This window comes from Girardinichthys multiradiatus, chromosome 1, assembly GCF_021462225.1.
Source record: "Girardinichthys multiradiatus isolate DD_20200921_A chromosome 1, DD_fGirMul_XY1, whole genome shotgun sequence".
Classification (NCBI taxonomy): Eukaryota; Metazoa; Chordata; class Actinopteri; order Cyprinodontiformes; family Goodeidae; genus Girardinichthys; species Girardinichthys multiradiatus.
The window spans coordinates 1,088,813-1,160,901 of record NC_061794.1 but is presented as its reverse complement, the minus strand read 5'-3'; the positions used below and the strand labels follow the sequence as shown (position 1 = coordinate 1,160,901).

At 40.6% G+C, this 72,089-nt stretch overlaps 1 protein-coding gene and 1 long non-coding RNA gene across 2 annotated transcripts; one reads left to right on the top strand and one right to left on the bottom strand.

Moving 5' to 3' along the window:
- Positions 1–14,023: 14,023 nt before the first annotated feature.
- On the bottom strand, positions 14,024–35,442 carry stk35 (serine/threonine kinase 35). The gene is made up of 3 exons (XM_047372436.1): positions 34,666–35,442; positions 30,527–31,334; positions 14,024–16,776 (listed from the first exon to the last, which is right to left on the bottom strand). The coding sequence occupies exons 1-2, from the start codon at positions 35,186–35,188 to the stop codon at positions 30,592–30,594; spliced, it is 1,266 nt and encodes a 421-aa protein (XP_047228392.1). The 5' UTR covers positions 35,189–35,442; the 3' UTR covers positions 14,024–16,776; positions 30,527–30,591.
- Positions 35,443–42,124: 6,682 nt separating this feature from the next.
- On the top strand, positions 42,125–43,427 carry LOC124879077. The gene is made up of 2 exons (XR_007040992.1): positions 42,125–43,270; positions 43,363–43,427. It is a non-coding gene; the product is annotated as an uncharacterized LOC124879077 (long non-coding RNA).
- Positions 43,428–72,089: the final 28,662 nt, after the last annotated feature.

The following is a 72,089-nucleotide window of genomic DNA, read 5'->3' as shown; positions in this document are numbered from 1 at the left end:
TTGATGCCTTCAGTGTGAAGCTACAATATTCATAGTCATGAAAATAAAGACAACTCTTTGAATGAGAAGTGTGTTCAAACTTTTGGTCTGTACTGTAGCTAACTGTGAGCACAACGGGTCTAGAAGGGTTTAAACGGGTCTATTTAATTCATTCATTCATCTTCTATACCGCTTATTCGTGGCAGACCCTCTTTCCCACCCATTTTTTTTTAAATGCACTCCGCAACAACATGTATCAACTCCACATTTGAGCGGGTTCTTTCCACATCCCCACTCGCTGTTTGCCATCAGAGGCTGAGAGAAGGAGTAGGCCTTGTGGTCAGGGTCTGGGCTGAGGTTGGAGCCACCGGCCCCAGGTGCATGCCGCTGGCTGGGGACCTCTTGCTGGGTGAGTTTGTAAGGTCTTGGTGTGGGTTTGGGGGTTCGTTGTGAGTACTGTGCTCGGTGGTGTCTGCTCTGTTGTGCCTGTGGGCGGAGGCTGGGGCGGCGTTGTGCGTGGCCCTTGCCTTGCTGGTGGCTGGTGTCTCTGCCTGCTGGTGTACTTGTGGTTTTCGGTGTCCGGGGCTGGGTGCTTTGGTGTGTGCCGGCTCACTCCCGGGGACTGGGCCCCTGGTCTCTGTCGGCCCTTCACTTGGGGAGTGATATTTCCCAGGGTCTCGGGTCTCTGGGTCCATGGCTGGATCTGCTCTGGCATAGATGTCTGCCGGCAGGGCCTCTGCACTGTGGCTCCTGGGTGGTTCCCCTGGGACTCTCCCCTGCTCTTCTCTGGGGGGATTGCAGTAGTCCCGGTGGCAGTTCTCCTGGGTTCCTGTGCTCTCGGGGGCTTTGGATATCTGTGGTTTGGATCTTCTCCATGTGTGTCTCAGGTCCAGGGGGGCAGGTCTGTGGCTCCTCACACTCGCTATTGTATATCTTTTTTGTATACAAAAGTGTCCTTACACTAAAACCCACAGGTGTTTAATTAAGTAATCAGTGTACATTATTGATCAATGTCACTGAAAAACGTGGGGGAAATGAGAAAATAGTTGTTTTTTGCATTCTGTCTCGCCAGAAACCGCTCAGACTGACTGACGGCACTGAGATATTTGGAATTATTAAGGGCTACATGAACCTCATCACCGTGTGTCAGCTAGTTCAGGGTGTCGTAACTCCCTGTACAGCACTGGGTAACACCACAGGAAGTCTGCCCTTTTGGATCAAAGCCACCATCGTCTCCTATCTGAGCAAACTCCCCCTACTGCTTTTGACTTACAGACTTTAAAATTACTTGGTATCAAAGCATTGGGTATCAAAGGCTTTTAGCTGCATCAAAGCGTGTGGACATAGCAGAGTGGCGAAGTTTGACAGCTCGCCGTTTGCAAAAGGTTCACTGTAAATCGAATGAGTTTTGTCCATGTAGAAACAGCTCAGTGTGATTAGGCTTTTGCTGCCTCAAAGCATGATGCCGTGGCTAAGCCTTAACACCTGACTTCTTGCCATAAAAGACAAATGTGGAGTATTTTAATGGGGTATTTCAATGGAATCGAGCAGTGGGCCTACCAGGGGCGTGGAGGTGGCAAGGCATCAACCCTGTGGTGGCGACTCAAGCCAGAGCAGCAATGAGCTGCAAGTGCCCCAAACGCTGCTTGCAGCTTTAATTTCCATTAGGAATTAAAGTATTTTTGAAATAAATTGAAATAATGTGTGTGATGGTTATCTGGAGTGATGAACTAGCTGGTGTTAACCAAAACACTAACTGGCTTCATTAATAATTCCTTAAGAGCAGGTTTCAACAGTCAGCTTTGAAGTTTGTCTAAAGGTATAAAAAGCGTTAACACTGATAGTGAGAGTGTCTCCCTAAGGCGCCTTAGGTAATCTTTCTTCTTTGTATTATTTTTTAGTATTCAATTATGCATTGGAAATCATTGGATTTATGTATCAAATTAAACTTGTGTTAATCTTAATTTCCTGCTCTTCTCTGTTCTTTCTCACAACATCCGGACTGGGTGAGGTTGAGGCCGTCTGTTATTAGTGGTAGAATTATTATACCTCAACAAACACTACTTGGCAATGAAGTTGTGATTCTGATCTGGTTTTCAGAGGTGAAAAAAGTGGAACAATATGTTCTAAAGTAAAAATGCAGTTACTTTGATAAAATTTTACTTCACTACTAGCAAAGTTGCCAGTGTAAAATGTTACTCAAATAAAAGTACCTCATAAAAAATGTACTTTAAGTGAAAGTTTGTTTTGTTTTTTGCAGCAGTAGAGGCCTTTATTTTTCTTTTTTTCGACAGTAAGTAGACAGGAAATAGGGCAAAAAGAGGGAGAGACATTTGTCAAAGGTCCGGGACAGCTGCATCGAGGACTCTAGCCTGTGCACATGGTAGTGCGCTTAACCCCTACACCACCAGGGCCACACCCTATGTTAAGTAAAAGTTACTTAAGTTTTTATGAGCAGAACAAACTCCCTCTCGTGGATTTCATATAGGAAAAGGGGAGATATTGGTCTCAAACTGTTTTCATTAAAGGAGCAGTTTTAGAAATGTAAATGCAACACAAAAATAAAACATCAATATATGACATTATGAATACTTGTGAGGCATTATGTGTAAACATAAATGCCCAAATTTGCAATAAACAGGAGTACGTAAGCTAAATTGACCTGTATTCCACTGCATTTAAATCAGACTATTAAACAGGATTGTAAATACATTTTATTTGATTTAACTAAATTAGTAGAATGAATTGGACAAAAAATAACTGGATTTTGATTTCAATCATAATTAATCAGGATTATACAGGAGCAGCTGATTAATATCTCAAAAGCTCAAATAATACTTCAACTACAACCCCAGATCCCTGATGAGTAGAAAAGGAGACGCCGTGGATGCAGAGCAGGAGCAAAGAGAAGAGAGAGGAGGAAGTTCAAGCCATCTCTTCTATCGATCATGATGGGCAATGTGAGATCGTTGGGAAACAAGTTGGATGAACTCCAAGCCCTACAAAGGACCCAGCCAGAAAACCGGCAATGCGTTTCACTGAGACATCGTTTCAGAATCATATCCCCGACTCCAGCATCTCTCTGCCAGGCTTTCTGACCATACCAGCACACAAGAGATTTAAAGAGGAGCGGCAAATGTAAAGGAGGTGGGCTGGCAGTACTTGTGAACAACAGATGATGTAATCCAGGACATGTAACTGTGAAGTGTCATCTCTGCAGTCCAGATATTGAACTGTTAGCAGTAAGTTTTCGTCCATATTATTTACCCAGGTAGTTCACCAGCGTTATTTTGGCAACAGTATACGTTCCATCTTCCGCTGTTGCTGACACTGCATGTGATGCCATCAGCTCAGTTGTTACTAAGCTATAGACATAACACTCCAATGCATTTGTGGCAATATCTGGTGATTTTAACCATGCTTCACTCTCTGCTATACTTCAAACATTTCAGCAGTTTGTCAGCTGCTCTACCAGAGAAAACAAAACATTGGATTTGTTTTATGCAAATGTTAAGGACTCATACATCTCTACAGCAAGACCCCCTCTAGGCAAATCAGATCACAATCATGTTTGAGACAACCTGTAATAAAGAGGACTGTGAGAAAATGGTCACAGGAAGCTGAAGAAGCCCCGCAAGGTTGCTTTGAGGCTACAGACTGGGACGCACTGTGCCAGCCACATGTAGAGGACATCAATGCCACGACTGAGTGTGTAACCGACTATATAAAATCCTGTGTGGATAACAGCATCCCCACCAGAACCGTGAGATATTTCCCCAATAACAAACCTTGGATCACCACTGACCTGAAGAACCTGCTTAACAAGAAAAAAAGAGCCTTCAGAGAAGGAGACAGAGAATTATTGAGGAGTATACAGAAACAACTTAAGGTCAAGATAAGAGACAGCAAGGAGGTGTACAAGAAGTTGGAGAGTAAGCTCCAGCAAAACAATATCAGAGATGTGTGGTCAGGGATGAAGAACATCACAGGCTTCAAGCAGAAAGAAGATCGGACCGATGGATGTCTGGACAGAGCCAATGAACTAAACACATTCTTCAATAGGTTCAGTTCAGAAACAAGCTCAGCATCCTTCTCTCCTGCTCACAGCCAAACAGACATCCCACCCTCCTTTGACGAACAGCTTTCCTGTCACACCTCAAATGTTTTATCTTCCACCTCAGCCCTAGACCCTTCTGCTTCCACATTTGCCTTCAACCAAATCAGAAGATGCTGATGCTCACTTTGCCTCCCCGTTCCACCTGTGGGTCTCAAGAAGTTGGTGAAGATGCAACTGGAGAGACTGAATCGGAATAAGGCTGCAGGTCCAGATCATGTCAGCCCTAGAGTCCTGAAGGCCTGTGCAGAGCAGCTCTGTGGGATTCTGCAGCACCTCTTCAACCTTAGCCTGGCCCAGAAGAAGGTTCCGGTGTTGTGGAAGACCTCCTGTCTTGTTCCGGTACCAAAGAAAACTCACCGATCAGTCCTCAATGACTATAGACCTGTTGTCCTGACATCCCACATCATGAAGGTCCTAGAGAGACTCCTGTTGGTCCACCTGAGTAAGCAAACAGTAAAGCATCAGGACCTCCTTCAGTTTGCTTATCGCTGTGGAGTTGGAGTTGAAGATGCCATCATATACCTGCTTCAACAAACCCACTGTCATCTGGACAAAGCCAGCAGCACTGTGAGGATCATGTTCTTTGATTTCTCCAGAACATTTAATACAATCCAACTTGATTTACTTTGTCAGAAACTCTAGAAGACTCAGGTGGAGGCCTCAACAATCTCCTGGATCAAAGACTACCTGACAAACAGACCACAGTTTGTGAGACTGAAGGGTTGTGAGTCTAACCAGGTAGTCAGCAGCACAGGAGCACCACAGGGGACTGTACTCTCACCATTCCTTTTTACTCTGTACACCTCAGACCTCCAGGACCAGACAGACTCCTATCATCTGCAGAAATACTCAGATGATTCTGCAGTCGTGGGGTGGATCAGAGATGGACAAGAAGCTGAGTACAGGAAGGTGGTGGACCGCTTTGTGGCATGGTGTGGAAACAATCATCTCATCTTGAACGTGAATAAAACAAAGGAGATGATTGTAGATTTTAAGAGAAACAGGAATAAGTCAAAAACTATTTCCATCATGGGAGAAGAAGTGGAGGTGGTGGAGGAGTATAAATACCTCGGTGTTCACCTGGTCAACAGACTAGAGTGGAGATGCAACTGTGAAGCCATCTACAAGAAGGGACAGAGCAGACTGTACTTCTTGAGGAAGCTTAGGTCCTTTGGTGTTTGCAGCAAGATGCTGCATGTTGGATGGGTGTGAGGACTTGTTATCACTCATGTAAAAACCTTGGGTTGCAAGGCACCTGCACTATGCCTTCCTCCCTGTGTGTGTGAGATCATTGTTATCTCTGTGTGAACCAGCCTCCTTTCCGTCTCACACACATACACCCTGTCTGAACTGTCTGTTGAACTGTGTATATAAATAAAGAGATAGGGTGTCAAAACTTTGTAGTTTCACTGCAAAGTGGGCTACCCTTGTCACAAGTAACTATGACTGTATCGTTCTTACCTCTGAGTTGACTAAATAATACCTAACATTTATTGGTCCTTCGAAGCCGGATTAATTCAATAACCTTATTTCTCTTTGCTTTAACAGTGACTCTGGGATCCGTGGGGGAAGCCTGACGTCGAGCGAAGCACCGCTGCACAGCCTCCTTTAGCCGGAGTGGCTGAAAGTCCCGGTGTGTGTGAATTCACACCTGGCCAGTGGTTTATTGCCTTCCTCTGCGCGGGGTGACTCTCACAGGGTCCAGAGAGTCACCAAGAAGTCAACTCCGAGGTGAGACAGTTTTAAAATACAGTTCATAGGAAAAGTACTTAACAGTCGTTGGTAGTGCGTCGCCGGTAAGGACGCTGCATTAGGATGGTTTTATTCCACCGTGAAAGGGATAGTGACAAATTTGGTACAATTCCGCCGTGAAGGGGATTAAAGAAAACGACTGAGGATTATTCTCCTGAGAGGGAATAGAGTAAGCGCTATATAAATAAAAGAAGAAAAGTACTTAAAAGTCGTTGGTAGTGCGTCGCCGGTAAGGACGCTGCATTGGGATGGTTTTATTCCACCGTGAAAGGAATAGTGACAAATTAAGGTAGGGCCCCGCCAAGAAGGGGGCCAAATAAAACGACTAAGGGTTATTCCCCTGCGTGGGAATAGAATAAGCGCTATAAAAGTAAAAAGAACGGAGTAAATTGAGCTCATAAAATAACACCAAGTTAACTTAGAAAAAATTACAAGGTACCTGAAACTAACTGTGTGACTGTGTTGTGTGTGTATGGAGGACTAAGCATTTTAATAGAATCAGCAGGATTCTGCTAGTCCTGTGTTTTCTTTTGCCCAGATTAAAACTACGTACTGGTGACTTTGGAGATTCAGGTCGGATTTCATTCCAGAAAATTAACACCGCTGCGAATTAGTCGCAGTAGAAGGCCGTGTTGATGTCCTCTCCTTAAAGTCTCATGCCAGTGACCTTTTATCTGGGACATTTATACTATAATTAAACTAACATAAAACATAATGGAGAAGAAACAAAGTAAACTAATTGACTTAGAAGGGGAGGTAAAGTTTATGGAGAACTATGTAAAAGGAGCAGGTATGATCTGTCATAGATGGAATAAAAATAAAAAACATGGGTTTTTGGGCAAATTAGATACAAAGGATGTCTTAAAATTACAAGGGGATCTAAAATTAGCAATAATGAAAACTAAAAAGAGAAAAATAACAAAGAACAATGGGGGAAGAACAGAGAAAAAGCTCTGATTTAACAGAAATATGTACACGATGGCATAAAAATACGGATTTTCAGGTAACTTAATTATCACTGAAATCCTAAAACTACACGGGGATCTTAAACTGGAGATTATGCATTCAAAAGATTCAAGAGACAATAAAAAACCTTGCCAGATTATAATTTCAAAGGGGACTTTTCAGTCCCTGAGTGCTCACAGTTGATAAACAGATTAAAACAAAAAGATGAATTAAAAAAACAACAATAAGAGCAGCTTTTAACTGACATAGCCATAATACTGAGGCCTTAAGAAAAGCACAGAAAAAAACTTTCAGCTTAACTGAAAACAAATAAAGGGGGGGGGCGGACCGCCACCCATCCCAGGTTAGAATACCAAGGTAGCCCCAAATTATAAAGACTAAGAGATGGTTTTAGAGGACGTGGTAAAAGAAGTTAAAAGAGGAGGTGACAATGTGGACAACATGGAAACTGTCCAACTGGACAACCCAGTGAACAATGACTAGAGAAGAAAGAACAGAATGTTGTTAAAGAAGTAATCTGAGAGTAAAAGATTTTGTAGGCAAGCATTAGTGAGAAACAGATGCTTTAAAAATCATTCTATGGTGTTATACTACCAACAATATCATGATAAAATGCAAAAGATTCATTTTACAGGGAAATAATTCCATATTTGGCTCAGATTGTGTGCATTCTTGATTTTTCCTCTTTGAGAGAAGTTAAATTTCAGCTCTGTGAAACGACCTTGACAAAGAGATGCAGCTGCCTGAAAACAAAGATAAAACTTCTGCAAACAGCAGAAGCCTGTCTCTGCTGAAAGGTCTGAAATAAATTGTAACTCTACCCTGCATGTGTCAAACTCAAGGTCCGCGGGCCAAAACCGGACCCAAGAAGTTTAGTGATTCTCTAGAAGTAGAGCCTTTTAATATGGTGATTGTGTGCTTGAATGTTATTTTGTCAATCAATAAGCAGTTTTGTCTACATTCTGCCACAATCTGCCTTTTGAAAATGTTTTGAATCTTGCTCTTTATGTATAAAAAAAAAAAAAGAAAGAAAAGAAAAATTGGCTAAAGTCTGCAGACACAAAATGAACCTGGATTGAAGCTCTAACTATGTTTATTTAATCTGAGATCTTCTCCAAATGCAACAGTATATGTCAGTCTACATGAGATACTAACAACTTCACCTACTGGTATAATATAAAGATCTGATTGAATATGTGAAACAAACAATGATGAAAGTTTTTCAACAGGTGATGCTCATCCAGGAGGAAGACAGTGTTCCTAGGAAATGCAGCTCATTCATTAACAATCAATTTTTCTCCTATAGGTGGAAGTTTTGCTGACTAATCATAGGCTGGATCTATGAAACATTATGAGCACAGACCAAATGACCAAGGTTCTGACTGACTTATGAACCTCACTGACCAGACAATGATAACATGACACCCAACAGACAACACCTTTAAGGTGGACCCACTAAGACCACCTTATTGATTCTTGGTGAATAAAAAAAAAAAAAGAATTGAAGTGTTCAAAACAGACCTAGTGGAAACAAAAGGGGTTATGAGGAAACAATGTGCATTTTAAGAATAATAGAAGTCAAATTATGTTCAAATTTTTGCAAATAAAAATTACTCTGACAGAAAAATAAGTAAGTAGTGTGTGAATGTGTGTGAATGGGAATGACTGATTTCATTGTAATGCATCTTTGAGGGACCTTAAAAGCACTAATAAAGATCTGATGTTCTGATGATCTTTGCCAAATTTATATCTTAATAAGGTTTCCAGAATCTTTTCCGAAAAATCATATAAAGATAGCAAAGGTTCTACCTGTATTAAAAATACTGATAACCATAGGAAAGTTCATAGATCTGTCTTCAATTTTTCCTAATTCTTTTACAAACAGGTTATTTAAACTTTCATGTGGCCAAATGTCTGTGTTTGACTTTCTGTTTTTGTGAAATAAATGTCTGTTTCATGTTATGTAAAAATTAGAGTCCTCAACATACCATAATAATATTAGGTCAGTTCTCTATGGTAAAACAAAAAGATTTTAACAGATGTTTAGACTTTTTCCAGTCAGGTTCAAAATGATTGAATTAGACTCAAACTTAACATAAGATGAAATGAACCTTAACAGAATTACTGGACTGGACTGAAATAGAGAAAACGTGAGTTAATTGAAACAAACTTGAGTTATTTGAACTAAATACAAAGCTGACTGAAACTGTATGTTGTATCTATAAAACTGGGTAAGATAAACTAAGATTATAAGATATAATATGCCCTTCATTTTTTTGTGTTCATCAGTGAGTGAGTTTTTATTTTTTATTTTTAATAAGAACTAAACCAAGCATTATTTATAATAATAGCAACTACCAAAAATATTGATCTCATTTTTAAATGTAATAAGGACTTACTTTATAAAATATAATAAAAAAGAATAATAAGAATTTGGAAAAACAGAGGCTTTAAACCTCTGCAGGAACAGCATTGACACTGTCAAAGGTAGATCCTAATACAGGAATCTGGAAGCTCACTCTGGCGTGGATAGTCAAAGTCCATCCAAGGATACATTTAGATGAGGCAGAGGGACAAATACAGGGCTTAGCTGAGAGCAAAGAGAGCAACATGCATCCTGCCCTAGCTGCTGTCCCACCTGAACTGTGGTCCCAATCATCAACTGATGTAGGGCTTATAAAGGGGTTCCCACCATACAAGGTTAAACTAATATCTGAAAAAAGGCCATTAGTCCGTCAATACCCCTTAAAGCCAGAAGCTGAAGAAGGTACTAAGCCAGTAATACAAGATATGTTGAAGTCAGGAATATTAAGAGAAGCACCTGACGCTACATGCAAGACATATCACACTGACATCGCTATTATTATCACAGCCAAACATAACTCTAAAAAGATGTGCCCTTTAAATCCAAGTACTCTAATACCTACTGCAGAAGATGGAAAACCACATTCTTATAAAGCAAAAGTTGAAGAAGACACCAAACCCAGACAAGACATTTCTCAAACCCTTATACCAGATTCATGTGTTGTGTTTGTAGATGGCTCAGCATCTAAAGATGAATATGGAAAGAATAGAGTTGGTTATGCAATAACAACCATCGACAGAATAATATAAGCTAAATCTCTACCCAATACATGCTCAGCCCAAACAGCAGAATTATATGCTGTAGTAAGAGCATGTGAATTACATGAGGGACAAATACTTACTATATACACAGACAGCCAATACGTTTTCAGATCAGTACATCACCATGCTAAGATTTGGCAAAATAGAGGTTTTAAAACATCATCAGGGACAGAACTAACTCATTTCAACCTATTAAAGAGAAAATGTCAGATTTGCTATTTATAGACACAGACGTGCTGCAAAGACGCCCAACAGTCAGCACCCAAGACAGAAATAAAGGCCTGGCTAAAGAGAGGAGCACAGAAAAAAGATGACATCTATCAGATAGAAGATAAACCAATCCTCCCAAAAAAAATGTATACAACACAGCGGCTACAGTGACACATTGGGAAGACCCACGTGTCAAGGGGGGAATATGTCACATCTGGTAAAGCATTAATGCTACACTATAAATATTTCTGACTATGCAAATCATTTTTGCAGATCATGCATAATTTGTTGCAAACACGGGGGAAGAAATATTGCCTAGTTGTAATAGATGAACCTAGTGACACATTTCTTCCCCACATATGGTATCCCACAGATTATAAGGTCAGATAATGGAACTCATTTTGTAAATAAATTAATAGAACTAAGTTCTAATGCATTAGGGTTTCAGTTAAAGATTAAGGAAAACAATGGAAGAAACAGGGAGGCCATGGCCCGGATGCCTATCCCTGGTTAAATTATGGATGAGAATAACTCCAAATCAAACTGGTCTTACTCCATTTGCCACCTACTGTACATCATTGTATAACTCCACCCACTATATTCTGAGCCTGAGATCACGTGACACCAAGTTGCTGATGTGAATTTGTATTCTCAAAGAAATAGTACATGGCAGACCGTTTTCTCTGCCCTCTGACATGAATGAAATAGAGAAAGCACAACAGGAACCTTCATTAGCTGAGTGGATGAATAAAATGTTGCAGACAAAAGAAGAACAAATGTCCAGTGGTCTGCCGATAATCTCTGCTCCTATCCCACAGAATGAGGCCTGGAGACCTGGTCCTGATTAAGACACTCCACCGGAAGGATTGGAGCACTCCTTGGTGGAAAGGGCCGTTTCAAATACTCCTGACAACGCCCACAGCTCTGAAAATAGCAGAGAGGCCTTCCTGGATCCATAAAAGCCACTGTAAGCCAGTTTTGCCATTACAGGAGCCAGATCAACCGACGGGGTAGCAGAGGAAGTCCGGGTTCAAAGATGGCCCAGCGTCTCAAACCGGTGAAGAAAACAGCTGATCTGCGCCCAATTATAAAATGGCTCTCTGTAACTTGTGGACAGGACTGATAAGCCTGAGCTTAATTCTGGTAGCAGGACTCTTTCTCTATCTAAAGCAGGATCCACAGGAGGTGATACCGAACCAGAAGAGATGGACATCAGATGGGACCCATCTCAGAACACTGACGGAAGAACATGACGCACATCCATTCCTACAGAATTTCTGGTATTGTTCATGGTGGCATATGCAACACTGAACTAGGTAGAAATGCACAAAAATGAAGGGGACGATTATGATGACATGTTGTAAATAAATCACATCAAAAGCCTGAGTGAACTCATACATTGTATTTCATAAAATAACCTTACAGCAGAAAATCGGAAGAAGTTGTTGCTTAAGTGAAATGAGAAAAAGTACAATGATGACATAAACAGGGCAGATTTTTAAATTCCTTTATTATGTTTCACTGTTTTCATCAAGTATTATTCTTTTATTTTTATGATTTCAAGTATTATTCTTTTATTTTTATGATTTCAAGTATTATTCTTTTATTTTTATGATTTCAAGTATTATTCTTTTATTTTTATGATTTCAAGTATCATTCTTTTATTTTTATGATTTCAAGTATCATTATTTTATTTTTATGATTTCAAGTATCATTATTTTATTTTTATGATTTCAAGTATTAATCAACATTTAACTTTTAATGGTCGCCGAGGGCGGTGGGGCCGTATGAGTATTTCCCACAAAATATAATCTGTTTACCGTCCGTGGGTTTTCGCTCATACAAAGTATTTTTCTTACTCGTTTTTATATTAAATGTTTTTACTTGTGATAAAAGGAGGGACTGTTGGATGGGTGTGAGGACTTGTTATCACTCATGTAAAAACCTTGGGTTGCAAGGCACCTGCACTATGCCTTCCTCCCTGTGTGTGTGAGATCATTGTTATCTCTGTGTGAACCAGCCTCCTTTCCGTCTCACACACATACACCCTGTCTGAACTGTCTGTTGAACTGTGTATATAAATAAAGAGATAGGGTGTCAAAACTTTGTAGTTTCACTGCAAAGTGGGCTACCCTTGTCACAAGTAACTATGACTGTATCGTTCTTACCTCTGAGTTGACTAAATAATACCTAACACTGCATATCTTCTATAAGTCTGTTGTGGAGAGTGTGATCTCTTCTACCATCATCTGCTGGGGAAGCAACATCAGAGCCAGGGACTTAAAAAAGCTCAACAAGCTGATAAAGAAAGCTGGCTCTGTTCTGGGGACTCCTCTGGAACCTCTGGAGATCATTGTGGAAAGACAGATTCTTCATAAAATGAAGAACATTATGGAGAACCCTGAGCATCCTCTTCATGAGACTGTCCTACAACAACAGAGTGTCTTCAGTCAGAGGCTTCTTCAGATGTGTTGTAAGACAGAGCGCTACAGGAGATCCTCCGTGCCCACAGCCACAGCCTGTGCTGCTGACTACCTGGTTAGACTCACAACCCACAGCCATTGAAGAAACCTGCATAATGAACTACAACAACATTTAATTTCCCTTTGGGATTAATAAAGTATTTTTTAATTGAATTGATATAATTATACAAGAAATTGATTTAGATTCAAACTAATTTGTATAATTACTACAAAATGAACTGAATAAAACTGTATTGTATAAATTTAAAATAGATTTGGATCTAAACAATGAATTAAATGACCTGGGTAATTTCTTGAATTCAATTATGAATGCAACCTAATTTTAACTCCAAAATTACTATTCAATAACATTTTTAAAATGACTTGGGCTGGATTCCATTGTGTTCATTGAAATGAATTAAAATGTTAGTAACTAGGTTCAAATTATACCTGATTACAGTGTTTTTCCTAGATAATGCACTGACCTGGGTTTTATGGGAGTAAATACTGTTTGTTCTTCTCATATTTAGATGCAGCCAAGTTGATTGAAGATATTTTCAGGATTCAACCAATCATAAAAGAATCTCTAGCGTACAGTAAAGATTTTGTTTGTAAAGATCAAAGGCTGTCTGGTGTTTCTAGGCTGATAAAACAAACTCTGTGGATTAATCCTACTGGAATTCCAGAGATTAGATATCCTGCTGTAGTTGCCTGGAAATGCACTCAGTCGCTGTAAAACAAACCACTATTCTTGTTGCCTGGCTTGAATATTATCACTAGATCTGGGCAAGGACTACAAATGACAACCAAAAGATAAGTCCAGCTTTATGTGAACTTGGTGAGTTGTTTTATCTGCATGAACGAAGCTTGTTAAGACACTAGGTTACTAGGTTAAAGTTTCAGTGAAATGGAGTTTAAACAAAAATTCAACATGGAAGACTCACCACATCCGCCGCGTCCAATCACTCCTCACTGGCTGCTCCAATCAACAGCAGGTCCGCACTTCTCCTCGGCCAATCATCTCCCAGGGCATCGCTTTTAAAGACCTTCTGCATGGAAGACACTCCTCTTTTGCTGAGCTTCGACCCTCCTCCACCCCTTCTCCACCATAGGCTCCCAACTCCTTCCAAATATACCAAGGCCTACGCCACCACCAGGATTGGGTCCCAGGGGGGGAAGACGTACCTAATCGTAATCCTAAGATGTTTATTCAAATCCACTTCATCCTTAGCGTTTACGTCTTCTTTCGCGGTCCGAGCGCCAAAGAAATAATCTTTCATTAATAAACTCTCAAACCGTCATCTTGTTGTTTCTCCATTTTGTGAGTCAGGAAAGTATTGGAACTGTGCTTTTTAAGCCGTTTCACAAATACTTTAATTTCTGTAGCATCAGATAAAATGAGTTACATTTATTAAAGTTTTAAAGCTTTTATTTGCAGAAAAGTTGTCAAAAATATTTACAGCAAAAAACAGATGCTTTCTCAAACAACCACTGGCTCCCCTCAGCTTCACTAACAAAAAAGGAACTATTTTACACCTGAAACACAATTCTGTGCACAACAAAACACAAAGAGTTCAAGATATTATCCACAACAGTTTGAGAAGGGTGTGGGTCTGTGCAGCATTTACAGTGAGGCAATTAACCCTTTCGTTGCATAGTGTTTGAGGGAAATTAATATTCTGTAGAAAGGTACATGAAATCAAAAAGCAGCATTAAAGTGAGAACAAACTATTTCTATTGTTTGGAATATGAACTATGACCTTTCAGAGGGTTTGGTGGCTAAAACAATTAAACACATCAGAGAAGAGTGTTGAAAAGAACAGTTAATATCTCCAGGTTTAAAAACAAAAGCACAATTACATCCTAGAACTGGAAACCTTCACAGTTTGATGTTTGGTACCCTTTAATATCTACAACTCCCTTAAGTGTCCACTGTTGACATGGAAAATGGCAGTGCAAAAGGGACAACACACACATCAGTTGCCAGATATGCTAGTAAAATATACCATTCAGTTCTTTAGTTTATGCTACTAGATGTCACTTCATTTGACACTGAACATTTAACGGAATTGCTTGACTAAAACCTGCTGAGGCCCTTTGGGCCAGAAGCAAGTAACCAATATCCCATGGGATGAAACTGAATGTTGTCGTGGGATTGAACAATATACTTAATTCAGTGAAGCCTGCCGCTGACCAATAAAATGTCACCCACCATATTGATATTTGTCTTCACTTAATGTAAATCATTATCTTTCACAAAAACAAATGTGAAGAAATTTGCAAATTCTTGTATTTAAACTTTAGGAAATATGGCCAGATGTGCCATTTATTTAAAAAAACATGATCAGGCTTTAGAGAAAGTCCTCATAAAACCCTTATGGGGCTGCAGTTTCTGAATGAACACAACATACGGCAGATTTAAAAGGTTTTAACTTTCAGCCAGAACATCACAAGATGAGCCCTCAGACATTGAGTCTAAGGTAAGAATCTTTGTCACTCAACCAAAGCGACGCTTTTTTCAAAAATGAAAAGAAGGTTACTCAAATAAGAGTTAAGGGTAATGAGTGTTAAGCATGAGGTAGGATCAAGCTACAAAGAAATAAACATGTCTCAGAGTGTCCAACTACTGTCAAGTCACTGAAGTACTCTGAAAGAGTGGATGCTTATAATTTTTCAGACTTACTATCTTAAATGCTCCCCTTTCTGTCAGCATTTTGTTCCTTTGTTTCCCTGAAAATTCTTTAAGCCATGTATTTTTCATTTACCTTTCGGGCTCTGTTGCAGTGGAGCCCATACCCCCCTACGGTTTCCTGTCTAAACAGTCAGCAGGCTACAACCAAAGCAGCAGTTTGTCCCACTGAGTTCAGATCACCTTAATAAAAAGAGGGAAGGAAACAGAAAGGTATGAGGATCCTTGGTGCCTTTGGAAATTATTCTTAGGTGGCATCTTCAAAATTCCTTAAGAAACCCCCGAATCATATCATTTAGTGAAATATTTTAACACTCAATACTGCTCACGTGTAAACCTACAAAGTAATCCACTTCAAATCATCCATATGAAACCCATCAAAGAAAATATAATGGTGCTTTGCTGTAAATATTTATAAATTTATTTAGAGATTTTCCTTTTAGTTTGGTAAGAGTCCAAAATGTCACACTCAACAGAAAAACATTTGATTGCCAAAACAGCTGCTAGAGCTGTAAAACCATCAGAAAGAGGTGCCTTGGTCATGGATTACCCATAAGAAATATCTTACTGCAAAGAAAACTGCATGTGCATTTGGTCCAACAGGGGCTCTTTGGATTAAATAGGAACTTATGCCCAATAAGACGGGTTTTAAATGCTGCTTGTTTGGTTACAATTGCACAGGTTGAATGGCCGTCTAGTTCAACTCAACACCACCACCATTAAAATTTCATTACCCTCTGCCTTTGGGAATGTGGCACAGATTTGGAAATTATTTATGCACATCTTTATTTAGACTTTTGGGATATTTTTCTGATTCCTAATTGCGCCTCAATGTTTAGATACAAGAGGGGCCTCAGTTTATGACATTCACATCTGACATTATCCCTGCTTATTAAATCATTCAAAAAGTGTCACAACATTAAAAACAAGAATTAGTTCACCAGTTGCACATTCCATCAGCCTGAAACTTCACAAGTTAACAGACTTCTAAGATTTCTATCTTGGTTAAGAACCTGCTAAGGGAATTCTTGCAAAGATTCCATCGCACATGGTGTGAATCCTCTCAAAGGCACATGACTGTTTGGGAGTAGCAGTCACCTGTTCTTCAGAGTTATTACTCCTATAAATGTTTTGTCCAATAAGAACACTGAAGCACTACAGTCAGATATCTGCATCACAGTTCAGTACAGTACAAATGTTAAGGAAGAACAGCCTCGTACAACAAAAAAGAACTACATTACGAAATGAAAGCTGCTTTCTTACCTAGCCAGCACTCTGACATGTCCATCTCTCCATTGTACATATAGAGACTAAAAGAGACTGTAAATGGTTTATTTGCCTATTTTTAACTCCCAGAGTTTTGGAAAAAATGTCTAGTTTGTCACTTGCAGCTCAGCTCAGGATTGTAAATCTTCACATTTCAGGTTGACAGAGTCTTCGTCCCCTACTAGTCCATGGCCATGTAGTCAACAAAGCTGCAGAGAAACAGAGTCAACAGGTCAGAGTGAGTCAACAGACAAAATCACTGGTAATCCTGTCAGGTTTTTTCCATCAAAAAGAGATTCTTTGTAACAGTAGAACTAATTCAACTTTAATTCAATTCAATTCTATATTGTCACCATTAACACAACATTTAGTTCAGAGCATTTATACACTGCATAGTCAATGATGTAATAAAGTGCAAAAATGGTGCAACATCTTTCCCAAGTCCTATAAACACCCATCAAGAACTTAGCACAATATACCCTGTGATGGAAATTCTTTCAGTAGGCATTCCACAATGTATGACCTTTGGTTTACCTCACTCCAGTGAACATCTGTGTTAGAGGAGGAAGCTGTAAAAGCCATTATCAGAAGTGTAATGGTTAAGGGCATTTGTTAGGGTGATGCATCAGGGAGAGTAGATGGTTGTTCCTAGGTAACCTTCTCACCTATGAACCCGAGAAGGTCTGGGGTCGTAAAACACAGACTCTTTGAAGTTGAGATAACACTGTCATGTTCTGGTATAAATACTGTGTGTAAATGTTGATCAGGGCTCTGTTTCACTGACTAACCTCAGTGACAGAGTCATTCAAGCGCTGAATGCCTTTGAATAAAACTTATAAAGACAAAGTCCGGATTTTCTCTTGTTATGAGTCAACTTCTACCCACTTTGATAAGAAAATTCCACAACAACACAATATGCAAAACATAATTCAGTGCCCGCACAAACATACAGTAGCACTGATACTGCAGCATATAAAAGAGCATATAAATACATTGAAAGAACATATGGACAGTTATTTGACTGATGTTTTGCTTAATGCAACAACACAAAGTCCAGTTCACAGCTATTGTAATAGTGAGGTATGACAAGTGTCTTTGGATGGGGTAGAGAGAGAAGGGTGGGCAACGGTTTAGCAGCCTCACTGCCTTAAGGATACAGGCTGTGGGCCAGCCTGGTGGTTTGGGATCGTATAGACCTGTGTCTTCTATGTGATGGCAGCAGGTGGAACAGGTGATATGCCGGGTTGTGTTGATCATTCATGTTGTTGTGCACTCTGCTCGGACAGCGGGTGGTGTAGATGGTACTGATCTCTGGAAGAATAGTCCCAATGATCTTCCCAGCAGTTTTTAACACCTGTTGGAATGCCTGCTGATCAGCCTTAAAGTGCACTTTTATTTTTTTTATAAGGAGTACTTGACTCCGCACATACTCGAAGCGGACTCGATGTGGACATCCACCGTATATGTCTGCGCAGAGCTCAGTTTTTACGATCGTGTACTTGTACGCATTGTCACACTATAAACTGCTTGCCGGGAAGAGCTGTTTTATATGTGACAGCGAGCTGCTCTGAGCAGGCAGTCCCGAGAAGCTGCAGCATCACAGCCACTCTCTGCATCACAGACAGGTGCTGTGAATGCCTGGTGGAGAAGAAACGGTGCCAGGCATTCAACTAGCTCATTAAACTTGCTACTGGCAGAAAGTGTGGGAACTTGTTACAAAAAATGTAGGAAACTGGTACGCTCGAGTATGAAACCTCAAATCTCAGAATATAGAGCAGTGGGTTTAGCAAACATCCTAGGGGACCCCAGTGTTAGTGGGGAGTAAATAGGAGGTGTGCCCGTCAACTATGACACTGTACAGTTTGTTAAAAGGTTCATGATCAAATTGCACAGGGAGTCATTTAATCCCAGGTTAATGTGTTTGGCTCAGATTTGTAGGCCCAGATTGTATTAAAGGTTGAGCTGAAGTCGATGAAAAGTAGCCTTGCATAAATGTTTTTGTACGGTACTCTAGATTTTCCAATACTGTATGGAGCACAATGGTATCCTAAATCGACCTGTTCTCACTGTATGCAAATTGGTATGGATCCAGTGTTGATGGTATTGCTCCTTTAATGTGTTTGATGACCAGTGTTGGAAAAATGTCAGTCAGTCAGTCATTTTCTACCGCTTATTCCATAGTGGGTCGGGGGGGGGTGCCTATCTCCAGCAGTCTATGGGCGAGAGGCAGGGTGGAAAAATGTATATAAGTTATCATTGCTTAGTTTAAACCATGTTTATGTTTGAAGTTCTACTGATTCCTGTGATTGGTTGTGTGTGAAAAAAGGATTTGTGGAAAGTTAAGGAATGTGGTCTGGAGTGGATCACTCCCTGGACATGACATGCTTATACCATATACAGGAATGACTATTCTTCTAAGTTGAAATCTCTGTAAGAATTGGCTGAACCAATTCCCGCTTTTTGCTTGTTGGAATGTGAGTTGTAAATAAAAGGCTGGTACAAGGATTTCTCCCTTTGTGAGAAGGAAGTCGTTGTTTGGCAGAGGACTGTCTCTTCCTTGCAAGTCAAACTTACTTGGTTCACTTGTGTCTTATTTTTACATTTGTCTGTAATTATCAGCTTTTTAACTCTAACATTTCTTTTGTCCTTCGAACCGGAGCGCTGGAAATCTGCCACCTGGGGCCCAACGGTGTGTGTGGGGTTCCAGTCTGCGCAGCCTCCAGAATGTCTGGAGAACAAAAATCCTGCACAGTGAATTCTGTGTTGGTAGCCGCTGAATCGACCAAGGGGCATCGGGAGGATCAACGTGTTCCAACAGACAGTGTGAACGAACGCACAGGTAAGATAGAACCAACTAAGTATATATATATTGAAAAAAAAGTAAATAGGAGTTTTGAGTTTAGAGGTACTCATAATTTCCCCTAAGGAGATTCAAAAGCAACCAACTCCATGGAAAAATACTGAGTAAAAAAAAAAAAGTGCATAAAAACCAGAAAACCTAGTCTAGGTGATTTAGGCCTATAAGTGATTGTGTGTTCGTGCATGTGTGTGTGTGTGTATGTGTGCAGAATCATACAGCACTCTCAGTGAGACAAACCGAAACCTTGCTGTTGTTAACATAAAGTTGTTGACAGCTGAGAGGTGTCGTAAGGAATTCTGATTTGGATATTAGGTGCCATCAAATCTCAGTCTAAAACTCCTGCACTTTCCGAGATTAGCACTCAAAGCAGAAAACCGGATCAAAACTAGGTTTTGATCTAGAAGCTTGTTTTCCGGAGGATGTTGGGGGCCCGTTGAGGAATTCTGTTTTGATTTGATGGTACAAGATATGTATAATAAATGCACATCTGTTATATATATATATTAAAAAAAATAAAAAGAGCGGAGTCTGAATAATAATAAACTTGAGTAAATAGGATAAAGGCATACATAATAAAGCAAAGACAATCAAATAAATAGCACTAATATAAATTAATAGAAGTAGAACTCAGTTCTAAACATAACATTTTAATAGATACAAAAATAAAAAAGTAAATAAAAACTCTTAAAATGTGGAACTGCGTCCGGAAGCACACCTCGTTAGAAGGAGATGCAAAGTTTATGCACTCAGAAGATCCAGATACAGTAAAAAAAAATCTTGCTAAATGGTAGAAAGATTATAAGTTTAAAGGACATCTTTCGGTTCCTGCTTGTACCCATTTGGTGCAGAGATTACAACAGAAAGACAAACTTAGAAAAAAGAAAAAACCCAGCCAAGAATTAATAAGGGCAAAAAATTGGCTTGCTGAAGCTTATAAAAGAAAGGCAGGAAACGATAAAAAGACCAAGGAGGTTTATATAGCAGTTGCCAGAGAAGAAGATAATGACACTGGTGTAGTAAGGTGGAGGGGCAGGCAGCCACAGCCCACTGCAGTACCTGCGATAGTGCCTGAACCCTCAGCGCCAGTGGGACGAATAACTGAAGAGGCATCACCATATTCACCACCAGTTTTTTCGAGTTCACAAACTATGAGAGAGGGATCCCCTAATTTACTAGGCGGAGAAAACAGGCAATTAAACTGGATGGCCTCAATGACACTGCTGATTTGCTTCCTATGATAGAAGTTCCAAATCCCAATGTTGCTGCCGGTGTTCCTAGAACTACAGGGGTTGGAAAATGAAACACCTGTCATTTTAGTGTGGGAGGTTTCAAGGCTAAATTGGACCAGCCTGGTAGCCAGTCTTCATCGATTGCACATTGCACCAGTAAGAGCAGAGTGTGAAGGTTCAATTAGCAGGGTAAGAGCACAGTTTTGCTCAAAATATTGAAATGCACACAACATTATGGGTGACATACCAGAGTTCAAAAGAGGACAAATTGTTGGTGCACGTCTTGCTGGCGCATCTGTGACCAAGACAGCAAGTCTTTGTGATGTATCAAGAGCCACGGTATCCATGGTAATGTCAGCATACCACCAAGAAGGACGAACCACGTCCAACAGGATTAACTGTGGACGCAAGAGGAAGCTGTCTGAAAGGGATGTTCGGGTGCTAACCCGGATTGTATCCAAAAAACATAAAACCACAACTGCCCAAATCATGGCAGAATTAAAAGTGCACCTCAACTCTGCTGTTTCCACCAGAACTGTCCGTCGGGAGCTCCACAGGGTCAATATACACAGCCGGGCTGCTATAACCAAACCTTTGGTCACTCATGCCAATGCCAAACGTCGGTTTCAATGGTGCAAGGAGGGCAAATCTTGGGCTGTGGACAATGTGAAACATGTATTGTTCTCTGATGAGTCCACCTTTACTGTTTTCTCCACATCCGGGAGAAGCCCCAAAGAAGCGTACCACCCAGACTGTTGCATGCCCAGAGTGAAGCATGGGGGTGGAAAAGTTATGGTTTGGGCTGCCATATCATAGCATTCCCTTGGCCCAATACTTGTGCTAGATAGGCGCGTCACTGCCAAGGACTACCGAACCATTCTTGAGGACCATGTGCATCCAATGGTTCAAACATTGTATCCTGAAGGCGGTGCCGTGTATCAGGATGACAATGCACCAATACATACAGCAAGACTGGTGAAAGATTGGTCTGATGAACATGAAAGTGAAGTTGAACATCTCCCATGGCCTGCACAGTCACCAGATCTAAATATTATTGAGCCACTTTGGGGTGTTTTGGAGGAGCGAGTCAGGAAACGTTTTCCTCCACCAGTATCACGTAGTGACCTGGCCACTATCCTGCAAGAAGAATAGCTTAAAATCCCTCTGACCACTGTGCAGAACTTGTATATGTCATCTCCAAGACGAATTGACGTTGTATTGGCCGCAAAAGGAGGCCTTACACCATACTAATAAATTATTGTGGTCTAAAATCAGGTGTTTCAGTTTCATTGTCCAACCCCTGTGTGTGTGTGTGTGTGTGTGTGTGTGTGTGTGTATATACACACATACATACACGCACATATGTGGTGACTTGACTTTAGCTGCGTGTGTACTTGTACTTTCGTCATATGTACCAGGAGTAGGAGAGCTACCTTTGCTGCTACTTGCATGAGAGGAAATGCTGCCTTAAAAACTAAATTTGGTGCTTTTAAAAACCGCAGGTATCCTTGCTTGCTTTCCAGGTTTTAGTGGCATGTTTATCTATTTGCTCTCTCTCCGCTTTCGGGAGCGTGTGTTCACCTGCGTGAGGGTACGTAACTCAGCGCGTCAGCGTTGGTGACACAGTACAAGGAGTTGGTTGTCACCCAGCTTTTGTCAAGTTTGGCCATAGAAAGTACATTGGTGATGACGCAGGGAGAGAAATCGCTCATGAGATGATCTTATAAAATGAATGACACTAACTGTGAAAACACACTAATACTACTTGCCGTGATCCTCTTGCGGCCTGTCTTGTTGGCGGGGCGGGGAGCACCCCTTGGATTATGGTAGGGGAAACGCTGGCATGCTTGTTGAACTGGTGTCCAGGTTCAGTTCTGCACTGAGCTCTAATAATAGCACAGTGGCTGACGTGCAACAGCTCGGGCAGGCAGTAGTTGATTCCCCTTTAATAGGTTACATAACAGCAGGGCACATGTTATGAACACAGCTCAGTAGGAGGCACCCAAGCTGGAGACAAAGAAATGTTGACTGAGAACACAAACACCCTTTCTTTTACTGATGAGTATGAGAGCATCAACTACCAAACCTTCACTTTGAAAGCAAACAGACACAGTATCAGTTCTATTGTTTTATTACTCTATCAACATGTATGACTGATTTAAGCGCTCTTAAAATAATCTTTAAATCTTTAAAATTGATTTAAATCCGTCAATGGACAAAAAACATAACACACCAATCTTTCCCAATAAGCAAGATACTAATAATCTATTCATAGTATATTTTAATGCATCATGGACAACACTAGGTTCATCTGGCCTTATGAAGTTTCAGCAGCTGTTAAAAGAACTGCAGAAATATTCCAGTGATTTTTTGGTGAACGTCAAGGTCACAATCTGATGCCCTGTGAAGAGTTCTCTAACATGTATCCAACATTTAGACGTATGCAGTACTGTGTCCTTCCTCACCATCTTCCCAGGAAGTCAGAAAAACTGGTCTTGATCATTAGTTTGTCAAGGTATCTACAGATTTTCTTTAAACTATGAATACTTTTTCCGCCTAAATTTTTACTCAGTCCTTTTGTCCAACCAAATCCAGGTAGACCTCACTTTTCCACCTAGATCAAGTTTTCTCTTTGAGACTTAGAATACAACAAATATTGATACATTTTCAATTGTATCAAAATCAAAATTAAATTGCTTACTAATAAAGTTTTCTTTCTTTCCCTTGACAAGCCCAGTAAGTAAAGACTGAAATACAATAAACTTCACTGGACTATCACAATAAAACCAACTAGTATTTTAACTGGTGCTTGTTTAACAGACCTTCAGTGTTACTTTTTTTTTTCCAGTGTTACTCAGGGAAAATCCTATTTACAAAGCCAGCATTAGGTTTTTAGGCATCATTTGAGATATTTTTCTCCCAGAACTTTGGTTATAAACAGGCTTTTTGAAAAGCAAATTTTAGATCTGAATGAACTAAAAAAGGTTTTTTTTCTTTCTGCTTTAAACCGAAGTTTAAGAGGATTTTGCTATTGTTTACTTACTTTAATGTTATTAAAAATAGTATTCCTTCATGTTGATCTTTACTTTTGCTTAAAACACTGTTATGCATGAGAAGACTCTTCATGGTATGAAGCCATGTTTACATAACTAGCAATTTCAATGAACTCCAGGGGCGTGAAATGTGTTGATTTGCAAGTTTCACAACCTTAAACCAACCCCGAGCCAGCAGGAAAGGCAACATTCCACCTAAAATGGAAATTAGGTGAAGTTAGCATCATTACCATACAAATATCAGGGTTTTTGAATGAGAAACCAAAAGTTCCAGTTTCACTTCACCCCTCTCTAATTTCAAACTTGTTAAGTGTACATAACAGCTTAAAGTCCAACATACAAACTGTGCTTTAGAACTTCCTTAACAGATAACTAAAACATGGGACTCCAGGCTCTCTGAAGGTTTTTAATTTTTTTCTTTGGATTTTGGCAGCCTTTTCATTCATTTTTAATCCATAGCAGGTAATTTTAAAAGGACAGGGTTTCCTTGTTAATCTCTTTTAGGCTAATGCAAATGATCTTGTGATGTCACATCTCAGCATATTTTTCTGTTGGTAGAATAGCTAGCCACAGAGCCATGGCAGATCCAGGCTTCGACATGAGAAAAAGTGCACAATTAAGACATGAAAAGGCTAGTGGCAACAAAGTGGACTACTGTTATGTTAACACGAAAATACTTATTACCCGCAGCCAACTACAAAGAGAATTATTTTCCATTTTTATAGTAGCATATAAAAAGCATCGAAGATAAAAACTGTTTTTGCTGTTTAAAAGACCCAACAGTGACACAGCACTCCCCCTTCCTTTTTCCGCACATTGCCTGTGCCTCGTTCCTTCAATTATTTACAAATAAAGAGACATATTTTCTGCTTTATTATTCAGAAAATGGTCACATTACCAACACAAATGTACAACAATATGAACACATAAAGCATGTGACAGATTAATTGGACTTTAAGGGGATTAACATGTTTAAACCAATTAGATCCAACACAGTCACCATGAATGAGGACAACAGACTGGAAAAGATGTGGACAAATGTTATTCTAAGGAAGCCTTCAGTACCCATGAACTGTACATTTTTATGGAAAAACAGAAAACAGATCAGACTCCTGGTGTTTCTCAGGCTTGTACAATTTAATTATGATTCATTTTCCTACGAGTTATAACTCGAGAGATTTTCAAATTGATTTTTGTGATTATTCTGTTAAACCTCTCAATAAACAAAAACACACAAAGGTGTTTTACTCAACCCCTTATGTAACAGCTTGCTTTTGTAACTTGCTCTGAACCCCTGGGGCCCATACCAAACATTTATGATCTTCTCAGCCACTGAACGCTGACTTTTACAAGTATGTTATGGGCAAAATGATCCACATTTCCAATCTCCAAAAGGTGCCCCTCTCTCGGTCTTCCCAGCTGCTCTGTAAAACACTGCTGAAGTACAGAACATGCTGTACCATAAAGTTTCCTTCAGATGGGTACAACCAGAAAATCTTAATATCTGAATATGACTTTTAAATGCTGTCGAGCATTAAATATGACAGCGAAGCAGAACGCAGCAAAGCCTTGGAGACATTGGAAAAGTTCCTTAGAACCTTTTTCTAAAGTGAAAATGCCTTAACTTGTAGAAAGATTATCCATGCGGTCAATAAAAATTGAAAAATGGATTCCTGAAGTAATAGGTACGCACATGAGGAAGAAAGGAGCTCACAGAGCTTTGGTCTGGTTAAGAGAGAGGCCCACAGCTCGCATGCAGCAAGAGGACAAAATGTTCCCAATGAAAGCCTCCCTAAGCCTTGAACCAGGAACCTTTATTGTCCAGCAGTGGAAGTGGCTGGGAGGGTGGGGATAGAGGATGGGTCAGATTGACGGACAGGGGGACCTTTGAAATAAAAACATGCTCCAGATTTTAAATATTCTGATTTCACCTGAAGGCAGCTCTAAGTACAAGATTGTCATTGTGCACACTTTAAAGCCACAAACATAGAAAATACACAAATGTTATTTAGAAATATAGGTTGTTCGGTAAAAATCACAACAGTAGATTTATTAGTAACTGTGATAACAACATAACAATATACAAATATTTATAAGTGATAGTGGAGTCACATAAGTGCTAAATTCTCTCAGAGATGAGACCACTAGAACCAACAAAGGCAGATGACCTGAAGGCTGCTATGAAAGCAACATGGGCTTTCGTTATGTCTCAGCAAAACCACATGCTGATCGCCTCCATGAAGAGCCGCATTAATGCAGTAATTCATGCAAAAGGAGCCCCAACCAAGTACTGAGTGGCACAGAGAAATGAACAGACTTTTCAGAAGTCTGACATTTCTTTAAAAAAAAATAAAAAATCATTTTTTATTGATCTTATGTATTAATTATCAAAATACGAAATAAAGGCTTGAAATATTTCACTCTATGTGTAATGACTCTATAGAATATAATTCATGTTCTGAAATGGGTGACAAAAACACTTTCTCACAATATTCTAATTTTTTGAACTGTACATACACACACAACACACACACTTGCACGCACAAGTATCTATTATCTTGTGTTGTTGATTATAAGAAAAAAAAAAACACTGACTTATTAAACAATATTACAGAAGTTGTTAAATATTTGTTTTTATAACCAAGCAGATTCTACATAATCCTAGAGAAATAAAATCAAGGATCCACTTTGTTCCATCAGAAGACTCATCCATTGCAGGTTTTAAATCTTTTCACCCTGCTGTATTCAGCTCCCTTCAATTTACCAGCTCCTGACATAAATATACCCCCAGCAGCAGGTCCAACAGCCTCCCTACTCCTCTTAGAGTGATGAAGTCACTAATCCTTCTTTCCAACAGATGACAGCTTTTCCACTTGAAGTAGTGTTAGCCTGTTGCATAACCATCTATGCTATCATGCCACAAGAGAACAAGGCCAATCTGAGGCAGTAAGCAAACATTCAAGGGCATCCTCAGTGCAGTTTTCCCCCTGCCCTGAGCAGCTGGGTGGTGTTATGTCACATCGTGAGCATTCTATTATAATGAAGAGTAAACAGAGAATGGCTGAAAGGACCGGTGAGCTAACTGTCAAAAAACAAGAACTTAGTCCCGGTCAGTGGAGAGTTCAAGTTCAAACAGACAGCTGATTTGGGTCACTGAGCATCCACTTAGTGGCTGTTTGATGTCATACAAGAAGCTTCCGCTCTAAATAACAAACTGAGACAATTAAAATCTTACAGGGACACTTTCCTGCACTGCCAACACGAGAAACAAGTTTTATTGTAAAAAGTTTAGAGAATTCCAGGGAATTCGAATGCAAGATTAAAATAATCTATGTAGGTTACATGAGTAACCTACCTACTGCAGCTAAACTGATAACCAAAATCAATGAGCAGAAAATTATCAAAATACAAATATTAAAACTGTTACACTCCTGTTATGTTGTAAGAATGCTTATACCCTGTGTGGTGTAGTTGTACACCATGTATATTAACACAAATAGTTTAAGGCAGAGTGAAGCTCAAATCTTAAATAGGTCAAATATGCTTGAAAGAAGTTGTCAAAACTGTGCAACTAAAATCTGTTCAGAAATGTTCTTTGACCTAATTGCTTTGTTTTGCTTTATGATCTATATTATGAAGTTTACAATGAGGTCCAATTTTTTTTTTCTGCTTTTACCATCTATTGGACTACACCACACCAGACATCATAATGCTGGTAGTGACATAAAACAAATATGTCGTGGAATATTTCAGTGCAATTTTTGATATTTTTCTCTACTTGTCAATAAAGTTTAAGTTAACCCCTTTTCAAACCTGGAACTGTGGTCTTCTCCTTCTGCAGAGCTGTCTGCATAAAACCATGAAAATTGAAAAATAAAGAGTTCACACTCCACTAAGTTACATGAAAAGCAAATGCTTTATATTCATTTTCAGACATAACAGGTAGCAGGAACTCCCAGGGTGCCGGGCCGAGATCAGGCAGTGGTTACTGAGAAGTCCCGGTCCAACAGCCGGACAAGCTTAGCTTTAGCAGCCAGACGGGCCTATAAGCTGAGCTCCACTGCTCCGAAAACTCTGAAAGAACATTTCAAAATAGTCTCATTCTTGATGGACTGACTGCACAGATGAATCTTTGAGGTCTTCTTTCTAGGTTTTGAAAATCACTATGTTCCCACCAAGGATGACAACACTCCCAGGCAAAGGGGTGGTTCCAGACACACAGCAGACAAAGAAATTGACAGGTCAGATTGCAAGAGCAAGAAGAAAAGCAAAGCTTGTCTTAAAAAAATATTCTGTGGAGAGACGTGCCCATAAATAATCTCTCAACAACCACAATGACAAAGCTGCATTACTTTAAAACGGAGAAACTGCTTTGGAAATGAAAAACAAAGCCAGAGCTTTACTAATAGGCTTGTCAAAACTGTCAGAAAACAAAACAGAAATATGATTATAAGGAGTGACTCCTAAAACAAGAAATCAAAATTCAAAATAAATGATTTCAGACATTTCAGTTCACTGCCAATTTTGACATCACACCACATTAAGAGCATCCAATGCTAAAGATATTTAGTAATCTCTGACCAAACATGTTCTTTTGTGATTCACTCACACATCCCAACTGTTAGCATATAATTAAACAGACTGTTTGCCTTAAGGCACAGGCTGTACCTTTCCTGGTTCTCAGTGACAGTTAAAATGTTGTGTTCTGTTTCTGATCAAACCTTGTTACCTACAATCAGGCTTAGACACATGTCAGTCGTGTTAAGATGCATCCCTTTTTGTCCTAAAGTACACAGGAATGGTAATTAACTGAAGTAAAATGCCACCATCTAATTTCAACAGCTCAACTTTCGTGTCTACACATTCACTCCAGTAAAACCTGTTTCACCCACAAAGAGGGCAACACTCAGGAGCTGAAGTTAAGTTGAGGATTAATTAAAAGAAAAAGAACTGAGCCAACATATATGGACTGGTGCCTATATATGGGGTAAGATCGCTGTCCAAAACAATATGTATGTAAAGACGGAAATGTGTGCTTATTAGTCAATAGTTGTGCATAAGTAAAATCCAAAAGAGGTATTGTATATTTTCTCTATAAGCATACAAAATAAAATGTTGCAGTTTCAAGAAATACCGAAGACAAAGTTTAAGTTTACATTTCTGGTTTATTCATTATATGATGTACAGTAGGTGGCGGTATGCACCTTTGAATTTGTTGTGTACCACCAGCAGAAGAAGCAGCAGCAGCAGCAGCACTAGCTCCAAGATGACGGACCAAGAGCATATATTAACGACATTAAGACATATAAAAACTTTTTAACATTACCTGGCTTTGTATCATAGCTTCTATGTACGTCATATTGACGCTAGTGGTGCTGCTTCTTCTTCAACTGGCGGTACACAACAAATTCAGAGGTGCATACCGCCATCTACTGTACATAATTGTATAACTCCACCCACCATATTCTATGTTTTAGTTTTGTATTTCATAAAAATAAGAACAATGCTTTATTTATAATACTCTTGATTTCCCCCTATCTCCCCTCTGTTCCTAATATTCCTTTTAGACTGAATTATCTCCCATTACCTTTTTCCGTCATCCAATCCCGGCACTACGTTTACTGGCGGTGAGGAGTGTGACAGCGCATGCATTTTGTATTCATAAAGAATAAACTACAACTGTAAACTTAAACTTTGTCTTTGGTATTTCTTGAAACTGTAACATTTTATTTGGTATTCTTATAGAGAAAATATACAATACCTCTTTTGGATTTTAGTTATGCACAACTATTGACTAATATGCACACATTTCCGTCTTTACATACACATTGTTTTTGACAGCGTTCTTACCCCATACCTATTCAACAAAATGTAGTTCCAACCCATCAAAGAAGCACAAACAGTCAATACCCTACTATTATTAAAACCTTTGCCATGTAAGAAACATTCAGGAATGATTTTCAATATGGAATATTATTAACACGTTATTGAAAAAAAAAAACTTTAAAAATCAAATATCAACACTGGACAAAAAAACACAGGGAAAAGTTTTGATATTTTGACCAAACTTCTGACTTTAAGCTAGCAGATGATTATCCAAGGTTTTTTAAAGTAGAATGAAGTCCACAGCCTTAAGTAAAGATGTTGACAAAGTGAAATTCTCATGCCATTTAAATATTTAAAAGATTACATTTTGTTACATTATTTTAGGGTACTTACTTAACTAGAGCTTAGACATTACAATCAGAATTGTAAAATATTTTTCTATTTCTATTTCAGGGCAACAAAGTCTTGATCATTATTTGTCCATTTCACCATCGGCTATTTGACAACATTTGTTTTCACCATATTTTTACTCTTCATCTTTTTAGCATATAGAACATCAGTAAAATCACAGTATAATCATGAAAACCTCACACAATGGAATAATAATCAATAATAAAACAATAATATTTATTAATCCAGTTTATGTAGGCATTACGGGGCAAATATTTTCCCTCTCTCAGCAGTCTAATCCCCTTTTTGCACTGGTTGTATTTAGACTGGCTCCACTCCACTCAGCCCACTTTGTGAGCGTTTCCATTACTGTTTTTTCAGTACTGGTGCATACTTTTTTGGTCCCTGCTGCTGAGCAGGTACAAGGTGAGGCTTCAGCCGTGTCATCAAGAGTAATGGTGTCAGCTCAAAGGACTGATGTTTTCAATCGTGGGTTAACAACAGCTGAGCTACTGCCAGAAATTCCTGAGTCACAGAGAACTGCATTCTTACAGGCATGTTTACTGTAATTACTACTAAAATGTAAGAATGAGAGGCTTACCTGGAAAGGAAATGGGCCCTTCTTTGATAGTTATGGGTAGACAAGGAAAGGTCTGGAGATGTTCGTCACGCAGCACAAATGACTTGATCCATCCGCATTTCCAGTTGGAAAGCATCCGGTCGGTCCTGAGGGTTTACAGCAAGCATGTCCAGAAGGAGTTTCTTTACCCCCTCAGACATAGAGCTTCTGGCCTTCTGAGGGATGTGGAGAACCATCTTGGGGTTCTCCAGCAGAGCTTCCCCAACAGGTATGATCTCAGAGCCCTGCCGAACGTAAGTGCCCAACAGTTCACGCTTCGACTCTGCATCAATGAATGTTATACGTTCAACCATTGCCCAAATGATGATGCCAAGGGCAAAGATATCAGCTTTAGCTGTGTAGTGGCCCTCCCAAACCTCCGGGGCCATGTAGAAGTCTGAACCACAAGCTGACGACAACCAGAACTTGTTTATGTTGACAATGACATTCTGGTTGCTCTCTTTTCCACCAGCTTTTGTTGTACGATCTTCTTCACTGTTCTTAACGTTTAGTCCAGCACAAACTTTACTGAGGCCAAAGTCTGCCACCTTAAGTACAGGAGAACCAGATTTCTGTGAGATGAGAATGTTGTCTGGCTTCAGATCCCGGTGGACAATGTTGTTCTTGTGCAGGAAAGCGATGGCACTTGTTAGCTGGAGCATGAAGCTCTTATTGGTCTGGGGGTCGGGTCGCCGAGACAAGATGTATTGGTTGAGGTCTCCACCTTCGCAAAACTCCATGACAAACCAAAGATAGCATGGCTCCTCTGGGTAACCAATGATGCGCTCCCCTAAACAGTAAAAAGAGAACATTTGGTTAAAATGCCAAATTGCCTAAATTCTGAAAGCAAAAAAAAAGAAAAAAAGGTTGAGAGCGATTCATAAATCTAAAAGCAATGTAACCTTTTGGGAAAGTTACAAATGATAATGTTCAATGTGATGGCATTAAAATGCCCCCCATTCTCTCCAAACATTAAGATGTCTCACTTCAACCTCAAAGACTAAGGTAAAGAACAAAGTAATGAGCAAAACTCAAATCTCATTTGTTTACCTACATCCAGATTTCAATTCCATGTCTTCTCAATACTTCTTTAGGCTTTCTGAAGGTCTTTCCAAGGTTTTTCTTAGACTGCTTTTTTTTTTTTTTTACTTATTTTCAGACCAGTACCCAACTATATCATGCAGTTAGTGATTAAAAGAAAATGACTAAACACATGGAGGGCAAAATAACTGTCATGTCTAGAAACTATTTCAAGCAGATAATTCATGATAAAATGGTAAATGGCCTACACTTGTATAGCGCACTGTCAAGTCCCCAGAGACCCCAAAGCGCTTTACACTACAATCAGTCATTCACCTATTCATACACACACTGACAGTGGTGAGCTACAACGTAGCCCACAGAAGTGAGGCTGCTATAGACAGGCGCATCCAGGACCTCTGACGACCATTAGTGGGGGATCGAACCGGCAATCCACTGGTTACAGGATGAACTCCATCCATCATCCTTCAGTTGATCCTCTGCTGTACAGTGGTCTTCTTAAAAGCCAATAAAAGAAAGAACAAACTGTCTCTATGACAGACTGCTAGAAATAGGGCCTTTCCACCAGTGGTTCTAGTGCTCAACTAGAGCTGATGTCAGAAGAACTGGCGTGCTTTCCCGCCATTTAAGACCCAAGCCAGAGACACATTTAAACTTTGTTTCACATGCCTTCTCTAGTAGAACAGTTGATCATCCCCCTGCTTTATTCTGTTATTTTGTAAAGGACTGTAGAGCATGGAAACAGTTTACCAGTTGCCCATAACTCACCACTTTGATCTATTAAAGCCTTTTTTTTTTTTTTTATTAGCAGTGATTGCAACACCTTGCAGTCTTAATCGGCTGATCTCATATCTGCACCAGCAGCACTGGACGAGAGTTAAACACAACTTTTAGAGCAAGATTCATAAACACCGGCTGGTGATTTTTAAAGATTAACAATATTAAATAACTAAGTTGGAAATTATGTCTATGGATTTAACTGAAAAGGTCAGCTGTAAGGAGTATACTGACCTTTTAAAAGTCTGCATTTTATTTATTTCAAAATAGAATGCAGGAAGATAAGAGATAGCCAAATTGTGCTGTATTTTTACTATTTTATGTTTTAAATGGTAAATGGACTGAACTTATATAGCGCCTTTCCAGTCATACAGACCACTCAAAGCGCTTTACACTAGAGCCACATTCACCCAATCGCACTCACTAACGTTCACACATTCATACACCGATACGCAGATCGGTAGGCAACTTGAGGTTAAGTGCCTTGCCCAGGGGCACATCAACATACAGCAGGAGAAAGCTGGAATCGAACCCACAACCTTCCGATTGCAAGACGACTACTCTTCCTACTGAGCCTCAGTCGCCTTAAATATGACAAATCAAACAAGAAATTATCAGCCAATTATCAGCACTCTCAGCTGTATTCTCAAATACAATATATAAATCAGAGACAATATTAAGAATAATCGGTACATAATTTTATCACCAGCAATGTCATAATTGTTGCTTTTTTATCTTCAAGCAAACACAATTAGACCATGTTACATATGCAAAACATAAACGCAAAATTCTAACGACCCTTTCAGATCATGGTTCCAGGATAACCAGGCCACCACTTGACGGCCTTAACAGAGCAATTTCATATTCATGTTATACAAGTTTTACCAACTTGGAACAAATGCAATTTGTTCTTTTAAAACATGCAGCCAAATTACAAAACCAACAATATGCATGAACTCTGTGTTGGGGATTTTCCCATATACCTATACCTATACCTGGCTGTGCTCTGCTTAGCCTTCTGCAAAAACCTCCTTGTATACACTAAAACACATTTTGGATCACACTAAATTACATTTTTTATTTCATGAACCAGTTCAGACTAAAACACAAAATAGATTTAACACTATAGATTCTGTTTTATCAATAGCTGATCTCTTCATATTGCCAAGTCTCTGCTGAGTTTTCAGTGCTTTAAAGTAAAACATCACTTTGCAACCAGACAAGTATTTTTATGACTGAGGAGTGACTTTAAGGTATCAGTGAAACTGGTTTAATAATACAAGGAGGAAACTGCATCTCATGCGCATTGACCTGCCATGATAATTACTGTTGGGTTGTCATACCAAGTCTGCTTCTTCACACTTCTGAAACTGGGTTAAAACAATCAGCGAAAAAGCTAAGAAGCTATTCTGAATAACCTGAAATCATTAACACTGTTGTTGTGATCAATCATTCTCTATTAGTTTTCAAACTCTTTAATAAACATGATTGAAAGATTTTAGCTAGACAGCCAAAATGGTGACCCTTACATAACTGCACAGCTATTAAAAGAAGGGATGCAAACAGAGCAGTTTGGTCCAGTTTGAAACATGAATTCAACAGCTGGAACAGAGACAGCGACTGTGTGTGTGTGGATAGACAAAAATTGCTAATTATACATTGTCATCTGAGAAAGAAAGGCAAAAATAGGTCAAACAGAAACCCAGACTGGAGTTGAATAAATGTCTAAATCATAATTCTGTGGCAAACCTTTGATGTATTTGACTTTAATGTTGCATGTGTAAATGTTTAGTCAGGAAGAAAGTCACCAACATGTTGCCAAGTAGTACACTGTGTTCTATTTTGCGCTGGAGGAAGCAGTGGCTCTTCTAGGTGATGTACATCGACATCGCTGTCAGGCAGGAGGTTGCAGAAGGAAATCAGTATCACTGGAGTATAACATTTCCTTCAGTGGCAGCCTGCAAGTTCTAATTTTATGTAGTTACATTTTATTTTAAAATGAAATGTCATATGCAGTTATTTCTTTTAGCTGATTTTGATAACACAAACTTGAATTATTTGTGCCTGCCTACACCCCATCAAAAAGAACAAAGAAAGATGGACTGAATTTAGTGAATCAGGACTTTCATATGGCCAAAAAACCTAAAGGTTTGGCTTTGAGTTTTTGCCATCAGTTGCAGCCATTAAGTTCCTAATTGAACAAAATTTACTTGGGTTTGGACACTTGTTTCATGTTTTGAGACCTCTGTTTATGCACCGTATCTTTTAAAGATTAGTTTCTCTACAAACACTAGAACAGATACCTTTGAGAGAGGTCTCCACCAGGCGCAGGTACTGCTTGGACTTCTTGTTACCATGGCTCATCTTCTGCGCCAGGCCGTTCCTCTGTAGCACACACTCCTCTAGTTGAACCACATTCTGGTGTCGGTTCTCCAGGCTTGTCAGGGCCCAGAACTCGGCCAAGGCCAGTTCGATGTTTTCTGGGGCGTCGCACTGGAGCCTCTTCACCGCAACCCTGGCCCCTGTTTTCCTGGCCACGGCCTCGTACACCACTCCGTAGCTTCCCCGACCCACCTCCTGGAGCAGGCTGTACCGTGGAGTCACGGCCGCAGCCGTTCTGGAGGGGTCATTCCTCAGGAAGGAGACAGAGAAACAGTCTTCGTCCTCTTCCTCGTCCATGGCGTCAGGGCGCTTGTTGTTGTTCTCCACTGTGAGAGAGCGGAGGACCTTCACCGCCTCCCGCTTCATCTTGGCGGCCACGCAGCGCCTGCCGCTCCACATTCTACCGCTTACCTTTCTTCTTCTCTTCCTGTCGCATGTATCCATAACTTCTTTTTTGTAAAAAGCATGAAGCGATAACGTGTTTATCTGTCATTACTTTAGGTCTTACCAAAAATAAAGTTGGCCGTTCTTACGTCTTACTGGACGAGGTGCGGAGAAGTTAAACCTCTGCCTGTTTAAAATGGCAGAAGTGTTGTTATTAAAATGCTAAAGTTGCTGATAAACCTGCTGATGCACCATAGGCTGTCCGTCCAGCCGTTCTAAATATTTTGGCTTCCTAAACAAAATGTTCCAGCTATCACAGAGAACAGAAGGCGTGGCTAACTGCAGCTCCGTCAAACACTGATTGGCTCAGAGAGAAAATAGCTCCCGGAGGGGCAGATAAACATTTGTTTTTGCTTTAGATCTAACAGTTACCGTTAATAATAAGTTAGTGACTACGGTTAAAAGACTAATGTTTACAACGTGTCACATATTTTTATTCAGCATAATATTCATTGACATGGTAGGTTTCTTCAATTGTCAACGTGGAAGTGGGCGCACGTGTACTCACACATGTTGCATACATCTTTAAATCTGGCAGATCATCGTTCTACATGTGGTTGTAAATGTTCTGAGTCATACCACCAGTAGTTTATGATAGATAGATAGATAGATAGATAGATAGATAGATAGATAGATAGATAGATAGATAGATAGATAGATAGATAGATAGATAGATAGATAGATAGATAGATAGATAGATAGATAGATAGATAGATAATCTAACCCTGCTTTAAACCTTCCCACAACATTCTCCCTGACCTGTCTACTGTGTTCATTGGTCTTCATGATGCTGTTTGTTCACTAATGTTCTCTGTATACAAAACAGCTGGATTTGTACTAATCCTTAACCACACATAGGGAAACTCTCATTAGGCATCTTCTAAAAGCAATTGGTTGCACGGATTACATTTTTTTTTACAGGTATCAGAGTAAGGGACTGAGTGGCATACTTTTTAGATTTTTATTATGAAGACTACGTATCATTTTCCTTCCGCTTCACAATTATGCACTACTTTGTATTGCTTTTTCGCATAGAATCCCACTGAAATACAGCATTTGTATGAATACCTTTTAATTGTGTAACCGGAAGTGTTTTTCAGCAGCAGAGAATAAAGTAAGTGCATAAGAAAAAATGCAACAAGAATAAATACAGAATGGAAACTATAAAGTTTGATCATTAGGAAAGTAAATCAACCTTGTCATACTGTATCTAAATACAGATTAACAAGGCAGTATTTACAATTAAATTTGAGCTGTGTCAGTCTGCACATCCTCTTCTTTTTAAAATCATCCTGTCCATTTCTGTATTTTACAGTAGCTTCCTAAGCTGATGCTGAACAACAGAGATATTTCCAACTGAAGTCAACCATCAACTCGGTAATGGTGATATTTGTGAGCAGATGGTTCCTATAGGAGCATTCCATAAAGCTGTCCACCCTCCAACTCCAATTTTATTCAGGTTGATTATAATAAAAACATTTGTCTTAACTATTGTTTGTAATTTTTAACATTCAACAGATATCCTTGTCACTGTGATTACTATTTGTCGCTTACATCTTACTGGACGAGGTGCGGAGAAGTTAAACCTCTGCCCGTTTAAAATGGCAGAAGTGTTGTTATTAAAATGCTAAAGTTGCCAATAAACCTGCTGATGCACCATAGGCTGTCCGTCCAGCCGTTCTAAATATTTTGGCTTCCTAAACAAAATGTTCCAGCTATCACAGAGAACAGAAGGCGTGGCTAACTGCAGCTCGGCCAAACACTGATTGGCGCAGAGAGAAAATAGCTCCCGGAGGGGCAGATAAACATTTGTTTTTGCTTTAGATCTAACAGTTACCGTTAATAATAAGTTACAGAAGGCGTGGCTAACTTTTGTTTGTATTTTTTAACATTCAATAGATATCCTTGTCATAGTGATTAAAATTTGTCCCTTTGTTTTATTTCTTTTTTTATGTTTTTATATGTATATTAGTTGAGATTTTAAAGAAATGATTATACCACTGAAAATATATCTTTTGTTGGATATACTTAAATTTATTGTCAGCTTGTTGCTTTTGCAGTTTTTCCTATTTTTTCCAACTAATCTCATGTTAAAAGTATTTAATATTATTTTCTAAAATTAAGTTATCAATTTTTGTACACACCAGAGTGGAAAAGGGTCCAACCCCTCTCAAGGAGACTGGTTCCAGAGCCAGAGCCATGTGTCAAGGTGAGCCCGACTATTTCTAGCCAGAACCTCTTGGAGAGTTGGAGAGTGCCCCTAAAGGGGACTCCCTTGTTCTGCTGGGGGACTTCAACGCTCACATTGGCAATGACAGTGAGACCTGGAGGGGTGTGGTTGGCAGGAATGGCCCTCCCGTTCTGAACCCGAGTGGTGTTTTGTTATTGGACTTCTGTGCTTGTCATGGATTGTCCATAACTAACATGTTCAAGCATAAGGGTGTCCATATGTGCTCTTGACACCAGGATACCCTAGGCCGCAGTTCGATGATCGACTTTGTTGTCGTATCATCTGATGTGAGGCCGCATGTCTTGGACACTCGGGTGAAGAGGGGAGCGGAGCTTTCCACTGACCACTACCTGGTGGTGAGCTGGCTCCGATGGTGAGGGAGGATGCCGGTCACAGCTGTATACTGTGTCCACCTACTGCACAACACAACTGATGGTCCCAACCCCATTTATAAGGCTTGAAATCCCACTTATTAAACCTGACAGGGCACGCCTGTGACGTGAAAACCATTTCAGGTGACTCCCTCTTGAAGCTCATCAACAGAATGCCAAGAGTGTGTGGAGCAGTAATCAAAGCAAAAGGTGGCTACTTTGAAGAACCTAGAATATAAGACATATTTTCAGTTGTTTCACACTTTTCTGTTCAGTATATAATTCCACATGTGTTAATTCATAGTTTTGATGCCTTCAGTGTGAAGCTACAATATTCATAGTCATGAAAATAAAGACAACTCTTTGAATGAGAAGGTGTGTCCAAACCTTTGGTCTGTACTGTATATAATAGACCATCAAAATATATGACAATAGAGTGTGATGGTCTGTGATGGATAATTGTTCTAGAAAAACAATAAAGTTCTCTTGCCAGCAGAACTTTATTGTTCTCTTGTCCAACTATGGACTAGAGAACAATAAAGTCTTGCAATAATGTGAACTGCTTTGAATGTTTTGAATCTTGATGGTTCTTCAAAGTAATGGTTAGATCGTTTTAAGTGAAGTTTTGTGAAACGCTTATGAACAGTCATATCTTACCTGTTGCAGATAGTGTTGAGAACAGATGCATTTTAGACTGTAAGTCTAACAGAATTGCCAGGTTAGTAGCTATTCCAAATGTTGCTAAGACCAAAGTGGATTTCTAAAGTCTTATAACAGCTTCAGTATCCAAAACCTCAGAGTAGTTGATGAGAATGCCATTTTAAAGACTATTCGACATTAATTTACACAGAATCAGCTTCCGTACCCAAATTGAGTAAGAGGTATCCCCTCAAACTAGCCATTGCTTTATTGTCAATGCATTTCAAGTAAATTCAAGTAAAGCCACTTCCACAGCAGATTTAACAGTCCTAAAACAACTCTAATTTCCAAAACTAGGTAACTGTTTATGCAAATGTATTTGTTAAATGTATTCTACAATCAGAAATTAAATAGAATTGCCTCTTGGTTGTGGCTATAAACTGCACCAGAAGAGCTAGCGTTTACTGCAACTCAAACTATTTGGACTTGGAAATAATTTAAAAACCCTACATAAATTCCAATATTAATAGTAAATTAACAGTTTGGTTAAAGGTCTGTAAAATAACATTCTAGTGAACCATGGCAAAACGTCAGATATTAGACCTTTTTTCAAACTCAGAAATCCCCCTTTTTCACGGCCAGGTTTGGAAAACCAGTGATCTCGCCAGCCTTCCAGACTTACTTTCTTTTTATCCAAAGCAAGCTGTGCAAAACACCATAACATGGTAACTAATAGCTTTTACAGAACATCACTTCATAACATTGAAAAGATCTCTTTAAAATGAATCCAATGTATACTGTTACCCAGTGTATCATGCAATCAAAGACCATCCAAGTAAATATGTCTGTCAAATAGACTCACATATTCCTGAACAGACTTTCATGAAGATTCCGATCACCTTCATCAAAGTTAAGGCAAATTACCTTAATTTCTGCTCCTTGTTTTGGATCAACATCACCAGTTGCCTATTAAAAGAGACTCAATTTAGCAAAACCTTTTGAGAAATGAAAATACTTTCAGAATGATTTTAGGTTTACAACTTTATAGTATGAAACTTAATTCCATTAAGTCCATTTATGTTCAAAAGCAAACAGCAGCTCAGTCAGAGCTGCTCAGTGGTGCAGTGGTCGGAGCGTTTACCTTACAGCGATTAGGTGCTGGCAACAAATTTCTGCCTGGCAAATTTGCATATTCTCCTTGTACATGGGTGGTTTTTTTGTGGATACTCTATTGTCTTCCACATTCCAAAAACATGATCGTAAGGCTATATGGTCTCTCAAAATTGACAATATGATTGTTCCCAACCTTAATAAGCTAAAAACCTATTTACGAAACAGAAAATGTAACTTTAAATGTTTGGATTTGTTTATCCTTCCTTTTATAATGACGATAACATGGAAACATTTGAGATAAAAATAAGAACCATTAACTTCTAAAGGTAGGGTAGCCCAATCGAAAATGAATTCTTTAAAAATATTTTTGATTTGTTTTTTTTTGTTGTTTTTTTTTTTTACCTTTTTTACTGATTTCTGTTTAATTTGTCCTTCTAGTGTGTCTTTTGAGCTATTGTGTGACTGGTTAATTGCTGAACAAATTCTTCAGTTGTATTTTGAATTATTGTTCTGTCATACCATCTATGTTAGACACTCCTAAATGTGCACAAATTATAAATTATGAAGCAGAATGAAAAACATTGAAATTGGTAAAAATATCTGGTTATGTGCCATTAGAACACCCTGCTTGTTTGATGCTGTAATAAGTTATCAGAACTGACTGAATCACATTGACTTTTATTCAGCCCTTTGCTCTTGCTAGCAGAACTAAATATCCCAACACAGACCAATACAATCCAGCAATTCTTTTGTTTTCTTTCTTGCTGTGCTGCATTCACAGTCCTGAATACCAGTCTGGTTGCTTTCCCAGAGTAGACATGTCCAATGTCACAGCTCAGCGGCCAGTAAAGCTTTATTTGTGAATCCTGTCAAAAGGGGAATAAACTGAGGCTTAGACCCCTGCACTGAAATCATCGGGAATCAAAGGACACAGCACTGCAGACTCATCAGTGTGGACTAAACTGCATCCTGTTTTTGTTTCTCTGACAGAAAAAAGACAGCTTTCAAGCTAATTTAGCCTAGGTTTAGTTATTATACAAGTTTACAAGTTTAGGTTCAGTTAAAGACAAACAAGGATAGCTGAAATGTTTTCTACTCTAGCCCCCCATGCATAGCTCACAAGGGCTCCTAGCTGAAAACCATGGTTAATGTTTCAGAATCAGAATCAGAAAAGCTTTATTGCCAAGTACGTTTTTGGACATACAAGGAATTTGTTTTGGGGTAGTCGGTGCAATACAATACAAATTAAACAGTATTAACATATCTACAATATAATATAAATATATGTGCACAGTTTTAAGTGAGTGAGAGTAAATGTAGAGCACTATAGGACGCCAGAGCGGCACAACAGTGCAGGTGATCATTGTGCAAGTAAAGCAGGAGTCCATGCTGAGCGTTAATGTAACGCATAGAGTTACAGGTTACAGGTGTCCTGTCAGCAAAAACAGGGGGGTGTGGGGGAAAGGGAGAGTGTCAGGGTGGTTTCCGGGCTTTGTTAACCAGGCTGGTGGCAGATGGGAAAAAACTGTTCTTGTGGCGTGAGGTTTTGGTCCGGATGGACCGCAGCCTCCTGCCAGAAGGGAGAGTCTCAAAGAGTCTGTGACCGGGGTGGGAGGGATCAGCCAGAATCTTCCCTGCCCGCTTCAGGTTCCTGGAGGTGTACAGTTCCTGGAGCGACAGTAGACTGCAGCCAATCACCTTCTCAGCAGACCGAATGACACGCTGCAGCCTGCCCTTATCCTTGGCTGTAGCAGCGGCGTACCAGATGGTGATGGAGGAGGTGAGGATGGACTCAATGATGGCTGTGTAGAAGTGCACCATCATAGTCTTTGGCAGGTTGAATTTCTTCAGCTGCCTCAGGAAGAACATCCTCTGCTGGGCTTTCTTGATGAGGGAGCTGATGTTTGGCTCCCACTTGAGATCCCGGGAGATGATGGTTCCCAGGAAGCGGAAAGATTCCACAGTGACAATTGTGGAGTCACAGAGGGTGATGGGGGCAGGTGGGGCTGGGTTCTACCTGAAGTCCACAACCATCTCCACTGTCTTTAGAGCGTTGAGCTCAAGGTTGTTCTGGCTGCACCAGTCCAACAGATGGTCCGCCTCCCATCTGTACGCAGACTCGTCACCATCAGAGATGAGTCCGATCAGAGTGGTGTCGTCCGCAAACTTCAGAAGCTTGACAGACTGGTGACTGGAGGTGTAGCTGTCGGTGTACAGGGAGAAGAGCAGAGGAGAGAGAACACAGCCTTGGGGTGCTGATGGTCAAGGAGTCAGAGACATGCTTCCCCAGCCTCACGCGCTGCTTCCTGTCAGACAGGAAGTCAGTGATCCACCTGCAGGTGGAGTCGGGCACACTCAGCTGGGAGAGCTTCTCCTGGAGCAGAGCTGGGACGATGGTGTTGAAGGCAGAGCTGAAATCCACAAACAGGATCCTGGCGTAGGTTCCTGTGGAGTCCAGGTGCCAGAGGATGAAGTGAAGGGCTATGTTGATATATATGTTATAAGACGGAGCATCAGAAGCAGTAACAGGTTAAGACAGCTCTATCAACACTTTTTATTTCGTTCACTTAGTGTGCCGTTTGCGTCAAAATGGCTTGGCATGCCAAAGACAGCTACAAGAAGCTGGTGGAGAAGCTGCAGCTGAACAGCACATGAGTTGTATGGAGAGGCCTGTAACTCATCGCTGGACTTGGACATAGTAGCGCCAGAGGAATAGCTGATTAAGACTAGAGCTGCGCCAATAATTTAGATCAGTTGTTCAACAGATTTGATTCCATCCTCGCTTCCTCTGCTGCCACCCCCTCCCTCCTTGATACCTCTCAATTCTGCAGACTATTACCTGATTATCTCAAGCTTCCATATCAATTGCCTGATGGGTTCCTTAAGACATGCCCACAACAGAAAAGAACACATTTGAGAATTTTGTTAGTGAACTTAAAGTTGGCCAGACCAAGTAAATCTCAAATAATTTGTATATTATGATTTTTTTTTATTACATTGCTGTGCAATCAGGATGCTTATTTTATTTAATATTTAATTAAATAATAATTCGGTCTGTCAAGTATTGTCCTGGGAATACAAGCCCAATATGGTGGTGGCATTAGGACAATAGATGAAAGAGTGATTTGAGCACCTTGTCGGGATCTGGGTTGTTTTTGTGTGTTTTGTGCTTGCAACTTGTGTTCAGCGTTTCAGACGGTGCTGGAGTTCTCAGGTGTGCTGGGTGACAGGTGCGACTTGTTCTGCTGATTGCTTGGAGGAGTACTTAAGCAGGAGGCTGCCAGCACTTCGACGCCAGAGTGTTTGCCTTCTGTGGTAACAAGCTCAGCCAATGCTAAGTCTATGCTTTGTCTCTCGTTTTTTTAGAATAACTTTGTTTATGTGCTTTTGCAGACTACGCATCTGGATTTTTGGATTTATGTCACTGGATTTTGTACTTCGAAAACTAAGAGTTTCCTGGTTGACCTACGTTCTGAGGATTTCGTTTCCTAACTATTGTTTCGTCTGTATCACCGATCAAGCTGGCAGTTTCTTGCTTCCTTCATCTCCTGGACCAAGATCTAAGCGTAACCCTATCCACCCTCCACCGCAAGTATCAGCACAAAGAAACTAACTCAACTTTCTCCAAGCTCACCTACAAAACACCTAAGTGACCAACAGAAAATACTCGGCTTCTACAACTCAGATCCCGCATCCCCCTACCCCTGGCGACCTGACCACATCCACTCAGTAAGCCGTTTACTTCCCTTCCAGAAATTCTTGTCATTTGCCCATCTACGTGTGTTCCCTGTTTCACCAGTTCTCTTCCCCTCTTCCCACAGTTGGACTTTTTGCCCGTTTACGTTCCAGATCATTTTGTGTCAAAATAAACATGTTTTCATTTTTTTCTATTTTCTCTGGAGTGTTCTCTGTATGTGGGTCAGAACTGTTACGAAAACAATGACACATCTGCATTATTGTAAGGCAAACTCTGGACAGATATGGAATACATTCACAACATCTACTTAAAATCAAGTTAAACATATTTCAGTTAAAAAACTCTTTACTAGGCTACAACAATTCAACTAAAACTCCAAAGCAAAATGAAAGAATAAAGAAAACTAATGAACTATGTACAAATAAAGGAACTAGAGAACAAATAAAATGGATGTAATGGTGTTACTCTGATATAGATGAGTACATGAAAATAGTTGTCTCCTATTTTATTTTGATGTTTATGCTTAAGGTCACTTTCTATTGGCAGAATAACTGTTTATGTCCTTCTTGCTATAATGCAGTGTTAGGTTTTGCCTGCAGCAGGTGCAGACAATGCACCGAATGCACTCTTGTACGGATTGCCTTGCTTACTATTAGATGAGATTTTGCACACACACCATATTGATAAAGTATAAAGGTTTTAAACAACATATAATTAATAGACAGAGAGTGTAACAGACGTTGAACTAAAGGGATAATTAATTTGTTTCATGAGATGCTGGGTTATTAAACTGACATACTGAGGTAAGTGTAAGACTAAGAAGCCGATTTGTGGTCCGATATTAGCTCTAACTCAGTTGTTGGGCCATGATGAAAGCCCTTATTTTCCACACATGCAGTTTGTGTTGAAGAGACATTTAATGTTTGCTAATCAGCGGAAACATAAAATGGTTCCAGTCCATTTCAATAAAATTTTATTACAGAAGGAGTGCAGTAAAGCCATTGGTTTGAAATATGTTTGATTTAATAAATACAGGTCCTAAGTTGGTAATTCAAAGGTTAAAATAGTGATTAAAAACAATGATTGGAAACACTATAAAACTGTGTGAAAATTAAATTGGTTACAATCGAAATGTAGGCCTGTCATGATGACAAAGTTTGCTGAATGATAAATTGTCCCAGAATTTATTGCGATAAACGATAATATTAACGACACAATATTGCAAGTAGCTACACCCTCTTAAACATTTACCATTGGAAGAAAAACTAAATAAATGGATAATGAAGTCTGTAAATTTGCTCCTCAAAATTGGCCTTTAAACATTAATGTGTCATAATGAAAAACAAAGGGCTCTGAAAATGGGCAACAACCACAGAGGCAGAAAAACAGTTAAACCATTTTATTGGAGGGTAACAGAGAGAGTATGGTTCAATGACTGGATCTTCAGAAGGGGGTGCTCACTTGACTATGGAGAAGAGAGGTAAGATGATTATGGTCTGGCAGAGCAATGATTCTGATATTTTTACAGAGCTGGTGAGAAAAGAGCTAGGATTCCATATTGGAAAGGGATTTTGGATACACTTGTTCCTAGTTATGGTGTTGCTAATGCATCCCATAGGATTAATGAGTTGGAGTGATCTTGTGGTCTGATCTTGTGGATCCTAAGCGGCCCTCGGACTGAGGTAAATTCAATGAAGTATTCACCATTGAACGGGAGGCTAACCACAGCGGGTTGTCCAGGAACAGGTTTCCTGATAGCCAACAGGAAGAAGAGCCAGAACCACGGAGGGTTATCCAAAGCTGGGCTTCGCTGGCAGCAACCACTAGGCAGAGTAAACGATTCGACGCCTCCTTCAGAGTCCCAGCTGCTTAAGAAGTTATGGATTTTCTTATCAAAGTGGGAGAGAAATCAACTCATTAACAAGAGAAAGACCGGACTTTATCTTATAAAGTTTATTCAAAGGCATTGCAGTGTTGGGATAGTCTGTCACTGAGCAAGTCAGAAAGGCAGAGCAACGAACAAGAGTTTTCAGACAGTATTTAAACAGTATGTGGGTGTTACCTCAACTTAAAAGAGTTTTAGAAATATGATCCCCAGACCCTCCCCGGGTCAGAGGTAACAAAGTTATTTATGAGGGCACCCATCTACCATCCCTTGAGGCATACACTTCAGGGAGTGTTAACCATAAACCTCCTGATAATGAATTTAGAGTCCATCTCCTCTTAAGTACTAAAACACAGAGGTCAGAGGAGAGAGGTAAACTAAAGGTCATAGCACTAAAATTAATTTTCCCATAACACTCCTTTCTTCTGAGTACAAGATAATGACAACTAAAAGAAAATTCTACAAAACCATTGTTGGAAAAATTGTATATAGTTTTTATTTTTATCTTATATTCTTTTCCTTTTCTTTCATTTGACTATTTGATTTTATAACCATTCATGATGTTTGTGTGAGTAAAGGATGTGTGAGTTGTCTGCAGGCAAATGTCATAAATGGAGCTGGGAAGGAAGCGGTCCAGTTAAGGAGGTCATAAAGATGAAGGCTGATTGCGCTGAACAGAAGATGCACTGATCCTGGAAGATGGAGAGATTGTGGAAGTGAGTTGTTAAAAGATAAAGGAGTTTATGACCTGTTTACGATGCAGTTGTTGTTTCCCATCCTTTAGAGAACAATGTTTTTGTAAATAGGGACCCCCAAAGATAATAAAAAGAGAGGTACAGGCAGATGCTGTTCAGAGCGGTGCGAGATTTGTAACTGAACACATCTTGACCGTTCTCCTCGACTCGAGTATATAATTAATACTTTGTCTCTCTCTCTTGTTTTTGTGATGTTATAAGTATTTTAGGTTGTTTAAACCTGACATTAATTTGGTCCTTCGAGAGCCGGATTCCAACTACGCCTGAGGGTTCCAGCGGGTTGGTAGACTCCAGGAAAAGACCGTGCGCACGGCTGTCTTCAACAGACACACAGACCCTTTCCGGGACTGGATTTCGGCCCGCCCGCTGGGGTCTGACGGCTGACGGAACTCTGAGAGAGAGGAGAGGACAAAGTGGTGAGTGAATCTGGATGTAAAAAGTGTGACAAATGACTGGGGGTCATTGCGTGAAATAAAACAAAACCCTGTATATCCTAGGCTCTAACAGGTAACAGCAGTGCGCCGGAGTTCTGCTTAAAGAATTAAGGTGTAATACTGAAAATTCTGTGTTTCCAGGACGGCGGAGTCCGCATTTAAGTATTTTAAACAAAAACACATACTAAGAAAATTCCGTGTTTAAAATGTGTGCATGCGAGAAATGAATGGAGGATTTAAACCACTAGGTTTTGCCTCATACCAAAGCAGTAGGATTGTAAGTGACTAACTTTTGTGGATGCAAAGGCAAGAATTCTCCACTCGAAAGAGTTGAAGTGAGAATTACCACAAAAGGAGATTTTTTGTCACCTTACTGAGAAGAATAATCCAGCATTTAGAATACCTTAGGTATTTATATACTGGACTTAATTACAAAAAAAAAACTTGGGAAAAGGGGCTAGTAAAAATAAATTGAAAAACGAACTACAATGCAAAGATTGGAAGTTTATAGAAGCACAAGATCCGAGTAAATTAAAATATTTAGATAAATGGATAACCACATATAATTATGATGGTCGATTAAACTCTCAAAAATTAGTCAATCTACAGGATGCAATAATTAAAAAAACAAAGCATGACCCAAGAAAAATGGAAAAAGAAGGTTATGAGGATGTAGATTATTGGTTAAAAGTAGCTAAAAGGAGAGAGAAAGGAGTAAAGAAGCGTAAGGAGGAAGAGAAAGAAAAGGAAGAAGAAAATTGTAGGAAACAATTATTGTTTCATAGAGCAGAAGATAATGAGACTGGGTGTGTTGGGGCTCGACGGGGACAACCAGGAAATGCAGCTATACAACCACAAGGAGCACAAGAGCAGGAAGCACAGATAGATGAGCAATCACAGGCACATGCAACAGCTGTAACCTCATCTATTTATCCAGGTTTGCCCCCACAGGACCCATCACCTGAGTACCCCACTCAACCGCAGACTAGGTCAAATAAAATCCCCCTAAGATGGTCTAGACAGTTTGGGATAACTTTTTCTCCAATTTTAACTCACTCCCCAAGAGTAGTTCCCACAGCTCCTAAATTATTACATGACGAGAACCCTAGTTTAACAGAAGCATATCCCATGATACAGGTGGCCAATCCAAATGTTGGAGATAACCAACCTCCTGCCATTTTGGTATATAGAACATGGACAATGGATGATGTTAAAAAGGCTGTGGAGGAAGTAACCTCCCCCAGAGAGGATCCCATTCAGTGTGGAGAAGATTTGGAGAGTCTTAGGAGATGTTATCATTTGAATGGTGAGGAAGTTCAACAAGTATGGATGGCATTCACAGGAACTGACTGGCATCACGTTAGGGGAAATTGGAACCCTATACACAATAACGCAGTACTTACACATAATGACCAGGAACTAACAGAGTGAGGGGATTAATCGATAGGCTTACAGTTAGATACAGACACAGAGCTGACTACGCAGAAATAGCCAGAGTCAAACAAAAAGAGGAAGAACCTTTTGAAGAATATAAGATAAAAATAAAAACTATATACAATTTTTCCAACCTTTCCCCGCTGTTTATCTTATATTTGCTCATATTCTCATATCACTTAAACAGCCACTTCTTTTAGATTTTTAACTGCAAGATCATTTTTCATGAGCACAAATATAATTACACTCAGGGGCACTTACTGACATTTAAATCACAGATTCATATAGAAATGGATCTGCACATTTATACCTAACAACACTGCGGCTAATGGCAGCCTAACGAAAGCCATAGAAGGTTTGAGATCTCTAAATGGCAAACTGAAGGAGCATTCTGGAGTAGACACCTCGATGTGGGACTCCTGGCTGGATGTGTTTGGGAAGTATAAAATTTTAGTATCATCAGTAATAATTTCCTTTGCAGTGTTTGCTGCAATTTTGACACTGTGTGGATGTTGTTGTATTCCCTGCCTTCGTTCTCTGTTTAACCGCCTCATCACCACAGCTATTTCTCCTATGGAAGATAGAGTTACTCAACTCTATCCGTTACTTGAACATCAGGATGATGAAGATGATGATGCAACTGACCACTTTTCTGACTTGTACCCAGATTCATCTCTATATAAATCTGTGATTTAAATGTCAGTACGTACCCCTGAGTGTAATTATATTTGTGCTCATGAAAAATTATCTTGCCGTTAAAAATCTAAAAGAAGTGGCTGTTTAAGTGATATGAGAATATGAGCAAATATAAGATAAACAGCAGGGAAATGTTGGAAAAATTGTATATAGTTTTTATTTTTATCTTATATTCTTTTCCTTTTCTTTCATTTGACTATTTGATTTTATAACCATTCATGGTTGTGTGAGTAAAGGATGTGTGAGTTGTCTGCAGGCAAAGGTCATAAATGGAGCTGGGAAGGAAGCAGCCACAGTTCAGGTCATAAAAGATGAAGGCTGATTGCGCTAACCAGAAGATGCACTGATCCCGGAAGATGGAGAGATTGTGGAAGTGTGTTGTTAAAAGATAAAGGAGTTTATGACCTGTTTACTATGCAGCTGTTGTTTCCCATCCTTTAGAGAACAATGTTTTTGTAAATAGGGACCCCCAAAGATAATAAAAAGAGAGGTGCAGGCAGATGCTGTTCAGAGCGGTGCAAGATTTGTAACTGAACACATCTTGACCGTTCTCGATTCGTGTATATAATTAATTCTTTGTCTCTCTCTCTTCTTTTTGTGATATTATAAGTATTTTAGGTTGTTTAAACCTGACAACCATCACTCAAGATTATAATCAAAGTAAAACTAAAACAAAATATACAAAACTTAAAAATAAACATCAAAATCAAAAAGAAAAATAAAGAATTACTCCAAACTTTATTAACCAGGATGTCCAACCACCAGTAATGAACCAGTACCAAGGATTGCAAGAGGAACCCATTTTTCATTCTGTTGAGACGTCAGCAACTCCTCTAATTTATCATGGATACTTATGTTGTTAGACCCATCAGGAATAAAATTGCAACATTGTTCCCCAATTAAATGACAAACACCACCCCTCTCAGCTAATAAGTAATCCAAAGCCATCCTATTTTGCAGACTCATAATTCTTATATCCTGCTGCTCCTTGGTCAGAACAGTGAAACGTTCCTCAGATAAAACAGTAATATTTTCTAACTAAACTAACAACTCATTAATACTATGGGATGCATTAGCAGCACCATAACTAGGAACAAGTGTACCTAAAATCCCTTTCCAATATGGAATCCTAGCTCTCTTTTGCCGTTTGAGCATTGTATTCCTCTCTAATAATGGAGTGATTGAATCATAAGTAATGACTGTAGGTAGTAAGTGAGCTAAATAAAATACTCCAGACCAATTAGCAGGCAGACACAGATATGATATATTTCCACACATCCAAACCATGTTCTTAAGAAACGAGTACCTATCTCTTCTAGGAAAAGTAACAAGAACCCTGGTTAATATACCTGCCTGGCCATACAACTTACTTTCATTCTGTAAGGCTGTAAGATTAAGAGTTAACACAAAGGGATCTGGGCCCGAAGATCCTGAAATGGTGTAAGGATCAGTTCTGATAGGACATGACTCAAATTTATTTCTGTTGGTTAAAGCACATAAAACAGGTATAACAGTTTTGCAACCTTCTTTCTTTCCAAAGAAATAAGGTGTGTTTTCCTCCTGTGTAATACAAATATCTGGATCTCATATTGATTCCTATTACCCCAGAATTTATAAAGAGTTTCTGTAGTAGCACATATTAAATTAGTCTCACTAGAAAATCTACTAACATTTCTGTTTCACCTTACAATATAATTCTTCACCCAAGGAAAAATAACCTCCACCAGCTGGTTATCTGGAAAGAAAGTAGTATCAGTAGGAACAGGTACTAAAAAAGGTCATTAATAACACGTGAAATCAAACAACATACATAGCAACTGTCATTTCTTATCTTCCTCACAGTTTGATGCATCAGTTGCCACCAGACTTTATCAGCATGATCATGGTAGTCAGAAAAGTGATGAATCTCTCTTCGAATCAGCTGATGAGTATTATTGGCATAATTACTCAGATTAGCCACACATTGTCTTTGCTGTACCTTTCCCCAAACAGGAGTAATAAAAACCTTGCAATGCCAATCATTAGCATCAGAACAGACCATCTTCCATATAGCTGCATCGTGACCTTGAAGTGGAATGTCCTTTCTTCTGGTACTGAAAGCAAACAGTTTTGTTCAAAGAAAACAAATCATAAACAAAATGTTAAAATCCTGCTGCCTCTCCAGAGTGGCTTCTGCGCTTCAAGCTGCCCTGTTACCAGTCTGGTACAGGTGGGCGGTTGTTGGAAGCCCCTCATGGCAGGGTGTTCAGAACCAGGCTGCTGCTCAGGTGGTTTTCCCATGAACACCTTCCAGTGTAGCATAGACCCAGGTAACATGCTCTGCTACCTTGACAACGGTGTGGATGACTAGTAGGATCTGATATGGGTCATTCCAGTGTCTGGACTTCAACTGTGTTCTCCTGGAACCAAGGAGTGGAGTTTGGAAGTGGCTGTTTCCAGCAATGCAGCCTTCACAATCTGTGAAACTTGAGAAAGCACAGTGGACAGGTTTTGACAGAAAAACAATATCCTCTCTTCACACAAAGATGTGGAAGGCAGAGATTTTAGCAATATCCCCATGTCCAAACTAGGAGACCTGTCAAACAGCACTTCAAAAGTCTCAATCGTAAGTGAAAACAATAAGCAGAGCCTTCAGAACCCTTGGCTAATTTTTAATTTCAAAGTCCCATTCTCAAGCCTAGGTGCTTAATTACATGAACTTCATCAAAACATCCAGCAAAACCAAATATAATTACCGTATTTTCCGCACTATAAGGCGCACCGGATTATAAGGCGCACCTTCAATGAATGGCCTATTTTAGAACTTTTTTCATATATAGGGCGCACCGGATTATAAGGCGCATAGAATAGAAGCTACTGCAGTCAAACGTTTGACTGGGGTTGCGTTATGCATCCACTAGATGGAGCTGTGCTAAAGAGAATGTCAACAAAACAGTCAGTCAAACTTTATTAATACACTACAAACCAGCGTTCTGATAACTCCATTCACTCTCATGGTAAGGTCTCCTCTACATAGAATTCTATTGAATAGAGCCAACCGCACGTTAGGAATGCATTGGAGTCTATGAAGTTGAAGTTGAAATCAAACGTTAGTTAAAACGTGAAAGGGAACTTTTCCCTGATTCAGTAAAAACGTAAAAGAAACAGTTTGATGCACTAAATCAAACGTTAGTACTGTTAACCTTTCCTGTTTCTGTCCCCTGACCGTAGTCTGATGACACAGGGGAGACGCTTTCTCCAGGGCCGAAGTTACTAGTTTCCTCGGAGTTAACTCCCTCACTCATACGTTGCTGAGTTGAGCATGAAGAAACAGCATCAAAACACTGAGTTGTTGACGAGATTCGGGGTTCTTTTTAATGACTTTGCAGCACGTAAAAACACAGGGTTTACAGACTCATACACCGCTGCTCCAGTCGCCGTCTCTACCCACCCCACACACACAATAATACCGACGTCACTCCTTCACTCTTGATTCTCAGCTACGGCAGCACACAGCGCCACCTCTGTCCGGAGGAGTAATGTCAACATCTTCCATACTCACACACGAAACATACACCCCACACACTGAGCTTCTAATCACATATAGTTCAGGCAATTCCTGCAACAGTACATTCAAACATTATACACACACAAGTGGTGTTGGACTAGGAGTAAGCACAGTACAGGTGTTTACCGCTATTACTTCGGCGACGCCCCTGACTACGGTAGCCGTAATGCTGCAAGCGGTGCGGCTTTGTAGTTTACCAGTCGTACTGAAACATTTTGACAGAGCGCCGTGTACAACCAGTATGGATCAACCAATTAACCAATTGATCCATATATAAGGCGCTCCGGATTACAAGGCGCACTGTCATTTTTTGAAAAAATTAAAGGTTTTTAAGTGCGCCTTATAGTGCGGAAAATACGGTAATCTTCTGACTCCACCTATATACTAGCAGTGACCATCAGCTAAATATTCTGAATATAAAAAAATGTGACATATGATGTTTAAGGAAGGACTGATTACAGGTCATTATTTCCATAGTTTCCAGAATACCCAAAGAGAATTTTAAAAACGGTCTAATCAGTGGAGATGTAAAATTTCACAAAAGAATCAACACCATACTTTCAGACCGGTTTTCAGAATGTGGTCTTAGGGAGCTATTTAAGTGCTAAAACGTTTTGTAATTTCATGTTACTTTATTCTTTATTCTGACATTCCCCTCTTCTGGCGCAGGGTCCAACCCATGCAACAATCCAGCAAAAAGTTTAAAAAAAAAAATTCTAGTAACCAGGATCACATTACATAAAAACAAACAAATGAATTCTGACATAACTATGTGTCACTATGAATTTACAAAAGCAACATAAAAAATCCAGATGTTTTTAACTACAGTTCCATTAACAACAAAACGCAAACGTCAGTTGTTGTGCAGTACATCAATGTCTCACATGGAAACATTATTCTAAACATGGATTATTGTTTCATGCAACATATAAACAAACATTCATTCCAACAAAACAAACACAAAACATCAAAGACAGACAAATGGCCAAATTTGAAACTTCAAGAATTCAAATACATTTTTAACAATTTCTTTTCAAAATATGTTTTCTCAGCCATATCTCTTAATGCTGTAATTGATCAATTCTGTTATGACAATCTTCAGGATCCTTTTTAAGATGAGTGCACATAATCCAAAGAGATCTCAAACTATTTAGAAGCACAGCAACAGTTTTCTCTAACATGAATCCAAATTTACTGATGCTGAAACCTTTTGCCAATTCTTTGTACTGTAACTCTATAATAATAACTACAATCCTGAGAGTTATTGTTATAATTCTCTTTTTGTTTGGCTCAATTTGATCGTAGCTGTATTCAAGAATTTCTCTGCTCAGATTAAATGCAAAGAAGTATTTTAAGTTGGCATTGACATTTTATGCAGTGTTAGACTTAACCAGAAATGAAGCTAAGAAGCTTGACTCCAAACTGGACTTTGTTCCCACATAGTCTTTCAAAAGGAGAACAGACATCATTTTTCTTTTATTTGGGCTATATACATTTTGAGAGTTGGGGAGAAAATCATTACTAGAACCGCTCTTTTATAATCTAAATGCTGATAAATGTTCTAATATTTTATTTCTTAGTAATCTGAAATTACCTTGTGTACCTTTGTACTCCTAGATATTCTTTTAATCTTTAAACCCCTAAGAAATCAAACAAGGAGACTGGAGTTTGAGGCGACCATCCTCTTTAGTGTTGAGAGAGCCTTTATTTCTTTTCTTTTCCTAAAATAAAAGGACTTTACTTGTCTTTATTCCATTATAAAGAATCCTAGCCTTGGCTCCAAAACAAAACTCTTCAGCCCCAATCTATGTTCCCCAGAGTAGAAATTTTGAGTATTATTGCATTTCAAAGCCACCAAATGACTGGAACCCATCATTGGCTTAGATCTGTTTTTAATAGGTAATCGGTCTACCTTTAATTAAATATTATAATTTTATGGACCCAAAATCTATGGCTCACGGGCTTCAGGAGCCCAGGAACCACAGGTTGAGTACTACTGCATTGAACAATGGTGTTAACTTTCTGCAGATTGAAGAGAGGATTGGCTAAATATCCCCAGACCTGTTAGTGTATTATTTCTGCTTGGACAATAATCAGATTTAAAATCATTAGTTCACAGCTCCTAATTTACCTCAGATCATATTTGCTCCTAACCCAGTTCACAAGAAGCTTCAGACAAACATTATGCTAAAAAGCTAAAAACAAAAAATACAGATCTGTTTTAAAATAAAGAAAAAGCATGCTTAAAAAACTTGGTACTGTGGTGGAAAATAACTCCTCAGTTCTGAAGGCCTTTTCTATGAGTCTTTTAGGGAACATCAGATTAGTTTAATTTTGTGTGGTACCACTGTCCAATCAGAATCTTTCTTACCTTCAAAAGTAACCCAATTTTTCCATTCTCATTTTAAAAGGTTTGTTTTGCCAAGGAAAATGTGTTTAACAAAACCAATTACTCAGTTTTAAAGGTTTTAGCTAGTGATATTTTAGAAAACAACAAGTGTTTTAATATTTCTGTGCAACACAGAACTGATTAGGTGTCCTTTCCTTCCCCAGAGGAAAATAAAACTAAAAAGAAACTGCAGAACCAAGCCTGTCATAGTTTTTGTCAGGACCTGATATAAGGTACAGTGTAAATCAACACGCTGCATGAATCAGAAGAGGGAAGAAAAAAAAACCTAATATAACCTCTTCCCAGCAGCTGCTGTGAGAAACAACAAATCTGTACCTTCCATAAGCGTCATTTAGCACTTGTGGACAAAAACTGCACCCCACTGTAAGTACTATGTCAGAGACTGTATGAAGACCATCTATAGTAAAACTAAGCCTGTTTTAATGAGGTCTCTACCCATTAGATTTATGGGATACAAACTCTGACAACAGAAAATAATGCCTGAAGGAGAAGCCCATCAGGTGTTACACATGCAATGGGTTTTGAAAATGCTCCTTCATGAGATCTGTCCTGAGAATGACATAGAAACACATGGTTACTGCTGAGTTTTGGAGATGTTGTAACTTCCTCTGCTTTTTATTAACTTTTAATAACTAGAATAATTGACCCTGAATATTCCACGACGAAAGAGAACTTGCTTCTCTAAAAGAATTAACTGGAAAGTATCAAATGAGTTAAGTTATCACCCTTTTGAAGATACTTTTCTAACCCTAAAATAATTTTTTAACCTGCTATATCTGTCAACGTCAAACAAGCGTCACATGAGCAGCGGTTAATAAGCGTTCTTCATTGCAGAAAAGATTTATGCAAATGTTTGTGTGTTTGTACGTTACCCCTCTCAGTTTATTAATCACTGTCGATCGCCCGACTGTCATGGCACACAGTCCTCTATCAGTCAAAAAAAAAAAACTCAGGCCCTTTCCAGGTGTGTTGGTGGGACACTCACTCCTTCCTTGTCCACTTTAACTTCTCCAGGAGGGAGAAAGAACTTTGCTCTGGCCTGTTTCTCTTCTGCCCGCATAAGATGTGTTTTCAATATAAATCCAGTGTATCACTCTTCTGGCTCTGGCAAACAGCATGGATCGTTGTCCATCTCAGTGGGTTTGGGCCTTTTGGTCAGACTTCTTCTGAGTATCATTCTGGTGGAAACTCACAATGTCATTTGCAGCAGGCAGGCAGACCCTCTCTCTTTCAGGCCATGATGAAGAAGCGTCTCTGGTGGAGTAGCCATGAGAAGGGCAGGTTTCTAAAGTCCAGACTCAAAAACACAGATGTTGCACTCAGTCCCATATATGTGTGTGTGTAGGTGTGTGTGTGTGTGAGACAGAAGAAAACGTTTAGTATAGGTTCAGATTTTGCACACAGAAATATTATCAGTCAGTCAGTTGTCCCCCTGCCTGTCACGTCCTTCCACAACATGCACTATACTCCTTTCTAAAACAACTTTCTTTTCCCATCTCTAATGTCCCTTTTCACTTTTACTTTCTTTTCTGACTTATTGCAGTATTTAAGACAAACTAAACTTCCAGCAGGAAAGTTTTAACTCTTTAACCCCTTAATTGATGCACTCTGTGCTTTTTTAATCTTTTCCTTATTTTTTTTTTTTCCCAATCTCCATCCATCAACAGTTTTACTTTAAACTAATTAAACTTTTTCCTGGCCAACCTTTTAAAATTTTTTTTTTTACTATTTAACTTATTTACACTAACGTTCACCCTGTGGAAAACCAAACTTATCTTCCCAAATTATAGCACATTATTATAGCACATTATTTAACACAATCACCACACCTTTTCCTTTCATTATTTTATAAATCGCAGAGTCTGGAGAAGGACCCACCGCAGTTGCCTTTGAGGTTTCGGAACCCATTTCTTTTTTACCCGTTCAGCGGCACGTCTACCGTCTGGCTTTTCTCCTTTATAAGGTGTAGAAAATTGCAAAAAACCACCCGCAAAACCTTCTGCTTTGCTTTATCTTATTGTTACCAATAAGAACCTCCCTGTCTTCCTTACAGGGTAACCTGGCCCTCAGCCGATGTCCTCCCTCTCCCAACTCCGGAACCTAATTAATTAGTTAGGAGATGATGGTTAATGTGTTTTAAAAAAATAATATATATTATATAATTCAGAGCAACGTCTCACCAGATATATTTGCAGATCAATAGTTAAGATCCGATCAGCCAGAAGCCGCAAGAAGGCACCAGGACTCCCCTCTGTTAAATAGAGGTGGACTGAGGACAACTTAGTCTCCAGGCTGGCCAGGCGTCCTTAATGCCCTCCTGTGGATTCCTCTGGCACGTCGGATCCTGTTCGTGACACCAAAATTGTTATGGATTTTCTTATCAAAGTGGGAGAGAAGTCACCTCATTAACAAGAGAAAGACCGGACATTATCTTATAAAGTTTATTCAAAGGCATTGCAGCGTTGGGATAGTCGGTCACTGAGCAAGTCAGAAAGGCAGAGCAACGAACAAGAGTTTACAGACAGTATTTAAACAGTATGTGGGTGTTACCTCAACTTAAAATAGTTTTAGAAATATGATCGCCAGACCCTCCCTGGGTCAGAGGTAACAAAATTATTTATGAGGGCACCCATCTACCATCCCTTGAGGCATACACTTCAGGGAGTGTTAACCATAAACCTGCTGATAATGAATTTAGAGTCCATCTCCTCTTAAGTACTAAATCACAGAGGTCAGAGGAGAGAGATAAACTAAAGGTCATAGCACTAAAAATAATTTTCCCATAACAAAGTCTTCTCACTGATTGCTCCTGACAGCTGTGCGGCTGCATCTGTCTGTTACACCCTAGTGGAGGAAGAAAGACATAACACTCACACTGCACACAAACCTCTACTCAGCTCCATGGCCTGACAAGTGAATGATAAGGTTAGAGGGTGGACAAGCAGGTGCACCAAGAGTAGGTGATTCTCAGCGGTGTCTCACTGAAGAATGAGATCGGGAAGGGAAAAGAGACTCACGGCTGGGTATGAGGGTGAGGAGTTCCAAGAAGGTCACTTGAACCAGGCGTGAAGAACAGGGTCGGGAATTCCTGAGCAGATGAGTTCAATCTGGAGAGAAGGAGCACAGACTTAGGTAAGAGTAGGTTCACAAAGAAACACAGATTATCTGAAACCGCTGGTCTGACGTCTCCCTTCTTCTTCTTCTATTGGCGATTGGCAAACAACTGAACTGGAAACAACTGGAAGCATTACCGCCACCAACTGGTAAGGAGTGTGGACCACAAGGCTACCACACATACATACAGTGCCTTGCGAAAGTACTCGGCCCCCTTGAACTGGTCAACCTCTTGCCACATTTCAGGCTTCAAACATAAAGATATAAAATTCAAATTTTTTGTGAAGAATCAACAACAAGTGGGACACAATCGTGAAATGGAATGAAATTTATTGGATGTGTCAAACTTTTTTAACAAATAAAAAACTGAAAAGTGGGGTGTGCAATATTATTCGGCCCCTTTGCGTTAATACTTTGTAGCGCCACCCTTTGCTCCAATTACAGCTGCAAGTCGCTTGGGGTATGTCTCTATCAGTTCTGCACATTGAAAGACTGAAATTCTTGCCCATTCTTCCTTGCAAAACAGCTCGAGCTCAGTGAGGTTGGATGGAGAGCGTTCGTGAACAGCAGTCTTCAGCTTTTTTCCACAGATTCTCGATTGGATTCAGGTCTGGACTTTGACTTAGCAATTCCAACACCTGGATACATTTATTTGTGAACCATTCCATTGTAGATTTGGCTTTATGATTTGGATCATTGTCTTGTTGGAAGATAAATCTCCGTCCCAGTCTCAGGTCTCTTGCAGACTCCAACAGGTTTTCTTCCAGAATGGTCCTGTATTTGGCCCCATCCATCTTCCCATCAATTTTGACCATCTTCCCTGTCCCTGCTGATGAAAAGCAGGCCCAAATCATGATGCTGCCACCACCATGTTTGACAGTGGGGATGGTGTGTTCAGGGTGATGAGCTGTGTTGCTTTTACGCCAAACATATCGTTTTGCATTGTGGCCAAACAGTTCGACTTTGGTTTCATCTGACCAGAGCACTTTCTTCCATGTGTTTGGTGTGTCTCCCAGGTGGCTTGTGGCAAACTTTAAATGAGACCTTTTATGGATATCTTTGAGAAATGGCTTTCTTCTTGCCATTCTTCCATAAAGGCCAGATTTGTGCAGTGTACGACTGATTGTTGTCCTATGGACAGACCCTCCCAGCTCAGCTGTAGATCTCTGCAGTTCATCCAGAGTGATCATAGGCCTCTTGACTGCATCTCTGACCAGTCTTCTCCTTGTTCGAGAGGAAAGTTTAGAGGGACAGTCTTGGTAGATTTGCAGTGGTCTGATACTCCTTCCATTTCAATATGATTGCTTGCACAGTGCTCCTTGGGATGTTTAAAGCTTGGAAAATCTTTTTGTATCCAAATCCGGCTTTAAACTTCTCCACAACAGTATCTCAGACCTGCCTGGTGTGTTCCTTGGTCTTCATGATACTCTCTGCGCTTTGAACAGAAACCTGAGACTATCACAGAGCAGGTGCATTTATGCCGAGACTTGATTACACACAGGTGGATTCTATTTATCATCATCAGTCATTTGGGACAACATTGGATCATTCAAAGATCCTCACTAAACTTTTGGAGTGAGTTTTCTGCACTGAAAGTAAAGGGGCCGAATAATATTGCACACCCCACTTTTCAGTTTTTTATTTGTTAAAAAAGTTTGACACGTCCAATAAATTTCATTCCACTTCACGATTGTGTCCCACTTGTTGTTGATTCTTCACAAAAAATTTGAATTTTATATCTTTATGTTTGAAGCCTGAAATGTGGCAAGAGGTTGACCAGTTCAAGAGGGGCGAGTACTTTCGCAAGGCACTGTACATACATACATACATCAGTCATAGGACAGAGTCGGTGGTGGAGGCGAGTCTTCCAGATTGAATTTTCGTCAAAGCTCCATATCAATCCTGTAAAGACTCACGACAACGATTTGGGATTAGGATTAGCGATGTCTTACCCCAAAAGGGCAGAGGCTGGGCCGAGGCTGAAATAAAGGATATGGTAGTTAGGAGGTCTGACAAGCGGGGATGGATACGATGAATCTAGTTGAATAGATAAAGGACATGGTTACAAAGGTGGACAGGGGATGATGGGAGTTGGATGGCATGGTAAAGGGATGAGATAAGCCTGAAGAGAAATAGAAAGGAGATGAACCGGGCCTGCTCAGACGTAGGAGGGATGAAAAGTACCTGCTGAGGATTCAAAAGAGATTAGAGTGCTTGCCATGCACTGAAATAATGAGTTGAACTGCGAAGGTACTAAGACAGAATCAGACAGCAGAGGCATAAGAATGATAGGTCGAGCCATGAAGGCATCGAGGATGATGACTGAATTGTGCTGTGAAGGCAGGAGAGTGCTGAATGGATGTTGGTGAGTGAGCCTGCGAAGCCAAGAGAATGATAGATGAGCCTACGTAGGCAAGAGAATGGTGACTGAGTCTGCGTAGGCGTGAAATGATACTGTAGATCATGCAGCGAAGAAGAATGTACTAAGCCACGAAGGCATGAAAATGATGAATGGATGCAGGTGAGTGAGCCCACATAGGCATGAGAATGAAGAATGGGCCGCATAGGCAGATGAGTTGTGAGTGAGCCTGCGTAGACATGAGCTTGAATTAGACAGAAGGACGATGACGCAGCTGAACCTGATGAAGGGGAGAATGAAGAGATGACAAAGAGGTGAGAGAATGAATGAATGAGGCTGACAGATGCTGGCGAAGGACCTTGGAGAAACAGGGATAAGAGAGATGAATTAAGATAAGACAATTTGTCTAAGATGATAAATACGATTTAATGAAGGGCCATCCATCACCAGATAATGAAAGTGTCGGGGTTGTGGTTTGGTGGCAGGACCAGAATGCAGAACACGGCAAGCAAGTCGCATGGTGAGTAGATGAAGTATTTTAATATGAAGATAACTGACTTATAGGCAGGTAGGCAGAGTATAAAGTTCAGGCAGGTAATCCAAACATCAGTTCAGGGGGCAAATAGAAACAGAACCACAAGGAAGACAACTAGGGAAGCAATGTGACAAAACATGAGGAACCAGCGAGGAGTATAGCAAACAAACCAGTAAATAAACAGAGGGAGTTGGAGTATGGACCAATGAGGGAGGAAGGCAGGTAATCAGATGGAAGTGGTAACAGGTGCGTAGGCCAGGTGAAGGGAACTAAGGAAATTGGTTGTTATGGTAACTAATGTGAGACAGAGGCATGGGAGAAACTTAACTAGACATAACCTACAAATGAAAACATACCTGAGGGTAAGAAGCTAGAAAATTGAAATAAACTCTAGGAAGAACTAAACCAGAGGACATGGGGAAAAGCTAGACTCAGGGAATAACCAACCAATGTCAGTGTTTCAGTCTTTCATCAATGACGTACTTAGGGATTTTTTGAACGTTTTTGTTTTTGTCTACCTGGATGACATCCTGATCTACTCTAAAGACATTAAAGAACATACCCGTCACGTCCGTCTAGTTCTACAAAGACTTTTGGAAAATAGACTGTTTGTAAAGACCGAGAAGTCTGAATTTCACAAAACTTCAATCACATTTTTGGGTTACATCCTGGAGGGTGGACAGGTTCGCTCGGATCCTGAGAAGATCAAGGCAGTGCTGGAGTGGCCTGTTCCAGACTCTCGCAAGCAGCTACAACGGTTCCTTGGATTTGCAAACTTTTATCGACGATTCATCAAGAACTTTAGTTTAATTACCGCACCACTCACTGCCTTGACCTCCACAAACATCGTGTTTTCCTGGACACCCGAAACTAACAAGGCCTTCCAAGCATTAAAAGAGAGGTTTTCTCAAACACCCATTCTAGTTCATCCCGATTCTTCCAGACAGTTTATTTTGGAGGTAGACGCCTCAGATACAGGTGTTGGTGCCGTACTATCTCAGCAGTCAGCCACAGATGGAAAACTCCACCCATGTGCTTTTTTTTCTCGTCGTCTTACTAACACCGAAAGGAATTACGACGTGGAAGACAGGGAGCTGTTAGCAATAAAGCTTGCTCTCGAAGAGTGGAGACATTGGCTGGAGGAGGCTAAGCATCCCATTTTAGTATGGACCGATCACAAAAATCTGGCCTACTTGCAAACGGCAAAAAGACTGAACCCCCACCAATCACGTTGGTCATTGTTTTTCTCTCGTTTTGATCTTTCCATTTCTTACAGACCAGGCTCCAAGAACGTTAAGCCGGATGCTCTTTCCCAGCTTCATTCACCGGATTCCACTGAAAAAGAGACCGAACCCATTGTGCCGTCCCATTGGACCTTTGGAGCCTTAGTTTGGGAGGTAGAGGACCTTATTGACAATGCCCAACAAATCGAACCGGACCCTGGTACTGGTCCTCCCAACAGGAAGTATGTACCTATCTCTGTTAGGTTTAGGCTCATCCGCTGGTTTCACACCACCAAATTCTCAGGCCACCCAGGGGTTAGCAGAACCATATCACTCATTTCAAGACGATTTTGGTGGCCATCTCTTCATAAGGACGTTACTGAGTATGTACAGGCTTGTTCAGTATGTACCAGACAAAAATCGAGTGACCAGCCTCCCTATGGTTTACTTCAGCCTCTCAGTACACCCAAACGCCCTTGGTCTCACATCGCTCTGGTTTTTGTTACAGGTTTACCTATATCAAAAGGGAATACTGTCATTCTCACCATTGTTGACCGTTTTTCCAAGTCCGGCCATCTTGTACCATTAAAGAAACTTCCATCTGCTTTTCGTACTGCCCAGCTGTTGGTTCAGCATGTTTTTCGCCTTCATGGCATATCTCAGGACAATGTGTCAGACCATGGTCCTCAATTTATCTCGCGTGTTTGGAAACAGTTTTGTTTGGCTCTTGGAGCCAAAGCCTCCCTGACTTCTGGTTATCATCCCCAATCTAATGGACAGACTGAACGCATGAACCAACAGATGGAGTCCGTTCTCAGATGCATGACCACAACCGAACCCCTTGACTGGTGTGTTTTTCTTCCCTGGGTAGAATATGCAATAAATTCACAAATCTCATCCGCAACAGGCCTCTCACCCTTTGAGATTTCCCTGGGTTATCAACCTCCTTTATTTCCCGCTGATGAAAAAGACATTGGTGTAGCATCCGTTCGGCACCACATACGCCGTTGTAAACGGATCTGGGGAAATACAACCAGAACTCTCCTTCGTACAGCGGACCAGAACAAGAAGTACGCCGACCACAAATGGCAGTCGGCGCCAACGTACCATCCTGGCCAAAAGGTTTGGTTGTCCTCCCGAGACATTCCATTAAAGGCTACGTCCAAAAAACTGTCTCCTCGTTTCATTGGCCCTTACACTATCGACTCAGTCATCAGCCCCTCTGGGGGGCGGAGCTATGGTCAGGATCTGTGCTTTGTCTGTTTGTTTGGTGCTGTTACTGTGCTATTTGGTCTCTCCGCTCCTCACCCTCTGGCGGATCATTCCATCAACCCAGTAAGGCTGAATTATTATTCTTTAGTTTTGACCCTGAGTATTCCCTGCTTACCATCCTGTTTATTTTTACAGTTGGTTTCCCGGTTCTGGTTTCCCTGCCCACGTCACTACACTGTAAATAAACACTTTACCGTAAAACTCTGTCTCCTGAATTGCTTTCTGCATGTGGGTCAAATCCGTTGAAAACAATATGACAACCGAATAACAACAAAGGGGTCTAAGGCCAAAGGGGATAAGAACTAATAAGCTAGAAGAAGAATGTAGCAAGAATAAATAAACCTAACTAACAGTAAACAAGCACAGAAACACTAACCGAGAAACTAAACTTGAAAAACCAAAGAAGGAAAATAAACAAAGAGAACTGTAATAATTGTAGTAATAATAATATTAATAATAATAAGAATAAGAAGAATAACCAGAGGAAACAATTCTAAGGAATAAATAAAGGGGAAAGCAACCACCAAGGAACCTATGGGCGAGGGGAGAAAAAACTACTAAAACTAGGAGGCAGAAGAGAGAACAAAACTAACATCAGGATAACAGAAGGAATAAACAAACATAACTACTAAACCTAAAGGAATAGAAACACCAAACTGAAAAAGCAAACAAACACAAATCCAAAACAAAGTACAAAATGGCAGATCCTGACAGAAAGAAGTTATTTCCTAAGAACAGAGATCTTTGGGCAGCTAACAGAGAAGAAGTCTGGACGAACATATGAGAAGGATGATGATGACTAGTGGCCAAGTTGTTGAAGGGAAGCTGTTGAGACTCCTTGGATGGCTGCAGTAGTGGCTGCCCCTATTCTAAATGAATGGCTAGAAAACTGATCGGGGGCAGGTTGCATTGGATTAGAGTCTGTCTAAAATATATGAGGAACCAGGAGGCAGACATAGGGCTCCTACTGGAGTGAAAATGAGGGGCATGTCAGCGAGGCGAACAATAGAGATGAAACGTGGGCTTTCCCTTTGGTACATTTGAGATGGCGTTTGAAATTATCAAGATAGAACTTGAGGTCTGAGAAGACTAAATATCTAGATGGAACGAAAGTTAGTAGAGGAAGTAAATAACCCCCAGTCGGTTGTGGCAGATGGCCGCTCATACTGAGCGTGGTTCTGCTGGAGGTTTCTTCCGGTTAAAAGGGAGTTTTTCCTCTCCGCTGTCGCTACATGCATGCTCAGTATGAGGGATTGCTGCAAAGTCAACGCCAGTGACCGTCCACTGTCTCTACATGCTCATCCGGGAGGAGGGAATGCTGCAAGTCACTGACTGGATGCAATCTGCTGGGTTTCCTTAGATAGAAAAACTTTTTATCCAATTTGAATAAAAAGCTAACTCCGACTGCACTGTTCAATTGTTAGTATTAATTGGAATGTATGAACCTGACTGTTGTGAAGTGCCTTGAGACAACATGTGTTGTGAATTGGCGCTATATAAATAAACTGAATTGAATTGAAATACACTTAACCTGAAAACCCGTAGAGGGCTTGAGCATCATGGAGCTATGATTAGATATGTCTCCCCCCAAAATCCGAGGCCAAGACCGAGCAGAAAGAGATATGAATGGAGGAGAAGGGTGGGGAGGAAAGAGGATGATAAGAGCCTGACAGGCGAAGAAGAGGAAGGATGTGAATCTGGCCGAAGTCAAGGAAAAGGAAACATAACTGTTGGAATAATTGTATATAGATTTATCTTATATTTTTTCATTTTCTATTAACTTTACAATTTGATCTTTACAACCTTTCATGATGTATGTGTGAGTAAGGATGTGATGAGTTTATTTGCAGGCAAGGATCAAAGGTGGAGCTGAGAAGGAAGCAGTCAGTTGAGGATGTTATAAAGATGGTGGCTGATTATGCTGAACAGAAGACACACTGATCTTAAGATGGGGGAGATTGTGGAAGTGTGTTGTTACAAGATAATGGTGTATATGACCTGTACAGGTCCTTCTCAAAATATTAGCATATTGTGATAAAGTTCATTATTTTCCATAATGTAATGATGAAAATTTAACATTCATATATTTTAGATTCATTGCACACTAACTGAAATATTTCAGGTCTTTTATTGTCTTAATACAGATGATTTTGGCATACAGCTCATGAAAACCCAAAATTCCTATCTCACAAAATTAGCATATTTCATCCGACCAATAAAAGAAAAGTGTTTTTAGTACAAAAAACGTCAACCTTCAAATAATCATGTACAGTTATGCACTCAATACTTGGTCAGGAATCCTTTTGCAGAAATGACTGCTTCAATGCGGCGTGGCATGGAGGCAATCAGCCTGTGGCACTGCTGAGGTCTTATGGAGGCCCAGGATGCTTCGATAGCGGCCTTTAGCTCATCCAGAGTGTTGGGTCTTGAGTCTCTCAACGTTCTCTTCACAATATCCCACAGATTCTCTATGGGGTTCAGGTCAGGAGAGTTGGCAGGCCAATTGAGCGCAGTGATACCATGGTCAGTAAACCATTTACCAGTGGTTTTGGCACTGTGAGCAGGTGCCAGGTTGTGCTGAAAAATGAAATCTTCATCTCCATAAAGCTTTTCAGCAGATGGAAGCATGAAGTGCTCCAAAATCTCTTGATAGCTAGCTGCATTGACCCTGCCCTTGATAAAACACAGTGGACCAACACCAGCAGCTGACACAGCACCCCAGACCATCACTGAGTGTGGGTACTTGACACTGGACTTCTGGCATTTTGGCATTTCCTTCTCCCCAGTCTTCCTCCAGACTCTGGCACCTTGATTTCAGAATGACATGCAGAATTTGCTTTCATCCGAAAAAAGTACTTTGGACCACTGAGCAACAGTCCAGTGCTGCTTCTCTGTAGCCCAGGTCTGGGGAATGCGGCACCTGTAGCCCATTTCCTGCACACGCCTGTGCACGGTGGCTCTGGATGTTTCTACTCCAGACTCAGTCCACTGCTTCCGCAGGTCCCCCAAGGTCTGGAATCGGCCCTTCTCCACAATCTTCCTCAGGGTCCGGTCACCTCTTCTCGTTGTGCAGCGTTTTCTGCCACACTTTTTCCTTCCCACAGACTTCCCACTGAGGTGCCTTGATACAGCACTCTGGGAACAGCCTATTCGTTCAGAAATTTCTTTGGTGTCAATAGTGGCCTTCTGGACAGCAGTCAGGTCGGCAGTCTTACCCATGATTGGGGTTTTGAGTGATGAACCAGGCTGGGAGTTTTAAAGGCCTCAGGAATCTTTTGCAGGTGTTTAGAGTTAACTCGTTGATTCAGATGATTAGGTTCATAGCTCGTTTAGAGAATCTTTTAATGATATGCTAATTTTGTGAGATAGGAATTTTGGGTTTTCATGAGCTGTATGCCAAAATCATCCGTATTAAGACAATGAAAAACCTGAAATATTTCAGTTAGTGTGCAATTAATCTAAAATATATGAATGTTAAATTTTCATCATGACAATATGGAAAATAATGAACTTTATCACAATATGCTAATTTTTTGAGAAGGACCTGTATACATTGCAGCTATTTTTCCCATTCTTTAGAGAGCAATGTTTATTGTAACTAGGGAACCCCCAAAGAAAATAAAAAGAGAGGAACGGACAGATGCTTTTCAGAGCGGTAGGAGATTTGTAACTGAAAGCACATCTCTGTCCATTCTCCTCGCAGCGAGTAAAATAACAAATTATTTGTCATACTCTTCTTTTTGTGGTGATTATAAGTATTTTAGGTTGTTTGAACCTGACATTATTTGGTCCTTCGGAGCCGGATTCCAATTATGCCTGAGGATTCCAGCGGGTTGGTGGACTCCAGTAAAGACTGTGCGCACGGCAGTCTTCATCAGGGAGACTCACAGACCCTTTCCGGGACTAGATCTCGGCCCACCCACTGGGGTCTGATGGCTGATGGAACTCCGAGAGAGAGGAGAAGGCAAAGTGGTGAGTTGAGTTTGGATTAAAAAGTGTCAGGTTTAAACAACCTACAATACTTATAACATCACAAAAAGAAGAGAAAGACAAAGAATTAGTTATTTCACTCGCAGCGAGGAGAACGGACAGAGATGTTTTTTCAGTTACAAATCTCTACTGCTCTGAAAACCATCTGTCCGTTCTTCTCTTTTTATTATCTTTTCAGGGGTCCCTGATTACAAAGAACATTACTCTCTTACGATGGGAAAAACAGCTGCATCGTAAACAGGTCATAAACACCATTATCTTTTAACAACACACTTCCATAGTCTCCTCCAATCTTAGGATCAGTGTGTTGTCCGTTCAGCACAATCAGCCTTCATCTTTTATGACCTCCTCAACTGCGGCTGCTTCCTTCTCAGCTTCACTTTTGATGTTTGCCTGCAGACAAACTCATCACATCCTTACTCACACAAACATCATGAAAGGTTATACAAATCAAATAGTCAAGTTAAAGAATAGGAGAAAATATAAGATAAATCTATATTAAATTATTCCAACATTTCCTCCCTGTTCATAGAAATATTTGCTCATATTCTTATATCACTTAAACAGCCACTTCTTTTGGATTTTTTTAACTGTAAGATTATTTTCATGAGTACAAAGACAATTATACTCAGAGGTACTTACTGACATTTAAATCACAGATTTATATAGAGATGAATCTGGGTACAAGTCAGAAAAGTGGTCAGTTGCATCCTCATCATCTTCATCATCCTGATGTTTAAGTAACGGATAGAGTTGGGTAACTCTATCTTCCATAGGAGAAATAGCTGTGGTGATGAGGCGGTTAAGCAGAGAACGAAGGCAGGGAATACAACAACATCCACACAATGTCAAAATTGCAGCAAACACGGCACAGGAAATTATTACTGATGATACTAAAATTTTATACTTCCCAAACACATCCAGCCAGGAGTCCCACATCGAGGTGTCTACTCCAGAATGCTCCTTCATTTTGCCATTTAGAGATTGTAGAATATAAACTATCTATGTGTGTAACTGGAAGGTGCAGATATGGGGGAGTGAAAACTTAGGGAGTGAAGCATAGGGGGGTCAAGCTTAGGGAGTGAAGCATAAAAACGGCAAAGTCATAAATTGGTGAATGACAAGGGAAAGAGTAGAGAGAGGGCAAGGTCGTAAATAGATGGAGGATGGGGGAGACAGGGAAAGATGAGTTTGCCAGAAGGGAACAACTAGAAGCACTCCTTATTTGGACCTAAGGAAATGTTATGCTATATACATGAGTGACATGATATATGTATATGTTCAACACACCCTTGAGATTGAATAAAACGAGCTGAGAAGCAAAGAGAGGGCAGAGTTGGGCTCATAGGTTTTCACTGGAGTCTATCTCTCTCACTCTGCGCAGAGGCGATGTCAAAGTTGATTGTACTTTGTGTTTATTTCACTCTTTTGAAACCTGTATCCAAATCAACAGACCCGGGGAAGCAGAGACGGCTTTGACAATTGAGGGCTCGTCCGGGAAAAATTGGGATCACTGACGAGGACCAAAAGACATCAGACACAGGCTTGCCAAAAACTACAGAAAAGGTAAGCAGAACCTGTTTAATCAAACTCTGCTTTTGGATTTTCGATAGGCTAAATTAATATTGTGTCTGATGTCTAAGTAAGTCTGAAGTCTGCCAAAACTTAAGAAAAAGAGTGTTATAAATGTTGACTAGGATTTACACTGGTGAATAGGATAAATAAACCAACAACATCAGACTTGTTAGAGTTAAAGAGTGAATGAGCTGGACACAAAACACACCAGCAAAAATTAGACAAGATTTATAGTTTAAGTTCATGAGCTGAGATACACACACACACACTGGCCACTAAAAACAGGCTTCTGGAGGTTGAATGTGTTCTGGTGTCTTGGAGGTTGGTCAGAACTGAATGAGTGAGTGACTGAGATAACGCATTAAAAATATATCTTTTAGAAAAAAGGATAGTAGTTGTCATAAGATGGAAAGTGGATTTAATAGAGAAATGGATATCAGTGCAAAAGAACAGAATTATTCATGGAAAACCATAGAAAATCAGCTGTTAATAATGAAAACTGCTATTAAGAAAACACTTGAATACAGAGAGGAACAAAAGTTGGTTAAACGGATGGATTCTAAATTAAATGAAGAATTGTCAAAAGATGGAAAGAGCAAGACAGATAGAGAAAATATTGGCAAGTGGTTTTGGTTGAAGGAAAAAAAAATGCAAAACAGAAGAGAGATTTAGCTGACAAACAGTGTAGAGACAGCAGATGGTTGAGCCGAGGAAAATGGTAAGAACTGAGAGACAAAGCAGAAAAAGATGGAAAATTTTGGTCACAGATGGGAATGTTGTAGCAAAGTTGTGACCATGCGATGACTGACCAGAAAAGTAGACAGATTAAAAATAGCAGTACAGTTGAAATGCCACCATCATATGACTTTCTACCAAATCAGCCCACTCTATCACACCTCACGGCCCCCACCTCTCCCCTTACTGGCTTATATCCCACGCTGAAAGTAACTGTGGGAAAAGTCAGCGTGTGTGATTTACCGCCAGTAACTGCTCAGCCTCCTCCTGACCCCCCCTGCTCGGCTCCCACCTCTGTCTGCTCACATTCCAGTGCTTCGTCTGTACACTCATCCGGAGGTTCCTTAATTTCACAGGATCCATTAACTGACCCATTTGCTGACCGGGTAGTGCGGGACAAAATGCGGCCAGCTTCTGGCCCAAAAAAGTGTTCCACCCCGTATATTTCCCATTCACCTTGTGATATGGAATTGGTCACACCTCTGAAATCAGATGTAACTGAGGGCTCAGTTAATATGTCAGTGTCAAGGAAATGGATAAATGACGAACCACTGACTCCAGTAACTTATCATGACGCTGCTATGCAGGCACCACCTATTACAGTACAGAACCAGTCACCAATTGAAAATGAGGAAGCTATGCCACTAGTACCTGAGGCTACTCCTCCCCCTGCTGGACAAGGCTATAACATGAGACCCCGAACCCAGTCCAAATCTTCTTATATGGGTCCCCTGTTCCAACAACAATTTGGGGCAAATGGATACAAGCCTTTTACACTGGGAGATCTTACCACTTTGTGTGATAAATTGCCCCCGATCACAGAAGGTGCGTCTATATGGTTACAGACTCTAGACTCCCTGACAGCAGGCACCACGTTAGCTCTAGGTGATTACAGGGCCATTGCTGGGCGATGCATGAAGCCACACAGCTGTAGGGACATAGAGCTTGTTGCAGGTACAATAGCAGTACCAGATGGGGTCCCACTTACTGCATATTCCACTCTTATAGGCATGACTCTTAGACAAATGTATCCAGTAACCAGAGGACGTACGTACCATTCTAAAATTTGAGTGGAACGCAAACACAAATCCTACAGAATATTTACTCGTACACGTACTCATACTCATCGCCTTCCGCTTATCCGGGACCGGGTCGCGGGGGCAGCAGACTCAGCAGAGACGCCCAGACGTCCCTCTCTCCAGACACCTCCTCCAGCTCCTCCAGGGGGAGCCCAAGGCGTTCCCAGGCGAGCCGAGAGACATAGTCCCTCCAGCGTATCCTGGGCCATCCCCTGGGCCTCCTCCCGGTGGGACGTGCCTGGAACACCTCCCGAGGAAGGCGTCCAGGAGGCATCCGGTATAGATGCCCGAGCCACCTCAACTGGCTCCTCTCGATGTGGAGGAGCAGCGGCTCTACTCCAAGCCCCTCCCGGATGGCCGAGCTCCTCACCCTATCTCTAAGGGAGTGCCCGGCCCCCTACGGAGGAAGCTCATTTCCGCCGCTTGTATCCGGGATCTCGTTCTTTCAGTCATGACCCAAAGTTCATGGCCATAGGTGAGGGTAGGAACGTAGACCGACCGGTAAATTGAGAGCTTTGCTTTTCGGCTCAGCTCTCTCTTCACCACAACGGACCGGCACAGTGCCCCATCTCCCGCTCCATTCTTCCCTCACTCGTGAACAACACCCCGAGATACTTAGAATTCTCCGCGGGAGGCAGGAACTCCCCTCCAACCTGAAGAGGACAAGCCACCTTTTTCCGGTCGAGTACCATGGCCTCGGACTTGGAGGAGCTGATCCTCATCCCAGCCGCTTCAGACTCGGCTGCGAACGGCCACAGCGCATGCTGTAGGTCTTGGCTAGAGGGGCCCAGCAGGACCACGTCATCCGCAAAAGGAAGAGACGAAATCCACTGGTCCCCAAACCAGACCCCCTCCGGCCCTTGGCTGCGTCTAGAAATCCTGTCCATAAAAGTTATGAACAGGACCGGTGACAAAGGGCAGCCCAGTGCCGGCAATGCGGACCAAACTCCTGCTCCGCTCGTACAGGGACCGGATGGCTCCTAATAAAGGGCCCCCGATTCCATACTCCAGGAGCACCCCCCACAGGGCATCACGAGGGACACAGTTGAATGCCTTCTCCAGGTCCACAAAACACATGTGAACCGGTTGGGCAAACTCCCATGAACCCTCAAGCACCCTGTAGAGGGTATAGAGCTGGTCCAGTGTTCCATGGCCGGGACGAAAACCACACTGCTCCTCCTGAAGCCGAGGTTCGACTATCGGTCAGACTCTCCTCTCCAATACCCTGGTGTAGACCTTACCAGGGAGGTTGAGGAGTGTGATCCCCCTGTAGTTGGAACACACCCTCCGGTCTCCCTTCTTATGAAGGGGGACCACCACCCAGTCTGCCAGTCCAGAGGCACTGTCCCCGACCGCCACGCAATGTTGAAGAGGCGTGTCAACCATGACAGCCCTACAACATCCAGAGACTTGAGGTACTCAGGGCGGATCTCATCCACCCCCGAAGCCTTGCCACCGCGGAGCTTTTTAACCACCTCGGTGACTTCAGCCTGGGTGATGAAAGAGTCCAACCCCGAGTCCCCAGCCTCTGTTTCCACCACGGAATGCGTGATGGCAGGATTGAGGAGATCCTCGAAGTACTCCTTCCACCGCCTGATAATGTCCTCAGTCGAGGTCAGCAGTCTCCCACCCCCACTATAAACAGTGTTGGCGAAGCACTGCTTCACCCTCCTGAGGCGCCGGACGGTTTGCCAGAATCGCTTCGAGGCCAACCGGTAATCCTTCTCCATGGCCTCACCGAACTCCTCCGAAGCCCGAGTTTTTGCCTCTGCCACAGCCCGGGCAGCACGCTTGGCCTCATGGTACCC

Bases quoted from the DNA above. Each gene is read 5' to 3' on its own strand.
- stk35 (XM_047372436.1), bottom strand. From the start codon at position 35,188: ATGGATACATGCGACAGGAAGAGAAGAAGAAAGGTAAGCGGTAGAATG. The intron at 31,335-34,665 runs GTATCTGTTCTA...TTTACTGTTTAG, and splicing joins GGTGGAGACCTCTCTCAAAG to GGGAGCGCATCATTGGTTAC.